At 44.5% G+C, this 66,912-nt stretch overlaps 1 protein-coding gene across 1 annotated transcript; it reads right to left on the reverse strand.

The window, feature by feature from the left end:
• Window positions 1-613: 613 nt before the first annotated feature.
• Window positions 614-56,326, reverse strand: COPG2 (coat protein complex I subunit gamma 2). Its single transcript, XM_083183322.1, has 24 exons — window positions 56,171-56,326; window positions 53,206-53,258; window positions 50,920-51,000; window positions 50,258-50,329; window positions 39,728-39,807; window positions 37,958-38,033; window positions 34,922-35,014; window positions 34,632-34,718; window positions 33,834-33,991; window positions 32,545-32,678; window positions 31,746-31,813; window positions 29,507-29,695; window positions 29,164-29,259; window positions 28,335-28,578; window positions 26,892-26,967; window positions 17,696-17,799; window positions 13,334-13,459; window positions 12,770-12,835; window positions 9,853-9,992; window positions 9,552-9,723; window positions 3,377-3,474; window positions 2,537-2,675; window positions 2,259-2,357; window positions 614-1,098 (listed from the first exon to the last, which is right to left on the reverse strand). The coding sequence occupies exons 1-24, from the start codon at window positions 56,205-56,207 to the stop codon at window positions 968-970; spliced, it is 2,619 nt and encodes an 872-aa protein (XP_083039448.1). The 5' UTR covers window positions 56,208-56,326; the 3' UTR covers window positions 614-967.
• Window positions 56,327-66,912: the final 10,586 nt, after the last annotated feature.

Below are 66,912 nucleotides of genomic sequence, written 5' to 3' on the forward strand. Positions count from 1 at the left end.
GTGTAAACGATACTACGGAAGTAGATATTTCAATAAGTCTTGGATTTTTCATCTATTGTGAGCATATTGCTCTGAGATTACATGAACATTTACTTTACTGATAATAAAGCTGCAACAATGTTGGATTAGATGTATTTCTGTATGGAACAAGAGTCTATATAGAAGTATATAATGTAGGTTTAGGACAACCATTTACACATAAACAATGATACAAATGGTGTTTACACAGATTGTGCGCATAAGACTTTAAGTAGTACACGTTACTTATTATATATAGCCAGTTTCTAGAGTGTAGTTACCAGCTTTAGTTCTCCTATTGCCTGGAATAATGGGAATAGCCATAATACCCGTTCGTGCTCACTGTGACTAGAGAGGAAACGGACAGTGATGTATTAGTACACGGGGTAAATCTTATACAAATACATCACTGTCAAAATAGAAAAACACATGCAAAATATTTATGTTGTTACATCATTTTTATGCTCCAACACTGCACACGTACAGACTACACTACAGCACCTTTTTTAAATTATATGTTTCCTAGATATGTTTATTTATCTATACTTATGTATGCATTCAAACTTTGGTTGTGAACAATAATGGAGACCTAAACTTGGAGAACAAGTACATCTTGATGTATTTAATGAATCACAGCTGTGCCAACGGATCAGCTTGTGTAATTTGAGTCCAATGCTTAGTCATCTACTTTAGGTATAAAGGTGATCTCTTAAGAATTGTGAATTAAAGTCTCATGCTTTATTTGGATAAAATGGAATGGACAAAGTGACAGCAGGATCCTGGAAAACAATGGCAGCTGTGCCTCTCTCGCTGTTGCTGACCTGTTCATTGGTCCACTGATTATGTAAGACTCAAAAGCAAGAAGTACAACTCCATAGTTTTTCAGGCAAGGGTTGAAGGAAATCTTGAAATGCTCCTGGCCATATACGTGTGTCCTCACCAGGGACTGTTACCCAACTGATGCTAGGATGACATCAGCTGGGGTCTCATGAGTGCTCCTAACTGTTACTTGCATGGTGACACCATCAGCCAAAGCAAGCCTGGATCTTACCAAAACTTCATGACCCCCTCGATATACACCTACAGGGAAAAAAAAGAAAGAAACTAAGCTACCTTTAATTTCAAAGAAAGCTTAACAGAAGGGCTGTGTCTAAGTAAAGGCTCCCACCAAGTAGCGCAAAGGATTGCATTCTCCAGGCAGCTGGACCACAAATTATGTATCGTATGTGGTCTTTTTAGAAATATTCATGGCAGCCATAACGATCTGCTATTCCAATCTGAGCAGCAACAGAACCCTCGCTACGGAAGCTCAGAATCGGATGAAATGTGGCCATATTGCACTAGTATATAGGGGCAATAACAGGTTACAGTAACATAATCTCATACATTTTGATGACAGTAACTTGCGAAATTTAGCATAGCGTTCCCGCTAGGCTGTTTTAGCCCGATTTTTAAAGGACAAAATGCGCCCTGCCCCTCCAGCAGCACTCCGCTAAAAGAGCCTGCTATCTGTCTTGAAGCTCCAGGCATCGCAATCTCGGCAGCTCAGGGACTTCAGCGGGGCCAGGTCCGCCCCCCCTTGCATGACGGTGGCGGCCCGGGCACTCCCCCTTTAATGACATGGCAGCCAGGGCACACCCCCTTTAGCGATGTCGATGGCCGGGACCACCCACAACAATGACATCGGCGGGCCCGGTCCACCCCCCTTATGGTGCCCCCAAGCATCAGTGCCCTGCCACAGTTAGTTCCTAGAAGGAACACTATCAGAGGCAGATGTATTAAGCTTGGTGAAGAGAAAGTGGAAGGTGATAATGCACCAGCCAATCAGCTATGTTTGAAAATGACAGTTAGGAGTTGATTGGATGGTGCTTTATCACCTTCCACGTTCTCTCTTCACCAGGCTTAATACATCTGCACCTCAGTGCTGTAAAGGGGCCTACATACGCAGCGACAATGCTGAGCATTCTGAGCGATGCTAGATCGCTCAGCACACAGTGATGTGTCAGCTGTGTGCTGAGCGACCTGTCAGGGCCTATGAGATCACTGTCCCTGTCTGGTGATTAGAGATTAATATCCACCATGCTGGATATTCATCACCAGGGCGATAGCAATGCGCAAGGCCACGCATCGTTTTGCCCCTACACATGGAGCGATGTACTGTAGTTAAATTAAGTAAAATGGCTCAGAAAATGGCCAGACATTGCTAAGTGTGTAGGCCCATTAGTATTATTTCTTCTCACCTGAGAGATAAAGCACATGGGAGTTCTTGTTCTCTGGCACCTTATCAGACCTCTCGCATGGTTGCATTCCTAGGAACTTAATGATGTTTTTCACAGCATCTGCAGACATAATATGGGAATAAAATACAATGTGAATGTGGGGAAAATAGAGAAGAAATTGTCAGACTGTTTAATTCACTCCCACAATATATGGTATGAGAGCATGGCCAGACTGCCTCCCACCATTGCACAAAAATAAGTCTTAATAATTAATGATTACAGAAAAGAGATAGTATTACCATCAAGGGTCTTTGTAGTACTAAGAGCAAAGGTTTCCTCTTTTTCATATACATCACCCAGTTCTTCCCAGGCTGCACTAAAGTTTGGCTTTAGAACCTTTTGTATGTGGTCTTCAAGCGTCACCTCCAGGTCTTCAAGCTGCGTATATACACAACACATTTTTTATTAAAAACTCAAGAACATGGGAATCCGGAAGACAGGTTGACACCATATGGTCAAGGTTGGCAGACAGAAAGTTGACACAAGTAAACGGTTGACATGGCAATGGCCGACAAAGCCAATGAGGTTTTCACTATTTGTTTCCCATTTTTGTGACTTTCATACAACCAAGTGGATGGTAAACTGTGCCAAGCGCAACAAGCCTTACAAGGGACGCAGTACACTAACTGGGGGTCCACTTGCTAAAATCTACAAATGGACACAAAACACCCCCCCCCATGAAAACTCTTTAATATGTCGACCATTACCTTTATTTTTTCCCATGTCGACTTTCTGTAGTGTTCATTTTAGCACCTTGCATCTTCTAAAACCCGTGCCATTCTTCTTCACTGCCTGGGGTGCCACTATCTGCTCTGGTGATCTAGTACAGTGTGGTCTGTACTTTAGAACTTATATGCAGACCACACCTCTGCTAGAAGCACCACAGCAGAGAGCGACACACCTAACAGAGAAATAGAAGTGCACAGGATTTATTAAAGATGCAGGTTGCTAGAATTAACACTACTTGTGTGTGTCGATCAACATACAGTATATGACTCTGTTGCTTAAACTAGAGGCTTCCAGATTTTGCTTTACAAAAACAAAAAAAATACCCTACTCATCTGATAACTAATACATACCACATACTCATCACTGTAACCTTCATCATCAGGGACACCAGTGTGAGGATCACAGTCTCTGACCACATATTTCATTGTGCAGTTAAATGTACAAGACACTGGAGAAAGGGGGAAAACACAGAGAACCAATGGGTCAATATCTAAATCACTGTACATAATTAACAGATAACTGCAGTTAAAAAACAGATGCAAACATGCATACGTTATCACATGTGCCAGCAGCAGAAATCATTCGATGGTCGGTGACCATCGAATGATTTCTCCGGGGCTCACAAGTGAAGACTGACTTATACCCTTTTACATTGCAACTAATTACTGGGTACAAGCCGGTTTCTTGCCGGCTCGACCCGGTAATTAGTGCGATGTGAAAGGGGTTACCGGGTCCTGCAAACAGGTAGCAACATGTCAATAAGAACCGGTAAAAAAAAAAGTGGATTTTGGACCTACCTGTAAAATCCTTTTTTCTGAATCCATGGTGGACACTGGGACAGTGGGGTGTGGGTGGAGCTTCAGCTACAGGCACCAAGAAGATTGACAATCTTTTCGTGCAGCCCAGGCTCCTCCTCCTCCACGCCCCCTACAGGCTTCAGTTTGTTCAACAGCTTATCCGCAAGGAACAGGAAGAGGAAGAGAAAAGGAAAAAGGAAACCTAGCTACCAGATGGAAGTGGAAGGTTCCAGAGAGTGAAGTATATACCCACTCATTGCAGATTAGTGCGTTAGGGTGGGCGCCCAGTGTCCACCATGGATTCAGTAAAAAGGATTTTACAGGTAGGACCAAAATCCACTTTTTTCTATCATACCAATGGTGGTCACTGGGACAGTGGGACGTCCCAAAGCTGTCCCTTTACGGGAGGGGACGCACCTGAGCTGCACTGAGGACACGGCGCCCAAAGGCAGAATCTGCCGTGGCGAACGTGTCAAATTGGTAAAATTGGATAAAAGTATGCGGTGAAGACCAAGTGGCCGCGCGACACAACTGCTCTGCAGGGGCTCCCTGGTGAGCTGCCCAACTGGCCCCAACCGAACGGGTGGAGTGGGCCCTGATGGAAGATGGGACTGGCTTATTTGAAGACAAATAAGCCTGCTTAATTGTTAACCGCAGCCAGCGAGCCAACGTCTGCTTTGTTGCAGGCCAACCTCGCTTGTTAGCATCATATAAGACAAACATCGTCTCAGTCTTACGAATGCTTTGTGTTCTGGAAACATAAACTTTCAGAGTTCTCACAACATCTAGAGAAATTAGTTCCGGAGCGTCCTCCAACGGGGAAAACGCAGGTACAACAATGTCCTGATTTATATGGAACTTGGACACAACTTTTGGTAGGAACTCCTTACGAGTTCGCAAAACTGCCCTGTCCGAATGGAACACTAAATATGGCGAGGCGTGGGACAAGGCTGACAGGTCTGAAACTCGCCTAGCCGAGGCTATTGCTAACAAAAAGACAACCTTCCATGTTAACCATCTGAGATCTATTGACTCAAGAGGTTCAAACGGAGGGTGTTGGAGAGCCGATAAAACCACGGTCAGGTCCCAAGGTTGAATTGGAGGTGTAAAGGGGGGCTGAATGTGGAGGACCCCCTGCAAGAATGTACGGACTGCCATCCGTGTGGCCAGTTTCCTCTGGAACAGAATCGAAAGGGCCGACACCTGAACCTTTAGAGAAGATAGCTTGAGGCCTAAATTGAGGCCTGTTTGTAAAAAGGCCAGTATTCTGGCTAAACTAAACTCCCGAGGAGGGAGCTTTCTTTCAGCACACCAGCCGAAAAAAGCACTCCAAACCCGATAATAGACTCTGGAGGAGGCTGGCTTTCTTGCAGCGATCATAGTTTTAATGACCGGCAAGGAAAAACCTTTTGCTCTTAGTATTTCCGTCTCAAGAGCCACGCCGTCAAGGATAGGCTGTGCAGGTTGGAGTGAAGGCATGGTCCTTGTGACAGCAAGTCTGGACGAGCTGGTAGAAGCCAAGGAGGCTGAAGGGACATCTCCTGAAGGTCTGTGTACCAAGCCCTTTGAGGCCAATTCGGGGCCAGAAGAATTGCTGTGGTTTGTTCCTGCTTGAGGCGCCTGATGACTCTCGGAAGAAGGGCTACTGGAGGGAATATGTAGACAAGGGAGAATGGCCATGGAGCTGAGAGCGTGTCCACTAGGTAAGCTTGTGGATCTCTGGTGTGAGTCCCGTAACACCGGAGCTTTTTGTTTGATCTTGAGGCCATTAGATCTATTTGTGGGAGCCCCCATCGGGTGACCAGTTCCTGGAAGACTTCTTCGTGGAGAGCCCATTCTCCTGACTGGATGTCCTGCCGACTTAAAAAATCGGCCTCCCAGTTCTGGACTCCGGGAATGTGGACCGCTGATAAGGCCATCAGGTGACGCTCTGCCCAACTGAGAATCGAGGATACCTCCCTCATTGCTGCAGAGCTCCTGGTCCCTCCCTGGTGGTTGACATATGCCACCGCTGTGGCATTGTCTGACTGAATCTTCACTGGCCTGGAGTAACCAAAGGTCCTGCACTCTGTAGAGCCCTGAGGATCGCCCTTAGCTCTAGGATGTTTATAGGGAGTTTTGCTTCTTCCCTTGACCATAGTCCTTGGAAGGAGTGCTCTGCCAAGACCGCCCCCCAACCTCTGAGGCTGGCGTCCGTTGTCAGGATCATCCATTGAGGGATGACAAACTGGCGCCCTTTTTGCAGATTGTGAGGAATAATCCACCAACTCAGCGATAGGCGGGTCTGCCTGGACAGAACAAAGGTCTGTGCTTTCAGATTTGTTCCGGAGCGGTTCCAGTGGCATAGCATTTCCCTCTGGAGTTGCCGGGAGTGGAACTGAGCAAATTCTGCCATGTCGAAACATGACACCAGCTTTCCTAGGACCTTCATGCATTGATGAACCGAAACCCTGTGCTGCTTCAGAAAGAGCTGTAGAAGATCTCTTAGAGCCACTCTTTGTCCTCCGGTAGGAAGACCTTTTGGGCCCTGGTGTCTATCAAGGCTCCCAGGTGCACCATCCTTTGAGATGGGGTAGTGGTGGACTTCCTCCAGTTTATTAGCCAACCGTGCCTCTGAAGGAGGGACACTGAGTTTGAGATGCTTCTGGAGTGTCTCTTGCGACTGGGCTAAGATCAGGAGGTCGTCCAGATATGGCAACAGACGTACTCCCTGAGTCCTGAGTGCTGCTGCCATTACAGTCCGTCCGGCTTCCCTACCAGGAACAGGCTTGAGTAGAAACCTGTCTCTCGCTGAGAAGGCGGGACCTGGATGATCACCCCTGCTGTCAGCAGGGAGCTTACAGAGTTGGATAATGCCCTTGCTTTTTCCGGTTCTAGAGGGGAGCCTGTTGTAAAGAACCGAGTTGGAGGGCGGCCCTGAAAGGAGAGGGAGTATCCCTGAGCTATTATGGTGTTCACCCACCTGTCGGTGGTTGTGGCCTGCCAAATCTCGGCAAATGACAACAGGCGACCGCCCACCGGTATGACCTGGTGAGCCCCCCCCCCCCCCCTCATGCTGCGGGCTTGTCTGCCTGCTTAGGGGCCTGACGGCGTCCTGCCCATGACTGTTTTGGTTTGGAGGCCGATGAGCGCTTTGCAGAGGGCTGAGCTCTTGATGAGGGCTGTCCCCTAGACCTTCCCTGGGATCTAGGCTTTGTTGGTGCAGAAGGCAAAAAAGCCATTTTGGAAGTGGCTATTGTGGTTACAATTTTGTCCAGCTCGGGGCCAAAAAGGACCTCGCCTGTTAATGGCAATGCCTCTAGGGCCCTTTTTGACTCGGAATCTGCATTCCAAGTACGCAGCCAGAGAGCTCGCTGGGCTGCTACTGATGAGGCTGAAATCTTAGATGATAACGCAGCTGCATCCACTGCTGCCTCCTCTAAATATGTGGTGCTCTCTCTGATTAGGTCCACTGTGGATAAAAGTTCAGAGCGACGGGTACCTGAGGTAATTTGATCCTGCAGGCTGTCTGCCCATGCGCCTATTGCTTTTGCAACCCATGCCGAGGCCATAGCCAGTCTGGCTGAGACTCCTGCATTGGTGAATACTGCCTTGAGACAGTGTTCAATCTTCCTATCAGTGGGATCTTTAAGAGAAGCCACTGTAGGTATGGGGAGAGTGGTTGCTTTTACAAGGCGAGCCACATGAGCATCTACCTGTGGGGGAGTCTCCCACTTCTGACGGTCTGCCTGCGCAAACGGGAAGAAAGAAATTAGACGTTTGGACACCAGAAACTTTTTGTTCGGGTGTTGCCATGCCTCTGACAAAACTTCCTCTAAATCTGTATTTGAGGGGAAGATGGCCAATTCTTCTTTTTGAAGTGAAGGGCGTCAGGGGCTGAGGTGTGTGAGTCCTGTATGTTAAGGGACAATCTAACAGCTTTGACTAAAGAATCCACCCTGGCCTGGGTCATTCTTTCCTCTTTGTCAGGTTCCTCTGCGTCGACATCATCATCTGTGTCGACCGTGCCCTGGTCACCTGTCTCATCACCAGAGTCTGAGTGATGGGCCACCACTGGAGCCTGAGCTCTGCGCTTAGGTGGGGCCCTCAAACCTGACTGTAAGGACGCCGACACCTGAACTAAATCCTGAATGGTGGAGGAGAAACCCTGCACCCAGGCAGGTTCAGGAATAACAGCGGGTTGTGCCTGTGGAGGTTGCTGAGCGGACTCCCTGGATGCAGCTAACTGTGAAGCTAACTCTTTCATAGCAGATGAAAGAGTGGAAGCCCAACTGGGCTCCACTGTCTGTGGACCTGAAGGGCCCCCAGGAGAGTCCTGTGCAGAGCAGCGCTCACACAAACCAGCCTGGTCTTGCACAGATGAATAATTTTCCTAACATTTAGTGCATGTGTACGCATGCAGCTTAGGAGCTTCCATGACAGGTTTAGCCTTGGAAGGTTTCTGTGACATACTCTCAAAGAACCCACAAACACACTAATGCAATGAAAACACAGTGTATACTATCACCCTCTGACACAGAAAGAAGTATTCAGATGGGAGAGAGAACAAGACACAATACTCTCTGACCAGCGCTAATGTAGTGTGGTACAGAGGGCTGCTGAAAAACCTGGTCCTGTAGCGTGTAGAGGAGCAGGAAAACTGGTGCGCTTCTCCCACAGTGAAGTCCCATAATGGCGCTTACTGTACGCTGCGTGGGCGTGGATCAGCCCGCCTCCCCTGGAACCAACAGTGCCCTGCGCCAAAATGGCGCTCCACAGCGCGGCACCCTAGTGGTCTAGTGGCCGCGCCGAGACGACTGGGTGCCACTGCCAGGGTCACCGGGCTGCACCACACCCTGGTGACATATGCTGCTAGCGGTATGCGCCGCGAATGGCTAGCTGTCCTTCAGGGGGACCCGCTTACCTGTGGTTGGGCGCAGCTTCCTCCGTGTCATGAGGAAAAAACGGCAGGTCTGGCTGTAGAAGTCAGCGTGCCGTTTCCAGCCACAGGGGAGCAGCGTTGCCAGCGCAAGCTGTCTCCCAGTTTGTAGTAAAAATAAACGTAGTAATAAGTAAAAAAGTCTGACAGGGCACGGAGCCCTGTCCCTTGATACCTGTGCCTTGAGGCACCAAGAAAAAACTGAAGCCTGTAGGGGGCGTGGAGGAGGAGGAGCCTTGGCTGCACGAAAAGATTGTCAATCTACTTGGTGCCTGTAGCTGAAGCTCCACCCACACCCCACTGTCCCAGTGACCACCATTGGTATGATAGAAAAAGCAGAGTTCTTACTGGTTCGTTGCTGTGCAGTGTGAATGGATTAAACGGGTCGAGCGACCCATTTCCCGTTCACACTATGGAGGAGGCAGCGCTCTAAGCGCAGCTTCCTCTCCCGCCCGCAATGACACGCCGGCTCCCCGCTGTGTCCCCGGATGACGTCAGCGAACCGGCATTAGGAGATGTGAACATCCCAAAATGCAGGGACGTGTCAGGACTGAACCATTTCAAAGTCCCGGTGTGACCCTGCATTTTGTGATGTGAAAGCACTATTATATTTGCGGACTCCAGGAAGAAGACAGGGCGGGGGGCTGACGTCAGCCGTCCACCCCTGGCACATTGCATTACAGCAACATTTGCATGAGAACGCCCATAAAAACACTGGGTGTTTCCATGTGTTTTTTTTTACAGACTGTGAGAATGGTAAAATGACTGAATTAACCTGCACACACCAGTAAAGGTTTGCAGTTCATGTACCTGCTGTTGACTCATCCTCAGGAAGCCTCACTAGAGTGTAACATATCCCAGGCTGGTTGTAGTGAAGACTCTGTGCCGGGACATAATAGAGCACTTCATAGCCTTCTGATGGTTCAATCTGAACAATTACTTTCTCTAACAGCTGATCATTGAGTGTATTGGTGCAGTCAAACTGTAGATAGAAGGAAACACAAGACCAAGTTATGGTTACCGCAGACGACAATGCAAGTGCTCAGCTTTACATTTATTGGGCATAGCAAAGGCTGTAAATGATTACTGTGGCAGAGGAAAGCAGGCTTACCTGAAATACAACATGATCTGTGAATGTATGCTTTACACAGCGCACAAAGTACTCGGTTTCTGCTTCTGTGAGCTGCACAGATTCAGAAGACTTGAACAGTGGTCCCAAATTTTTGAATTCTGGAATAGCAGCCAGTTGTTCTGCAAAGACAAAAGTGTTAAGCCATGACCTAAATGCACAGTTCAGCGGCGTCCTCAGAGAAGAATATGTGAGTATATTCTTCTGAGGAAGCCGCTGACGCCGCCCGCAGGTGGGGAAACGCATTAGAAGCTAATTTACAGTCACTTGGGAGCTGAACTGCACATCAATACCAGAAAAGCAATTCAGGCATATATCCATTGGGATCCGTGGACTCTAGAGATACTGTAGCTGCTATTTTGGTTACAGGCACCAGAAGCTGGGAGAACATGGACAGCTGACATCTGTGTGAGTTTAGCAGGTACTTGCAATTGTCTGGCCAGATTCATGAGTTTATTTCTTCAGAACACTCAAATTACTAACATCATCTGCTTACTGAGCAAGCTCTTTATATTTGGACTGTAGCATAACTAATCCAAAACAGTTAATAGCTACAACAGAGCAGATCAAAACCATCTTGCTTCTATGCTAACTTTATTGGACAGTATACTACATCTAATAAAATTCTAATTAATGACTCTTCCTCTTAACAGTTTCTGCTTATGTACCAATTATTTTATGTTATGCGGTAATAGTATTGTTTTATTATGTGAATTACTAAGATTTTTACATATGTGCACAATACCTGCTTATCGATCAATCAAACCGATTGGTTTATTAAAACTTTAACCCAGATCCCCAGCGCAGATTTATTTATTTTCTATACTTCTCTGTTTTCTCTGGGATTGAGCATCCCAAAAAAATGTAACCACAGGGGACCAGGACAGTATTTTATTGAGCACAGCGCTCTAAGCGCCAATCTATATTTTCTTTATTGAAGCATAACTTAGTCCTGAGACTGGTCCTCCGACCCTGCCTCATGCCTTGACAATCTCTGCCTTCTTACATTCTGCTATCAAGCCACCTCCCACTTACTTGCACCTCATGTATTCTGTCTATCTCCCCCTTCCTACTAGATTGTAAGCTCCTCAGAGCAGGGCCCTCTTCCCTCCTGTTGTCAAAGCCCTCTTCTCTTCACATTTCAATCACAGCTCTCACATACTCAAGCACTCAGCAATCATCTTTGTTCACATACTCATCCCCATCTTTGGCCACCAGCCCCTTGTGGTACATTGTACAAGTCCTCTCTTTAAGCTGTAATGTGTAGTGAACTGTGGCGCTCTTTTTACCTTTACTCTATTTTTGTTATTTATTTACTGTAATGTTAAGTTTTGTCTCCCTGTACTGTTCCTTTGTACAGCTCTGCAAAACACTTGTGGTGCCTTATAAATAAAATATAATAATAATACAAAATAATGCAATGACCTTCTACCAATAAAATCTGATAACAATAAATACATTTTACAATTGAATGGTTGGAAAGGGGCCACAAGTAACCATTCTATTTGTGCTAAAAAGAGTCTCTCAAAAAATGTTGTGTAAAAAAAAAAAGATTATATTTCCTATATAAAGTAAACATTACAGGTCATTATGATAAATAAAAACGTTTGCTTGTCAATTTTCACACCTTTTTGACAAATTAACTTGGCACTCAAAGGGTTAGTTCACTTGTCAGAATTGGGAGAAAAAAATGCATTAACAGCATATACAGATGTGTCCTCATACACCGATCCTTTCTGTACCAAAAAAGACGTAGACATTGATAGCACCTCCTGTGCCTTAGCACTTTTAGTGGAATTTTGCATCTAATAGTGTACTAAGGGCCTAATTCAGCATAGAAGACATGCATACTGTTTATGGTAGGGTATGAAATACCACGTCGGCAAATGTTGGCTCAGTTTTTATTTTTGAACTCATGTCGACCTAGAGTCAATCTATCATGAGTCCGGATACCTTGTAATAAGTACTGTTTTTACGTGTTCATTTTGTGTTGCAAAATCGTTGCTATAAAGTAGCAGATATACCATAAGAATGCCTAGGGCACAAAGCATTGCCATTCTTATTCTTTTGCAACAAATCCTTTTCTGTTAGTAATAGTAATCCTAACGACAGAACTTAATACACTATCAGCGAAATAAGACACAAAGATCTGTGGGACCTCTGTATTTTATCTTTTTACTCAGTGTACATACGTTTTTTCCTGAATTTTTTTTATGGAATTCTTAAATAGTGTACCAAGTGCTGTAAACAGCATAGTAGGGTTCATAGTGTAAGAAAATGTCACATGGCATGGCTAGTTTACAGTCTGATTGGTGCAATTTCAGGGTAGGTGTATGTAGACACAACTGTAGGCATGAATGAGCACTAAACATCGTGAGATAAAACAGACTGAAAGCACTGCAACCTATACAACACAAAGCTCCCTTTTTGTCAGCTTCTTATATACACTAGCAGTAAAAAATAAAAAGTTTTTTTTCCCATTGTTTCATCAAAATAATTTTTGCCAGTACTCCGGTACATGTCCTGGCAGTGCTAAATGATGCCTAACCAACAAGCATTTTTATTCTGTTGTCGGCCTTTTGGGAGTAAATTCAAATAGTGGGCCAGATGCATCAAGCTTCAACAGGTGATAAAGTGGGGAGTGATAAACTACTAGCTATTCGGCTCTTAACTGTTATTTATCAAACCCAGCCTGTAACATGGCAGTTGGGAGCTGATTGGCTGGTAGTTATCACTTTTTGAAGCTTGGTGCATCTGGTTCAATATCTTAAAACAGCTTTGTAAAGTTAATTTTCAGTTGTCCTAACAGCTTTTAATCATGTAAAACAGCAGCAATGTATAAACATACATTATTAACATAAAAGGATGGAAAGGTGTTGATTGGTTATTTTCTTTTTACCTTGAAATATGTCTTGACGAGCAGGTACTGCTTTACCATGTTGCTTGCTAGCCGCTGGAGCAAGATCTAATAAAAACCAAGGTAGAGCAGGCACATAAATACAATAGAGTATACGAGTAAGAGGATGTGATAAGAGGCTTATATTAAAATTTATAGCAATAGGTTAAATAAATTGGTCATAACAGGGTAAGTTGGATAAGTCGATAAGTACTGTAGTATATATTTTATTTGTGCTGGCTATTATTCTTGCTCAACCCATGTGGTATTGCCGGAAAGAACAGGTTTAGCAAAAACTTAATGTATGTATCTATGTGGTTTGCAGCCTATAATATCACAGAACAATTCAGTTAACAAAATAAAATAGAAAGAAACAAAATAAATCCCTAAATAACGCACAAAATATCACTAGGCTATTGATGTGAAGTGTATCCTGGAACTCACATCTTTTCAGGACAATGTCTTTTTCAAATGTACACCTAGCTGGGTCATTAAAAGCCTAGCCCCGCGTAAATGAATTTATGTAATAGTAGTCAAATGTTCCATAATACCAATAACTCCATTTACCGGCTTTTTGTTCCAAGAAAGGAACTGTGCTTAAAGGGACAGATTTCAAGTCAAATGGCTTCTCTGACGGCTCCAGTGTGTACTGGTGTAATGCCTTTTCCATTCCAAGCACAGATGCAGTCAGACCTGTAGAAACCCAAACAGTAGATTAGCACCATGATCCAGAACAATGCTAAGTGTGAAAAATTGTGGCATGTAACATTTTTATGTATTCCAATATATACACAAAAGACTATTTCAGCTCCACAATATTAACTGTAACAATCTGTAGGATATTATTATTATACTTTTATTTATAAGGCGCCACAAGTGCTTCGCAGCGCCGTACAAAGGAACAATACAGGGAGACAAAACTTGGCATAACATTAAATAAATAACAAAAATAGAGTACAAATAAAGAGCGCCACAGTTCAATACACATTACATCTTAAATATAAGTAGTGAGGACTCAATCAACATATAACTAGAGGCTTGAGGCCAATGATGGAGATGGGTATGCAGATGAAGATGGTCACTGAGTGAGTATGGGAGAGCTGTGAGTGAAATGTGAAGAGAAGTGGGCTTTGACAACAGGAGGGAAGAGGGCCCTGCTCAGAGGAGCTTACAATCTAGTAGGAAGGGGAGACAGACAGATTACAAGAGGTGCACGTGAGTGGGTGGTGGTTAGATAGCAGGATGTAAAAAGGCAAGGGGTCGGAGAACCAGCTGGTTTATGCAGTGGAAGGGTACGCTTTGATGAATAGGTGAGTTTTCAGTGCCCGTTTGAAGCTTTGCAAGGTCAGGGAGAGTCTAATGGAGCGAGGGAGTGTGTTCCATTGAAGGGGTGCAGCACGGGCAAAGTCCTGTACTCTAGCATGGGAAGCAGTGATCAGGGTGGAGGAGAGATGACATTAGTCAGCCGACCGTAGAGGGCGGGAGGGTGTATGAATGGAAATGAGGTTTGAGATATATGGAGCAATGGAATTAGAGATGGCCCTGTATGTGAGTGTGAGGTGTTTGAAGAGGATTCTGTAGGGGAATGGAAGCCAGTGCAGATTTTGTTGAAGGGGAGTGGCAGAATTAGAGCGGCGGGAGAGGAAGATAAGCCTGGCTGCAGCATTAAGGACAGATTGAAGAGGAGCCAGTTGGGATTGAGCGAGGCCGGTGAGGAGAACATTGCAGTAGTCGAGCCGTGAGATGACCAGTGAGTGGATGATCAGCTTAGTTGCACTCTGTGAGAGAAAGGGCCTGATGCGAGCAATGTTGCGTAACTGGAACCGGCAAGAATGGGCCAGGGCTTGGATGTGGGGTGCAAAGGAGAGGGAGGAGTCAAGAGTGACACCCAGGCAGCGGAGTTGGGGAACGGGGGAGATGATGGTGTTGTTAACAGTGATAGAGATATTAGTAGGGGGCATAGCTCTGGGATATGAACGCTGACAGCAGCTGCACTTTATCAGATCCAAACCAGCACAAGAGGGGCGCCCATGGCATATTATTGAAAATAAAATGGTAATTATGCCTACAATGCATAGAATAAATTAGGCTTTTAAGACATTTTCTCTAGTCCACCTTTGGACTCCATTGCAAAAATTACACTCCAGCAGGCACTTGGGTTTCAGACAAACGCTACTGTTTTTATATTCTGTAAGCCAGTGGTTCCCAAACTGTGTGCCATAGCGCTCTGGGGTGCCACAGGTTGGTGGTGAAGTACCAAATAAAATAACTTTTGGTCAATATGGTAGACAGAACTTGTACTATTGCCTGCCACATAATCATGCCATACCCACAACCACATCACTACATCTAAGGATTAAAGGTACTGTAATCACACCATACTTCATTTCTATGGAGGTTCTCAATTAGAAACATACAGTATGGTTTACCTAGGGGTGCTGTGGAAAAATACGGATACTCTAGGATGCCGGAATTCAAACAGGTTAGGAACCATTGTTGTAAGCATCTCTTACTGGTAATTAAATTGTGTTATAATGACAATGGACTAGGTGTGCAAGCTTTGCTGCCTAATTCATTTAAGAAGTAAGGAGAAATTGTATGAATGAGCTAGACATTTCCTTGAATACTGCCAAGATCTGATGTAATTGAAAGGTGAAATCACTGACTGCATCCCTCCGTTAGACAGAGGTGGAGATAGATTGGGCATCCATTAAGACTAGACTCAACACAATAGTACTTAATGGTCTTAAATGACAGAAAAGCGTGGGGAATTTTTTATCAAATAATGCGTTTTTTTCTGTCCAGAACAACAATGTTTCTGTAAGTACCTCAGTCAAACACTTTAAGCCATATTACATTACAATAGTTTGTCTTAGTAATAGGTGGAAAATACAGCCTGTAGTAACTAAAAGCAATGAAATAACGTTAACACTCTGCTGTAGTAACTACCATACATTTTTTATAATATGTATCAATTTTTGGCTTATACACCAGACTACATTGTTTATGTTGCTACCATTGCTCCAACATGCTATTGGTAGTTTTATATCAAAGTGAACCATGTCCAGGATGCGTCTCTTTTGTAACCGAGAAGTACCAGAATAGCACACGTCAGATGATGATGCTGGGCCCATCTCCATGTGCAGTGTTCTCAGCACATGCTGAGCACTATAGGTAGAGCGAACCTATTTAAGGTATGAGATTTACTTTTCATTCAGGTTTCCTTGAAAAAAGAACCTGCATGCCCTGAAACATTAGAGAATATGGACATAAAGAGGAAATTCAAGTATGTGTGTATTTACTGCAGGATATTCATTTAGCCCCAATGCCGACACCTATCTGGGATTTTCCTACAACCTTGTTAACACAGGAATCTGTGCATGAATACCTACTAACCTGTTAACACATTAAACAAGCTTTCAAGAAAAATTTAGAAGCTAACTGAATAGCCTCCCACAGTAATGCCTGAAGCTACTACCTGTTAATTACCTGTGGAATATTACCAAGGGTTAATTGAATCTTCTCCATAATAGATTTGTTTGCGTAAAGCCCCGTACACACAGAGCGATTTTTGCTTGCCTGCATGCTGAGCGATGCTGGCTAGGGAAATCGCTCATTTGCTTCCCATCAGATAGATTGCCCATACACATGTAGCGATGTGTGTATGAGCATCTGTGCTAACCAGAACAGGCCAGGTCATATGACTAGATCTTGACTACATGTAGCCAAGGTCTAGTCAGTTGATAGCAATGAACGGTCCCGTCGCTCAGAGTCATACATATGGAGCAATCCGTGCATTATATATGTTTTTGTATGTACATATACATATATATTATATATGCACACACATAGACAACTGTTTCAGAGACATTCATATAGTACCTTTAATTAAGATTGAGGGGGTATATAATATACTAAAGGTCGATTTGAATGAATTTCAGATCAATCTTAACTGATGTGGGGCTCCATGGGTTAAAACACATTTGCTAGCATCTAAAAATTAACATCGCTCACAGCGACTGTTCTTAGTATAAATAAATACAAATACAGCCAAGTCAATTCATTGAAGTTTAGTTAAATATTGCATCCAAAAAAAAAAAAAAAAAAAGTTGCTGTGAGCGGCGCTGGCATTTTTAACGGATATTTTGAGGATTTCTCACAGCAATGATGGCACTCAAAGGGTTAAATGATCTGAAATAGCTCAAAATCAATCTTTAGTAAATATAGCCTTTAGATTGAGTTTGAATAGAACATTTTATTTATTATATATTACAAAGTAACTACTGCCGACTTCTATAAAACAAGGGATAGGATAGTATTGTGAAGTTAAACACACATGCATGAATGTTTGTAGGTTCTTGTACAGAATAATCAGTCGACAACAGTGCTTCCCAAACTGTGTGCGGTGGCTCCCTGGGGTGCCTCGGGACACTTGCAGGGGTGCCGCGGATTGGTGGTCCAGGACCAATTCAAATCATTTATGGTTAATTATTTATGGGCAACACCAGTGCTGGTGGCTGCCAATCATAAAATGTGTACAAACAGAAGCAAACAGAATGCCCTTTACCACTTAACTGACCCTAAGAATCGCACATAAACCCAACTTAATGTTACATTTATGTTACATTTATTCAGTTTTTTTATTTTTCGACCAAGGGGTGCTGTGAAAAAATCCTGATACTCTAGGATGCCGTGATTCAAAAAAGATTGGGAACCCCTGGTCTACAGTATAGTAGTCCTGCTGTAAAATCTAAAATAAATAAAATACCACAGAACATAAAAGGCATATATGAAGCACACAATCAAACATGGTTGGAGGTCTCAAGTATTGTGTATTTTGTAGCACTGCTCCTTCAGAACTTATATTATACCGTATAATAAAAAATGTACCCCAGGCAAGACTTTTATATATCGGTGTACAATACAAACCATTTAAAATGTAGGCAGCATTGAGGTTTAACTGTTTCTGCTGTAAAACATTGAAGTAAAAGGTTGCTCTGTCCCGGACCTCGTCATCAGTGTCCATCATGCATCTGTAACATACAATGGAATGATAGAACGGTTTCAGAACATACATATACACACACACTCACTAACATCATAAGTTTTACAACATCACAATTGTTCCAGTTTTTAGTAAAACAGAAGCAGTTAAAAGACCAGTGAACAGCCTATAATAATAATAATAGTAAGCCATAAGTGTTAGGGGTATAAAAAAAAAAAAAGGAAAACTACATTTTATCATATATTAGGCTCCTACTAGAAGACAACATCTCAGATCGGATTGGTTTCTATAGGCAACATCTCCACTTCTAAAATCCCACACTTTTAGTACAAATACCCCAGTAGAACTGGAGAAAGGTATGACAGGAAGGGGTCTGGCACACCAAAAGCCGCAACAGCTTGCGTGATAGGTGACTCACAGGGCGGGTGCCAGATGACGCTCGGACAGGGGGGATCCCGACGTCGAAAATCCCAGCTGCCGGTGCTCCGGCAGGGGGGATCCCGATTTATAGGGGCTATTCTCACTTGTGGGGGCCCACAACCCCCATAGATTGAGAATAGAACCTGTGGCAAGCATAGCGAGCCACCAAGCCCACAGCGTGGCGAGTCTGCAAGGGCCTTTTTTGCACTCTCGCCTCCTTGTCGGAGCACCGGCAGTCGGGATTCTGACATCGAGGTACTGACAGTCGGGATACCCCCCTGTCGGAGTGCCATACCGCACCCCACAGGACAACAGCTATAAGCACAGCTTAAACACAATGGTCAAAGTTATCAAGTCTCAGTTTCAACTGTAAAGAGACTTTAAGATACAGGTTTTACAGGTCTAGTAGCTACAAGAAAGTCATTGCGAAGATGTCAAAAAGAGGATTTTTGGTCTTACTGTTGAATCCTTTTCTCTGAAGCACTCTGTGGGACATTACACCATGGGGGTTGCAGGATGATTTGGAGTTTGGCACTTAAATTGTATCATTAAAATCAAAGCTCCTCCTTCTTGCATCCCCATAATGCTTCTTTTAAGAGTCCCATAAGTAGCAGTAACCCCTTGAAACTGTTCGAAAATGAACAACGGTCAAGAATCCAAACCTCGCATGAATGACATGAGGAAAGGAATGCAATGTCCATAGCCTGCTTCAGAAAAAAAGTATTCAATGATTTTAGCAGGGCTGGTGGGACACTGGACCATGAGAAGTTTACCAGCCACCCCCTGGGGTGTGAAGGTTCATGCTCCCTGACCGTAGAATTGTATGGCCAAAGTGGACATCACCTGAAATAAGAATTATAACAATTTGTAAATGGGGACATAGGACAGATCCAGAGGTTGCTAGTGCTCCAGTGGAATGTAATGATACCTGGTATGGTATGGGTCACCCTTCATTGCAATAGGCTTGAGTTATTACCGAAAAGATTCAATGGGCAATGGTCTGTATTAAAGCTGACTAACCAAATTTATGTGCATCATAAAGTACAACCGAACAGCGCAACTCTGAACCTGAGGCAACATTGAGTTGGAGGAAGCATATGCTCTATGAAAATCTCATGGAAACATTACGGTTGGAAGACTTCCTGGGTGAAAATTGGTTATGCTGAGGAAGTCTGCATTCCAATTTTCCACTGGATCTCCCGTTGACTGCCAGACTAAATGGTCTTCAAGGTTCTCAAAAGGTTTATGCGTAACAAGGGTTGTCAGATAAGGTGTTGACCCTCTAGAGAGAGGTGTTGAAAACCACCCCCCAAAAAAATGAAGGTGCTGACAAGGAAATAGGAAGGAAGTTCAGGATTTACCAGTGATAATGAATTAACTGAAATGCGCGATTGAGTTGCTTTTTTTAACTGTGCAGCTGAATCGGCTTTCATAAGCAGGTCATCTAAATAAGGTATGATCGCGATACCTTTTTTGTGTAGTAAGCCCTCACAATTCCGAATGATTGCGCCTAGAATTGATAGTGACCAACTGCAAAGTGGAGAATTGAATAATGCCCTGCCCAAATAGGAATGTGGAGACTGACATCCAATGAAGCCAAAATATCATTGGTCCCATTTGTGGATCACACATCAAAAAGATTCTATCTGAAAATGATCCACCCACCACCTGCTTTATAAGGCTCAGAAATCTAAAATCAGCCGAAAGGAGCAGGATGCTGCACCCCACAATTAAGAATAAAAGGATCGGTCATGTGTACCCTACTTTTTAGGGGTAGTAAAAAGCTTTTTTCAATGGTAGCCTGTGCAATGATGGCATAAATTTTTTGTCTCAAACAAATGCTACATCAAACCGAAGAGCTTCCAATGAATGTTTTGATCCAGAATACACAAACCATTGGTGAGGGTAGCATACAGTCATATGACGCGTTTCTCCACCTCCTGTAAGGTGTCAGCGGCTTGATCTGATGAAGCCGCTGACACCTTACAGGAGGCGGAGAATCGCGTCATATGACTGTATGCTACCCTCACTATTTCCTTCTGGAGCTCCAGAATACGATCCCTGACCTGTCTGCAAAGTACTGTGATATTGCAACCCAGCACTACACAAAATAGTAGCTGGTCAGTCAGCAGCCAGCACAACACTGGGATCAGTTTTCTTTTGTTCTAAACTGTGTCTGGCCAGGCAGCGGACATTAAAAAAGCAAGGATTATACTCACGATAATACCTTTTCTTCGGAATACTTCATGGCAGCCATTACATTGGGTTCATCCCTCTCTCCTCTCCAATTAGACAGGTAGTTTTTTCCCCAGGATCCAGCCCCTCCTCTTCCTTCTCTATATAATCTGACACCTCCCCATTGACCATAGTCTTTGACTGTCTCCGTCCTGATCCTAGGGAAAAAACACAAATAGGGAGGGCCAAAAAATTTTTGGGCTGCCATGAAGTATTCCGAAGAAAAGGTATTATCGTGAGTATAATCCTTGCTTTCTCCTTCATACTTCATGGCAGCCATTACATTGGGATGTACCAAAGCAGTAGGGTGGGCTTATATTATACCTCAAGCCAAAACTTGTTTAAGAATCTCGCTATTGAAATTAGGACTTGAGACATCCAACGCATAATGCCTGGAGAAGGTATGTAAAGAAGACCAAGTGGCTGCTTGACAAATCTCCTTGGCTGAAACTTTGGCCTCTCTCGCCCATGAAACCGCCATTGCCCTTGTTGAGTGAGCCTTAATGCTTTCCGGTACCACACGACCCACTTTCTTGTAGGTAAATGCAATTACTTCTCTCAGCCACCTTGAAATTGATTGCTTCGATGGAGCTAATCCTTTCTTCGCCCCCTGGGGAATCACGAACAATGCTTCTGACTTCCTGAACCCAGCCGTTCTGTGCAGATATATCTTGATAGCCCTCAAGACATCTAACGTATGTAATTTTTCCTCTTTTTTTCGTCAGAGGATTTTGGAAAAAACAAGGCAAAATAATCTCTTGACTCAAATTAAATGAGGAAACCACCTTGGGTAGGAAGGATGGTCTGGTCCTCAGTACCACCCGATCCGGAAAAATTTTCAAATACTCTCTTTGCTGACGTTATCGCTACCAAAAATAACATTTTCCACGTCAGGAATTTCAAATTAACTCTGTCCAATGGCTCAAACGGAGCCTCCATAAGTCCATTTAGAACTAAATTAAGATCCCACTGGGGGACTATTGACCTAACCCTAGGCCGCATCCTCTTAATAGCTTGACAAAATCTTCTTATCAAACTATGCTCTGCAAGTTTCTTGTCTAGTAGCACACTGAACGCAGAGATCTGAACCTTGAGTGTAGCAACCGAAAGCCCTTTATTAAGACCATCACAGAGAAACTGTAAAACTTGGGGTATACTTGCTTTAGGGAAATCGAATTTGCCTTCCGACCAGCTTCCAAATACTCGCCATACTCTGTAGTAAACCTCTGATGATACCTTCTTCCTTGCTTGGAGAAGTACTTCGATTACTTCTGAAGATAAATTTTTGCTTCTCAACTGTTGCCTCTCAATTTCCAGGCCGCTAAATTCAACTTGTGAGGCTCTTGACAATTGACTGGGCCCTGCCTGAGCAAATCCTGTGTCACTGGAAGGAATACTGGATCTGCAATCGCCATTCTTCCCAACATGGGGAACCAAGCCCTCCTTGGCCAGTAGGGTAACACGGCTATGACTTGGACCCCCTCCGTTCTGATCTTCCACAATGTCCTGTGAATGAGAGAAATTGGAGGAAAACGTACCCCAGGCGGAATTCCCATCTCTGAGACAGGGCGTCCACTCCACTTGACTCCCAAGTCGGGTACCGAGAGTAAAACTGTGGAAGCTTCTTGTTGACTGCTGAAGCAATGAGATCCACCTCTGGCTGGCCGAACTGCTCCACTATCTTTTGGAAAACTGATTCCTTCAGTTCCCACTCGCCTGGGACTATACTTGTGCGGCTTAGATAATCCGCAAGCTGATTGCTTTCCCCTGGCATATGCAACGCTGACACTGACTGCAGATTTTCTTCGGCCCAACACATGATGCTTTGCACTTCTCCCAACAGCACATGACTCCGTGTACCTCCTTGTCTGTTGACGTAAGAGACGGTTGTAGCGTTGTCTTAAAAAAATACACAGGTGTGCACCCTTAATATCTTCGTTGAAGAACCTCATCGCCTTCCATACGGCTCTTAATTCTTTGTGATTGGAGCAAAACTCTGACTCGCGGGGAGACCACAGACCTTGACATGTTTTGCTCAGACCGTTAGCACCCCAACCCACGGCACTGGCGTCTGTGGTAATCACCTTGTATTGAGGACTTGCTAGTGAAGACTTTCTTGGCTTTAGTTGATCGGCTTCCCACCATACCAGTGAATTTTTTTACTGAATCTGAAATTCTTATTCTTCTTTCCAGAGGTACTTGCCTTCTTGTATAATCTAGAAGGAACCACTGCAGAGGCCTCATCCTCCATCTCGCCCATGAGACTATGTCCACCGTAGAGGCCATCATACCCAAAAGGCTCATTGCTGACCTTAGCGGTATGCGATTTTCTTCGTATATCATAGAAATCAATTGTTGGATTTTCTCGCACCTCTTTTCGGAAAGGGACATCTGAAACCAAACGGTGTATATTAGTACTCCTAAAAACTGAAGATTTTTGCGTTGGTTTTAAACAGCTTTTCTCCCAGTTTACTAGCCACCCGTGTTCTTGAAGAAACTGAATGGTGTAATCTCTTGCTGCCATCACCTCTTCCTCTGATTGTGCCACAATCAAAAAGATCGTCGAGATATGCCCATATCATGATCTTCTTTTTTCTCAGCACTTCTATCAATACCACTAACACCTTGGTAAAGACTCGAGGCGATGAGGTGAGGCCGAAGGGCAGACAAGTGAATTGGTAATGACCGTGACCCACGCAGAATCTTAGATATTTTCTGTCGTCTGGGAAAATGGGAATATGGAAATAGGCGTCTCTTAAGTCGATGGAGACCATATAGTCGTTCTTTCTTATACCCATCAGAATAGACCTTGTGGTCTCCATATGAAATTTTCTCTTTTTCGTGCGCAAATTTAACCTTCTTAAATCTAATATAGTTCTGTAACCTCCAGAACTTTTGCTGACAATGAACAGACGGGAATAAAAACCGGACCCTTTCTCTCCGTCTGGCACCTTCACCACTGCTCCCGAGGTGATGAGCCCTTTTAAACTTAATGTTAGAGCTTCCCTTTCTAACTTCGAAACTGGGAGCTCTGAAACACAAAACTTTGCTACTCTTGGTTTTGACATGAATTCTAGATGATAGCCAGTCTTGACCACCTCCAGAACCCATCTGTCTCGAACGGTCTGTTCCCAGATGTGAGCAAATGCCAACAGCCTCCCTGCTACCGGAACTTGCTCCACCACGGGACCACCGTCACCGTTTCTGCACGGCTCCAGAATTTTCACCTTTTTTTTTTTGGGCGAAAAAACGCCCTGGATGTCCCTTGAGCGTATCTGTCTCGGACCGATCTACCCAGTCTGTATGACCTGGCTTGTCTATAGGCTTGTCCTGTAGAAAATGAGGAAAAACGCCCTCTTCTGTCTTGTGGTAATCTTACTGATTTACCGCCTGACATCCTTTGAATCATCTGATCCAAGCGACTGCCGAAAAGAAAGGCACCTTCATAAGGCAGCGTTGCCAGTTTGTATTTTTGAATGGGAATCTGCCGCCCATGATTTAAGCCATAAGGCCCTACGAGCCACAACCCCTGAGGATAGAGACTTTGCCGCAAAATCTAAACTATCTAAAGAGGCTTCACACATATAGTCCACCGCAAGCTGTATCTGGGTTAGACTCTTGCTGATTTGATCACGGGAGACTTTCTTGCAGATCTTTTTGCAAGGCCGAACACCAGATCCTGAGTGCCCGGGAGAGTGAGGCCATGGCTACTCCCGACTTTAGCGAGACCGAGGAGGAAATATGCAACCTCTTAAATGCACTTTCCATCCTCTTATCCATCGCGTCCTTAAGTGATGCCCCATCCTGAAGCGGAATAGTAGTACGGGTAGTCACTTCTGACACCGCCGTATCAATTTTAGGAATGTTACACCATTTAATAAATTCTTTGTCTTCAATAGGAAACATTTTCTGTATTCTCTTTATTGAGCCTACTCTTTATCCACACTAAGCCATTCCTTAGTTAAAATGTCTTTCACAACTTTATACACCGGGAAGGACCTTCCCTTTTTTGATCTGTGTTCAAATAAAGCATCAATTCAGATTTCACAGGTTGCTTATAATTGACGTTCTATAAAGGTTCTTCAGAACTGTCTCCACTAACTCTACGTTAAACAGGCGTTCATCCTCCAGCACTTCGCCTGACTCTGCTGACGATCCGCCAGACATATCCTTATCCATATAATCATGCATAGATTCATAACCATCATCTCTATCCAGACTAGTCTGTGTCCTGGATCTCTTATTCCCAGTATATTCATCCTAGAAACAAAATTCCTATAACTGTGCTGATATATTCATTCCAACATCCTTCTTTGTTAAACAGTCTAAACAAAGTACTGTCTCTCCAACAAAGGTTTTATCACAGCCTGGACAGACTTTAGTACTCTTCGTTTTAGCAACCTTTCTTTTTTTTTTTTTTTTTTTTTCTGGGTACTGGAGGCACACTATAAAGAAAGAAAGTATACTAACTATCTGACTAACAAAATAAATACAACTGTCCTCAAAAAGAGGACTTACCTGGGCAGCGGTGTAACCGTTTTTGGAGAGGCATCCTCCATGCTCAAATTCACCTGCAAGCCCGACCAACAGGTAAGCAATCCAGCGCCTGTAACACCGATCAGGCGCTTTAAATGGCTGCTGCACGAGCAGTCACGGCGTCTCCTCCCCCCTGCCGGAAGCCTCGCGTCTCCTATTGACAGACGCGTACTTCCGGTATTTGGAACGCACGCGACCGTGACCCGCACGCCGCGTGCATCCGCCAGAAGTGATGCCAGCGTACTCACCGCGAGCAGAGCACCGGAGCCGCCGGGGAGCATGTTTGCCGGAATGGCGCCGAGGACCACAGGTAACAATACCTAGTCCAACAACACTACTCACCCTGCCGAGGGGGGGGGGGGAGAATCGCCGTATGGCTGAGAACCAGCCGCAGGTTTCAAAGTCCTTGCCACCGGCCCCGGACACACATATAGGCTTAAGGCACCGCCAGCCTGACCACCCAGGCCCCCGGCAGCATCACCAGCCTACCGGCATTTTTTGGAAAATAAAGAAATAAAACTAACTACCTATCACAGACAGAAGGAGACAGGAAAAAGACTATGGTCAATGGGGAGGTGTCAGATTATATAGAGAAGGAAGAGGAGGGGCTGGATCCTGGGGAAAAAACTACCTGTCTAATTGGAGAGGAGAGAGGGATGAACCCAATGTAATGGCTGCCATGAAGTATGAAGGAGAAATCTCCCTTTTTTTAAAAATGTCGACACATGGTCGACAGTATTTATGAAACTACACTTGGACCTAAACCATCCTAGGAGATTGCATATTAACAAGCTAAAGGCTGTTTTTATCAAAGAACAAATCAGCTATTAATACTATATGTATATATGTTTTTAATACGTTTTAGTATCACTGGCCAGTGAAATATATTTGGTTAATAAATGCTTAAACTTTTTTATTTATACATTGTTTCTAGTGCGTGTATCCATCTATATTTGTTACCTTGTTTCTACACTGGGAATTAGCATCTCCCTTTCACGCTGCCTGAACCTTATATGCAAGGGAGATATTTTCCAGACTAGTTATGTTTTAATATCTCCTCTGCATATATTGGTATATATCAATTCAACCCCAATAGTGGATTCAAGAGGAATTTTGGGTTGACAGGGAAAAGCGCCTTCTAGCAGTATTCAGAAGTATTTGCAACAGCTGAGCTTCTATTTCTATTTCCCTCATGGTCCTGTAAACCCCCAAATAGAATTTTACAGGTGGTAAAAAAATTCAAGGGTACTTGTTTCCTAGAACAGCACCCAAATTTTCTATGTACGCAAATGTAGGGAAATCGCATCGCATCGGCCATTTTTGTGCCGTGCGATGCAATTTTTTTTAATGTAATGTAATTTATTCACTGCTCTGTGTGCCCCAGGGGATCGCATCGAAACGCACCTCCCGCAAAATCGCATGCGATGCGCGTGGGGCGTCGGAACGCGTCCTCCGACGGTTTCATGCCCCCACTATCCACGTCGGTGTGGAGTTGATTCTATATATATTGTGGCTATTGTGGCGAGCGCAGCAAGCCCCGCGGATAACTTTACATGTATTCCGTGTCTGCTTGCCAAGCTTCGGGCTCGGTGGCTCGCTGAGCTTGCCACAGTATATTAAATAAACCCCACGCTGACGTGGATAGTGGGGGTATGAAAAAGTCGGAAGACGCGTTCCGCTGCGCGCGCCACGCTTCATGGTGGTGTGGATAGTGGGGGGGAGGTGTAAAACCTCATTTTATGACATACAATCATATTATTGTATACCTAATATTACATGAAAAAAAAATCGCATCGCACGGAACTAAAATGGCCCATGCGATGCAATGCGATTTCCCTACGCAGAATAGCCCACTAAGCAAATAGCTTAGTTGGCGCCGTTCTAGGAAACAAGTACCAAATGAAGTATGTATTTTCACTAGTTTTTTACCTTTGAAGGAGAACAAGCACACTGGGAAGGAGACATTCATTTTGAGCACCAAATTTGGCCAAAGCACTAACAGCAGCTGAAAAACAAAGACTATTTCAGATGTTGTGAAACAAAGACCAACAGTTACAAGAAGCCATAAGAACAATGTATAAATACACCGCAAATCTAACTACCAAAAATACTAATACTATCATTTTTATTTATATAGGCACCATATTACACAGCGAGGTACAGAGAGAATGTTTGTCTCTCAGACCAATCTCGACCAATAGGGATGTAGTCATAAAGGCATAGGTATGGACAATCAATAGGAATATTGTAATTGGAATAGAGCTCAGATGCCATTTTACCCACACCATTGTCACAACCAAGTGATGCTTTTGTCCTACGCATTGTGAAATCTAGACAACTGTTCAAACTGAATCTCAATCGGTTGAATGTGCTCAACCATGTTATCAGGCATTCTGGCATTAGAAAACACATGTATATATGATTAAACGGTTAAAGACAGAGCACAGGTTATACCAATACATTGGTACTGTAATGGTGGGGATTCCGCTAGTAATATTGCGGTAAATGTGACCATGTTCTTTAACAAAGTTCATAAAATGAGATAAAAAAAGTCAACAGAAATGGAATAAGCAATACATATTGCTAAATAGAACAACAATTATAAAAAATTATAACATAAAAAAATAAACCTTAAGATTGCTTTTATAACACAATATAACACTACCCATTGTCAAGTTGAAGACATCTTTTGGAAACATTGGCATGTGCTAACGCTAGATGTGTAAATACACAAATACACAGATGTGTTAACTCAGATCTTACTAGCTATCGTGGCAAATGTGACTCGTTTGCTGTAATTAGCATGCCCGGGGTGTACAGGTACGAACGGCCCGCAGCTTCTCGTGACTTGTCACATTTGCGATGCAGTCAATCCTGGGTAGGATGTGAGGGGCCACATCTGTGTACATTATGTGTGTCTGAATTTGTTAAGAACTCTCACTTTCCCAGGAACCTGCAGGTTTATCATCCCCACTCCTCCAGCGGTTGCTAGGAAGCACCGTACCATTAGTGAGGATTTGCTTCAAAAGGACTGTTCATCCACCTGCCAAATGGTGAAATACTTCCACTGGTAAAGTTACCCGTCCATGTAACTATTTCCACATTACCCCTCACATGCTGCTACATCCATAAATCCTGGGAAAGCGAGAGTTTTTAACAAATTCCCCTACCCCTTCCTCATATTTTATATTGTGTTTTGTTTAACGTGTATATTAATTTTTATTCTGTGTTTCAGTAATATTTAACACTTGCTTTATTTATTATTCAGTGCCGCTACACATACTTTTTAGTGTGTTTTTTGCTCCCGTGTGTGTGTGTGTGTGTGTGTGTGTAAATCTATGTTTATTGTATTTGTTAAGCCTTTGTCCTTACCTGCTCTGACAGCCTCATTCTCCAACACTACTCTATTAAAGATGAAACGGATGTATTTGGATGGGGCAGGTGTCCGTGGACCTTCTTTGCCCAATAAGTGTAGTATCTTGGTGGCAAGCACCGTGTGCTCACAGTCCTCAATAAACTCGCATAAATGGGCAAGTCCAGAATCTTTACTGTCTGGGTTCTCCTCTATAATACTGATGATGCAGTCCACAATAGCTCGTTTGTATTCAAAGCCCCCCTGCAAAGGGAAATAAAAACTTAGTGAGTCATAAGCATTCACATTGAATGCATGAACACAGAGCAAACACAAATTAAATAAAAAACACACTGTAACCCCCACCTAAACAGAAGCACACTGTATTAGTGTCTATTCCTTGTTTTACTTAATGTGGGGTACACTCAGGACGATTTGGCCCAAAATGACCCAATTTAGATACAATCTCAACTGATTGTATGTAAATTGGGCATGATTTGCGCCATTTCTGATCCGATCTCATGCGCGGGCCCCTGTAGCTGAAGCGCCACCCACAACCCACTGTTCCAGTTTCCACCATTGGCATTAAAGAAAAAAATCGGGTTTGCGTGTAGCACCTCTGAATCAGCCTCACACTGCTATGAGTATTAAGCATGCGGAATGACAATCTGTTTATCCGAACAGTTTGGGCCCGATTCCGAGCCTCACACAATCCCCATGATTACGTAGTTGAGTGATTGTATGCAAATGTGCATGTGTGGAAAATTCTGACGTCTCCTACAGCTCATACTCCGAATTAGGCTCTATACCGGACCAGTGGGTAATGTAATGCATTGTGTAATAACGTACATCATCCCTGAGCATGTTGGACAGAAAGGTCATCATCACAGTGTGTTTGCGCGGGTACTTCTGACACAAGGCGCTGATCGCTTGTACTACCACTACCTGAAAGATAGAAAATACAAAAGCATTTAGAGCATTCTCCATCTTTTCATCAACACCTTAACTTTGTTATATACAGGGAAACCACTGATACTCCGGCACCCTCAGCTCCAACACTGCCGGATTATTCATTTGCAGAATTATCAGGGGCATCCCCCCTGCAGCGTGATCCCCCACAGCCAGACTACCCCCTACCCCATTCCATATACCTCAATAAACCCTCACACAAAAAACTGGTTTGTTTGCTCACTTTAAATTCGTCGGAGATCTCAGACACAAATGTGGAGATTTGTTTCATAAGTCTATCAACGCTGCTCTCGCTCCCGGTTTTCAGCAGTGTGGTGATAGCCAGTGTAGCGATACTACGGTTGGAGTCTGTGATGAGGTTTTCCAGGTCTAGGTTACATGCAGTGACTGCAGAAGGGTGTTTCATTGCCACCTAATGGAGAAACAAAGAAACATTTAACTGTTGATGAATGATCTAAAAAGGAAGAAGCCTACTGTATGCTAAATTTAAAAAAAAAAAATATCATGTTAAAAGCTGTATATTAGCCTACATTTTTCCTTTAAAATAATCTTAATCAGCAAGTTAGAGTTGCAGAAAAAAATATACAAAAAAAAAAAATGCTTGTACTTTTCTTACAGTAAACGTGAACACATAACTACTAACTGTATAGAGTGCTTGTGCAGTTTACATTTACTGGAATAAGCGCAAGCTCCTCCCCCTCTATACCTCATTGACTGCCTGGCTCTTCAGCATTTGTCTAAAAGCCACTAATACAAGAAAGGAATAGCAGTAAGGCAAACACCTCTAACAAGAACAGCAATCCCAATGAGGAAAACAGAGAATGAAACAATGCACAATTACTCCAACACACACACACAAAGGGAAGGTGTCCAGTGACCGTCTGTTGGAATTAACTCAAGAACAAAAATCCCTTGCCATTTTGCCTAACATCCATTGGAAGACACTGGGACATCACAAAGCTGTATTTAAGGAAGTAAACACTCAAAATGTGGAGTGCACAATACATTATTTCGAAATCTGACATATATTAAATGTGTAACATTTTGTTAATGTGTACTCCAACCAGTCATTGTCTGCCATAAATGCTGAACTATGCTTCCCAGGAGGCTCACACTGATCTGTTGCATGTGACCTCACATATTTAGGAATGGACAGACCTGCTCCAGGTATGTCTGGTAGCAGTTACAGAATTATGCTACTAGGCAATGGCTTATTTGGAGACCTAATACGAAGCACCCAATCTCAGAAACAAGTCTACAGGTAGCTTCCAGATTAGGAGATAAAGTTCCAAAACTACTGAAACTGTAGCCACAATGGGCGTTTCCCCAAAATACAGACGAGCCTCACAGACGTGTTAGCAAATCCAGTTATGGGCAATCAGGATCCAGACCTTCAGTAACATTGGGCACATGGTGAGCTATATGAGCCCCCTAACAGTTGACCCAGAGAAATGACCACAGGTGTGGATCGTGGCCCAACCCATGCATCCCCAGTTACAGCCGAGGGGTGACAACGAAAATGTAAAAATGACTAAGCATCCTTCTCCACCTGGTATTTCCCAAGTCCCAAGCTGCCAACTGGGTGCAGAAGCTCATGATTTTGATGTTAAATTAATTTTAAATTACATTCAGCCACTATGAAATCTTATTTCTACCAGGGAGCATTTTGTTCACTTAAATTATTGTTGAATCAGTTTTAGTGTCTATGCAGTTACGGATAAAGGTCACTTAATGTGGTTAGCTGATTAATGGTGGTTTCTAGGATCATAAAAGTAATGTTTTAGACACTAGATTCTCATATTTATAACATAGTACACATTTTATTAAAACATATATTCATCCAAAGTCTCCAAATACCCCTCTTAATAATCCGAAAGTTGCCCATACATGGTGCGATGATCGCACCCGTTATTGGCTGGATTGCATCGCAATGTATGTGTTTTGCAAGCAATATGATGCGAAGCGATCAGAAGGCAGTACAAACAGTACGTGCAGCACATACTTTTTGTACTGTGCGATGAGTGGCCCGCGGGAGTGAGCATCGCATGGTGCAAACGCACCCTGTATGGGCAACTGGTTGACTGTAATTAGCTACAATAGTAACTTATCTCTATAAAATAAAATGATTTGTAGCTTTAAAGAGACACCACCATTTAATCAAATTATGATTGATCCGATGTGTTTTCAAATGATCTCGGGTACAATTTTGTCCATTAAAAATGGCCTCTAATTGAATATCGTGATAATGACAATTGGTCATAGATTGCAATATCGCACCATTTTTAACGTCCTAAACTGCTTTGGGGATAATTAGCTTTTCATCTATGTATGCGTCAGTGCTAGCACCCTCTTCTATAATGAGTCATTTTTACACAATTACGGTCAATTGTTATTGCTTACTCACACATTAGAATTTTTATTACCAGTTATTTATATACACATATTCGGAATGAGAAGCCTACCTTGTTGAGTGTTCGTACGGCAGCAAATCTTAAAGCAGGCTTTGGAGAGCTGCAGAAGAGCTGTAGAACTGTAAAATATAGAATCACATAAGACATCATAACATCAAGAGGATTACACTACCTATATTGTCCTGTTTGATAAAGTCATACTGTAGTTAAACATTGTAATTTAAGGAAGTGAAAACAAGCTGTTTAATCTTGCAAGTTATTGATATCATAAAGTCCTGAAATGAGGTTTATGCCCCTCCTGTATAAATCTACTAGTCTGTAGTTTCAACAGATCACTTCTGCTGCTTGAAGACTTGGGAATGATAAGCAATCAAATTTCCCTGTATTTGCATAACCTCCTCTAGAGTAAAAACATTTGCCTTTCTTAATGTAGGAACTAGGCAAATGGCTGGACCTTCATTAAGATTTGCACTGCTGTACAAAGTATCACATTCTAATTTTGGATACTGATTGAATGCTATCCTTATTATAGCTAATGCTTAATAATCTATAAATAAAAAAATGGGTCCATGAATCTGAGTACAACCCATTGTAGCCCCTTACAAGTGTTGGAGAGCTAAGCTTTTGATTGGTTTTGGCTTCCAACTCTCAGTGTTCGTCTCATCAAACATATAATACAAGTATGAGAAAATATGTGTCATCAAATGTGGCAAAAATGGAAATAGTTTTGAAAACAATGCTACAAGCATCAAATGAAACCAAAAGTATACATTTTAAAAATTATACATATGTATCAATACAACTTATGAGCCAAGACAGACCTCTATAGAGCAGGGCATGGATCTCATACCTGATACAGCTGGGGCCAGCTCCCTCGCTGTACAGTTAGGAAGGTGGATGATTGCTGAAGCGGCTTCATATATCACCATCTCATGTTTGTTTCGGAGGCAACTCTCAATAAAGTCAAACAAGGGACTGTTGTGTCTACAGAAAGAAACGTTTCCACTTCATTGCAAAGCAGCTTCTCACAAAATAATCATTATGCTATTTTCCATTTTTTTTCTAAACCTTTCATGTTGTATAGCATAATTCCTAAGACAACAATTTTCTTTAATATTAAAAACATCCCTGCATAGATTTACATACATTTTACATGTATTTTTAATAATTACATCCATTATAGTGTGAGCAGTCTGGAGTTTCCCTTTGCTGTGTCTTGTCCATTTTCACAGCTCCACTTCAGTGTCAAGGAACAACAATAGGTACTTGTTTCCTAGCACGGTGCCCACAATATTCAGTCGTATGGCATTGTATTTAATTTAAAATTGTATACCATTGTATATGGCATACAATGGTATACAATGCAATGCGATTTTAAATTGTATAAGCACCCTAATGGGTTTTTTCAATGTTAAATGGAACCCTATACGATTTTTCATTGTAAAAGCACCTTAATAGGAGCTTGCAATGTTAAATGCACCCCCACCCCGAAGCGTGGTGAGCGCAGCGGTACGCGTCCTCCGACCTTTTCATACCCCCACTATCCACGTCGGTGTGGAGTTGATTTTATATAGTGTGGTGAGAGCAGCGAGCCACCAAGCCCGAAGTGTGGCGAGCGCAGCGAGCCTTGCGAGGGGACGCGCATTACTTCACATGTATTCTGCGTCCGCACGCCACGCTTCGGGCTCGCCACACTATATAAAATCAACTCCACGCCGACGTGGATAGTGGGGGTATGAAAAGGTCGGAGGACGCGTACCGCTGCCACTCTCCACACTTCGGGTTGGCGTTGATAGTACGGGTGGCGTGGGGGTGCATTTATCATTGTAAGCACCTATTACGGTGCTTATACAATTATTTATCTTATAGGGGGCACATTTAACATTGAAAACACCCATTAGGGTGCTTATACAATTTAAAATCGTATACCATTGTATATGCCATACAATGGCATACAATTCGATGGTATACAATTTAAAATTGTATAACATTGGCTAACATTGCATCGCATCGCATACCATCGTATGCCTTATGGTATGCGATGCGATGGGCGCCGTGCTAGGAAACAAGTACCCAACAATATTATCCACATAACAAGAGTAGTGTAATCGAGTTAAAGGGAATAAATAAACGTCTTACCCATTATCCGACTCCTCCAGCAATCGGCTGGCAATTCGTATTAACATGCAGTATGCGAAAGGGGATTTGAGTCCAGACTTAGTAAATTTATTTATCATCTTTGCAACAGCAAGTCGGTCATTCTTCCGTAAGTAGTAGAGGAGTCCCAGTGCATGGTACTGCCAAATGGATATATACGTATTATCTATCAATGCTCAAAAGCCAGAAACAAACTATGTCATTCATATAAAAGGGGGTAATTCAGACCTGCTGTGTATATTTGGTGCCTAGCAAGCAGGTAAATGTTGCCCCACCGAACACATGCCCAGCCAGCCTCTCGAATCCCTGCTCATGTATGCTTACACATCTGCTCGCATGCTCCCGCACAGAGGAGAATTCATACGATGGTTACTCACCATCAACTATTTTTTTGTAATGAAAAGCAAGCCTGTACTTACTTTTGTGATGGACGCTTCCCAACGAATTCAAGGGGCCAGCGCTGATGTAATCCGCCCGCCCCAAGAAGGTAGGGCAAATCCCTGCAGTCACAGGTGTCTGCCCAGCATTTTCATGGGTACGCCCACCATTTTTGTGGGCATGCCCATGAAACGCTGGACGGACCCTACCGACCGCCCCCAGCCTGTCACTCAATTTGAGAACACACTTGCGAGTGAAAAACTTGCTGAAAGCCTTTGCTGTGGGGGTTTGCACATGCGCAATTATCCCCATTACCAGAGATGGGGCCTAATTTGGACCAGGTCTGAATCGACCCCAAAGTCTGTTTAAGTTTTCACTTTGAAATAATTTCCATAATAATACCTGGACCATGATGTTGTCACTAGAAGCCGCTTCCTGAGCTTCATTGATCCATCGTTTCACTACATCATAGCTTATTTTCATCATATGCTGTGAAAAGGAAGAGACAGTAATAACGGATGAGGAAAATATTCTGCGTATACACACACATTAAGTACCAATTCATTGGCATATCTTCCACATTGCTCTCTGTCCTCAGGGAGAAGTCCACACACTTGCTCCATGGAACATTTAGAGAATGTAAAGAGTAACTATTGTACATTAGAGTATGCATCTGTAATGCAGATACATACCAAGGAAGACACCAATGCAGAGCTGGAGACGCTGGGAACTTTATCCACGATAGCTTGCTTCATGTACCTCTCAATAGCCTGCAACATGGTGGCCTGTAAACCAAACATGGGAGATTGTTTTTGTATTCTTTTGATAATTGTTAACATGCAGTAACAAAGCAATTTGGAAACATCCAAAAACCAAAGCTGTCGATTTTATCTGTAACAATATAATACAAAGTCTACTATTTAATTGCACTTTCATTACAGTGCAGCCATCATCATGAATTAACATTTTGGGTTAACAGTATATAATCAGGATAGATTCTACAACACTATGATGTACTTTTAAACTCAAAACAATTGAACATTTGGGAAAACATGCGACAATATAAATCAGTGGTCGATATAAAATCAATGATGGATATCAGGATACTCTTCAAGCAGGCATCTTACAAGCTATAAATGAAAGATATATAGCAGCGCTGATATTACAATGTAGAAAAATTTATTACACAATTAAAAACAGAAATAAATAAAATACATTAATGAACCAATTGGTGCAAAACAATGACAAGAATAAGTGGTGGGACTGGACCCAATTATAGTCACCAAAAGTTGAATGGTAATGAACCTGCTCTGATCCAGAGAGATTGAAGGAGGGGAGTCCTTTATGGCCACTTGAATGGTGTCCTGAAGCGAGAGTGTTGGTGGACTACAACCGATGGCAGATGTGGAATTAGCCCAATCGGGAGTCCCGCTGAGGTGGAAAGGTCAGGTGTCCAGACAAGGAATGTAGGCTTGAGACTCTCAAAGAAGTTGGTTATCGATCAGATATTCTTAGCAGGTGAGGCAGTCCTCGGTGCAAATTGAGGTTTTTGGAGGTGAAGTGGGTCCAGGCAGGGGGTGTCACCAACGCGTTTCGCAGTTCTCAGACTGCTTTGTCATTGTTTTGCACCAATTGGTTCATTAATGTATTTTATCTATTTCTGTTTTTAATTGTGTAATAAATTTTTCTACATTGTAATATCAGCGCTGCTATATATCTTTCATTTATTTATTCCTTTCTATTTGGGAGCTGACTACTCCCTTTAGCAGCAGCTACTTGACCAAAGCAACCCCTGGTAAGCGCTCCACACCAACCTTGGTTGGTTTCGTTTATCTTACAAGCTATAACTTACAGAGCTGACAAAACTATTCCAAACCTGATAATATTTTGCAGTACACTGATGCCTCGCAGCTCTTTCCTGCACAGGAAGGGAGCTTATGTTGTGCAGACTGCATGTCCTGCCTCTGATGTGCGGCAAGTAATACATGTTATCCTGTGTTGTGTGTAGGATGATAGGTGATGGTTTCACTAAACCAGGCAAAGAATAAGATCATGGACCTAATTAAGACCAGATCGCATGCATGCGAACTAGCAGGACGGGCAATTATCGATAGACTATGAATGCCTATGACCGCTAATACGCATACGCGAGGCCATCCTTCGATAAAATCAAGCTACTTGTTTGAATGGCTGGCCGTTCGTAAAGTGATTGACAGAAAGAATGTTTGTGGGTGAAAACTGTCCGTTTTCTGGCAGTGTCAGGGAAAATGCAGGCGTGCTCAAGCATTTGAGGGAAAGTGGTGTGATGTCAGCTCTAGCCCTGGACAGCCTGTCTCTATCGCAGACACCAAGTCCAGCACACAGTGAAAAAAAATAGTTTGAGGGGGAGTGACTTGCAAATTGATTCCATTTTATTTTCGCAAGCCCTGCTAAGCAATTTGCAGGCTTGTACGGGGCGGGATTTAACATCTGTGTGATTAGGTCTGAATTAGGCCCCATGTCCAGTCTTATTTATTAGTGTAGAACACTTCACTAGCTTCTCCATCTTTTAAAGGACCCACAGAGGAAGCTCCACAAGCCATAAAGCAAAGAATGAGAGCTGCGGTTGAGTGGACATAAATCAAGAATGAGCTGGGGGTGAAACACAGGCATGAGTGTCCAAAGGGTTGCCTAATGCCCACCATTAAGTAAAGATGTGTACACACTATATGACCCGCATTGGTGCTGTCATTGGCAAGTGTATACACACTTTCTGATGCCAGCGGGGGGGACCAACTAGAAGATTTTCTCCTGGGGTGTCAGAAGAAATCAGACTCAATTAGTGCCGTGATTCTGTTTTCTGCCTTTAACACAGAGCAAACAGCATGGCGGCAGGCACTAGAGTTGGAGAATGCAGATTCTTGTGACTAAACAACCATTTCAAGGCTCAACCAGCATTCTCCAACATAACAGCTCACCCAATTGAATAGCTCAGGGACCTCCTTCCCGACGCTATTCATACTGCGCCAAAATGAATTGACCCCCATTGTGGCAAGTACAAAAAAAAAAAAGTTTGATTTTGATTGAAAAATTTCTAAAAAGAAAAAAAAAAAAGTTCACATTTTCTTTCCCGTGAGAGCTACATTGAAGATCCAAACTTTGTTTTTTTTTTCCACTACCCAACACCTCCTTTCTAGAGCAACTCTTTTATATAAAATACACTGTACTTACTCTGTAAATTAGGTTAAGCACTTCCGAATCCAGACTATACTCACACCCCTTTCACATCGTAAACCAGGGTCGGACCCGGAATTGCTATTCAGGGTCCGACAAATTCATATTCGACAACCTGGGTCCTACTTGGGTTATTTTGGCAATGTGAAAGGGTATCAATGAGCTTTCCTAACTCATAACAGACTATAATATGTTATCCTAGGATAGACCATTATATTGAACACAGTAGAAGCACAGAGCCTAACTATTATAAAGGGCAATAATAGACAATAACAACAAAACAATAGTGAAAACGAAGAAACCATTCAACTGGCTTTTTAAGACTTTTAAGGTATGGCGTGTAGCTTCTTGTAAAATAGATTTAAAACATCATGGATCTTATATTGAACAAATCTTTCACAATATGACTATTCTGAAATCTTTAAATCTGCAAACTTTGAATTCCCCTCTTATAAGAAGTGGACAACATTTTTCAGGAGCCCAGGTCAGCACCTCTAGCACAGATGTCTACTTACGTCAGTGATCCGGCACAGTGCGCGGATGGCGGGCCCTCGGTAAACATCTTCTTTCCCAGTCATATCCTTGGTCAGGCTGACAAAATGAAATTATTTAAAAGGTTAATCCAATAATTTTCACTACAGATTTTACAGCAAAGCAGAACAAAGGCCATCTAATTGCTCCGACATCTCAAACAGACCTTAACGTTTCCTGATCCATTAATGCAGGTGGACATGAGGGATATATATAAAGATTAATTAAAATGTCAAAGATAAAAGTACTACATTTGGAACAATCACAGTATATCCACTGTGGGGGCAGAAACAGTGCAATATCATTTTTCAGTACTAAGATAAAAACCCATATTATATATATCTTAACAGTAATAACATTACGTAGGATCCTATTCAGTTAGTATCACCAACCACAATTGCAAGTACATAAACAGATAATAATAATAATGCCACCCCAAAATAATAATAATAATGATTTTGGGATTGTATGATGCAATAAAATACTGACATAGTCATAGTCGCCCACAGTGGCCACATTAATAGTCTCTTGCCACACTCAACTCTGCTAATCTAGGAATGAATGGAAATGCATCAACGTCCACTCTGCTTGTTTCAACATGCTGCGGTGAAATAGCCAAAACAGCAACTAATATGTATGATTTCATGAGAAGATCATCTTATAAAGCTCAAAACACACCAAGAGGTGGGTTTGCTTTAAAAGCGGTATATAGAAATTGTGACTTTAATATAAAGGTGCCCATACACGCTGAATTTTGGGCTATATTGCATTGCATCACATGCGATTTGCGTGAAATGCGATCCAATGTTAGCACATACTTTTTGAACTGTGCGATGGGATGCCCACGGGAGCAGCGTGTATGGGCACCTTAAGATTACTGAGAAATGTACAGGTACACTCTTATGCTCTAGTGGATTTGTGAAAGTATAATTATACACCTACACAGAGAATCATATGCACCCTGTCAACATTATCAGTATGATTAACATACACAAATAAAGCAATTATAAAGTATCTTTTAGGGAAAACTGGCAAATTGACTGTCAGTTTGCCAAACTATAATTACTACTGTTGCAACTGGGATAAGTAACAGGGTCATGCAAAGGGATTGATTCGCAAGGGTGATCACAGCAAGATTTTAGTCACAAATTGAGTGACAGGAAGCTTTAGCAGGGAGTGCTCAGAAGAACGCGGGCAGGTTATGACTGGTGGCATTTTCTGGGTATGCAACCATTAGTAGCAGCAATTACACTGGTTATTGAAGAGTCCTGAGGGACTAGGGAGATCAGCTCAGCCTGGGGGATACGGTCAATATGCCGGTGGACGGAACCCCGATGGAGGAAATACCGGCGCCGGTATCCCGACCGCTGCAATGCCGGCAATAGTGTGCAGAGCGTAGCGAGGCACCGGGCCTGCTGTGTGGCGAGCGCAGCGAGCCCGCAAGAGGGAGGGGGGGATCCACGGACAGCATTTCGGCAGTCGGGATTCCGACCACCGGCATTTTATACCGAATCCCAGCCTGAGCATCTGAAGAGGAACTCAGGATCTGCGTGGCCTCCCAATTTGATGATGTTAGTGATGTTTCTGCAATCTTGTGGGTCTGTGCGCAAATTGTGCAATCGCAATGGGAGTTCTTTTGCACGGGTTAGCTTCTGCCCAAATTAGTGTATAATAGCAATTGCATATGGCAAATCATTGCGACAGCAGTAGGAAGAACAACCGCACCTGACAAACCGAATACAAATACTAGTTACCTGCTTGTGACAATAATAACATCTTCTGAGATATTAGCCATCTCTTTAATAGTCAGATAGCACATCCGTCGTAAAGTTTGCTGGAAAAACATAGTGTCTTATTAATAAAGTTCCGCAAAAGTCATGTAAAAAGTGTCTTTTTCACAAATACATCTCTTATACATTAGCCCAGAACTGTCAATCTGTGAGTGTGTGTATAACGCTGGGCGGAGCCATGGGCAGGGTGATTGGCAGTTTTGGGGTACACATATATAAAACAGATTCCCTCCCACCCTCCATCATCAACTTCCCCCCTGCTCCTCTCCAGAGAAGCTGCGCAGCCTCAGCCAGCACAGCGCCACCAAAATCCTCCAGAGCCGTCGCCACAGCAGCTGCTGCAGTAGTAAATAATTAACCCCCTCCTCCCCAGAGAAGCTGGGCGGCCTCATCCAGTGCTGCGCCACCGCTGAGATCCTCCAGGCGGCTGATGCAGTAGTAATGGAGCCTGCTGGAGGGAGGCCGAGCACAGGCCTCCTGCAGGTACCGGGGTAGCTGTCTGCAACATGAGCGCCGCAACCAACATCCGCCACTCCCCCCGCCGCTGGACTAACGGAGCCTGCAGGAGGAAGGGGGAGATGCAGCGCCCAGGAGCATGCCTCCTACAGGTACCAGCCTGGTTATAGGATGTGGGGGAGAGTGCGGCCAGTGCTGTGTACAGCGTGGAAGTGGAAAGTCCAAAGTGGGACGTTTCACTTCTCTAACATGTCTCCGCTGCTGGCCACAGGGCTGCCTACACTGAACCCAGGGCCCCCACTGCCCCACTCCTGGACTGGGGGTGACCTGGGTGTGCATATCAGCATAGAGGCCTGCCTTTGTCAGGGACAGGGGGTGACAGTGCCACTGCCTGTCACCCTCCTGCACGCATACCAGCAAGCAGTTGGTGAAAGTTGTAGGATGGGTCCCGCTGGGCCGCAGAGCAGGGTATGGGGCACAGGCACTAAGACCTGTTGCATATAGTGCCTGGCGCCAATCCCCTACCACAGTATCCACGCACATGGACCTCTACAACCTGCCGCACCAGCCCCTCCAGCACCCACACTAGCCTCCCACATGCCCATACCCCACCCACCAAACCATCGCACTCACAGATCCACCACCCACACCCACCCTCCTGCACCCCCAGCATCACCACACCCAACCCTCCCCCACCCGCAACACTTTCACACGCCTCTTCCCCAGCCACAAACATTCATACCAATGGAAGAGGCTACACCCCCTTCACAATCACACGCCCTTTTGATCTGAAATACATTATGTCACCTCTAAGTAAAGTACAATACAACCATATTTCATGCAATAAATCAGTTCACAGGTTAAGGGGGCGAAGCTCCTTACAACGGTTTGAAGAGCGCCATGAATCACCTAGTATGTATATAATTAAACAGGCATGCAACTTTACTATGCAAATGAAGTATTTACTTAGTCTTGTGTATTTTTCAGGAATCGTGGGAAACTTCATTTCAAGTATATTTTTTGGTTACTTTACACATCTTATAAACACAATGTTTTCATGTAAAGCAGTTAAGTGTGGGGACACAGGTATCATGAATGCAAAACAAAGGAAATGAACAAACAGTAAAGGTATCCACACATAAGGTTTGCTAGGTGCAAATTGAGCCTATACAATTTGCGCTATGTGATTTGGACTGTACACACTGAGCAATTTGAACTACACCTCATTTTGACTACATTAAAATAGGCAATTACAGGGTGCAAGTGATCTAGTTCAAAAATACCTACATGCACAAACTATTTTGCCATGCAATATTGACTACAAGGGAGCACGCATCACAAATGAAAATAAACACTGTGCAATTTGAAGTAGACGCAATGCGATTTGAACTAAAAAGATCAAATCACACCATGGGCCTTATTCAGATCTGAGCTCAGTACAAATTTGTTTGGAAAATGGGCAAAACCATGTGCACTGCAGGTGGAGCAGATGTAACCTGTGCAGAGAGAGTTACATTTGGGTGGGGTGTGCTGAAACTGAAATCTAAATTGAGGTGTAAAAATAATGCAGCCAGTATTTACCCTGCACAGAAACAAAATAACTCACACAAATCTAACTCTTTCTATACATGTTACATCTGCTTCACCTTCAGTGCACATGGTTTTGCCCATTTTTCAAACAAATTTGTACTGAGCTCAGATATGAATAAGGCCACATGTGTGGGCACCATTATTACTAGGTAACTACATTCCTGGACCATATCCTCAAAAAAAGAGTATTTAAGTTTAGTTATGATAAAGTATCGAAAATTGAAGAGGAAAATGGGATTTTGGTTCTTACCTAAAAAATACTTTCTGTGAGTCTATGGGGGATTTTGGAGGAAGAAGGGAAAGACTCTCTCTTTGTTGGGGCACTCTTACTTGGAAAAATTACAGAAAATTAGTGAATAATCCAATGGATTTGAACAAAAAGGAACTACAAGGAAAGCCTAATCACAATGTGGTTAGTTGGATAGTTAGTGACACACTATATTAATCTTGTATGTGTAGATTTAAGTTGATTTAAAAAGATTTCTTTATGTATAGGCATGTTGCCATGATCATGTATCGTTGCTTATAACTAGTGTGGTCTCACTAAAACAATCAGCAAAAGTATTACAGTATCTGCTAAACATACCGACAAACTGTCCCTCAGTACCTATGCTGTTGGCTAGAGAAGATTGGACAGATTAACCAAAAGACAAGCAGATACAGTGTTTGGGTTTTTCTCTTAGGCCATCAACAAGGTATCTGATATATATCTTTTTGTATCCAAGACTGGTTAGATATGTATAGGCCTTCTGCAATGATCGTGTACGGTGGCGTATAACTGACTAGTGTGGTTTCACTAGTACAATCCACAAACGTGTTACAGTGTCTGCTTAAGATACCGTAAAACTGTCCCTCAGTGCCTATGCTGTTACATGCTCATTTTGAATTGTGATTTTTGAATAACTTACCTATCACCGCCTGTGGTAGGGCATGTGAATTTTGAAGAGCATACCTATCACTGTTTGAATTTTGAATTTCTGCATAAACACACCCATCACCGTTTGTGGTAGGGCGAGTGATTTGTGAAAAGCATACCTATCACCCATCACCGTTTGTTTGTCTATGGTTAGTGCTTAATTTTAAAAAGTTACTAATAAAGAAATCTTTTTAAATCAACTTAAATCTACACATACAAGATTAATATAGTGTGTCACTAACTATCCAAATAACCACATTGTGATTAGGCTTTCCTTGTAGTTCCTTTTTGTTCAAATCCATTGGATTATTCATGAATTTTGTAATTTTTCCAAGTAAGAGTGCCCCAACAAAGAGAGAGTCTTTCCCTTCTTCCTCCAAAATACTCTATTTTACTCTCCAGGGAGCACCTCCACAACAGTCATTAAGCAATAGGACGAGACCAATTTGTCCTGATAATCAATCCTTATTGTGGATATTCAATATACCCTTTGTTTCATAAAAACTAATATCAACCTGTGCACTGGTCCATTTCCACAACCCCCTTCCTCAAAAAAAGTCTATGGGGGATACCAGAAGTCTGGGTTTTGGAAATCTAAAGTAGTCTGGACACCAAACAGTTCACTTTATGAACACAAAGCAGGCATCTCCTCCTCTATACCCCAAGATAACTTAACAAGTCCACAACCTGAACACGAGTAGAGTCCTGCTGGAGAACAAATTGCTTAGCCAATCAGGGGTTTAATTTCTTCAGGCTGCACCTATTCTGGGGAATGCCCTACCACGCACAATAAGACTCTCCCCTAGTCTCCAAACCTTCAAGCGTTCCCTGAAAACTCATCTCTTTAGGCTAGCTTATCACATAACAGAACTGCTTGCTCAACCACCATGTGTGTCCAATTGTAAAGCGAAAAGAGGATTTTGGTACTTACCGGTAAATCCATTTCTCTGAGATCAGCAGGGACCACTGGAATCACATCGGGTATTAGAGCTGGGAATGCTGGGAGCTAGGCACTTCTTAATAATAATTAGGGGATACTGGCTCCTCCCCTCTAAGACCCACAATCCCCCAGTGAGGAAATTGGCCCACCAGAGGAAAGGGTTACAGAACAAAACCATAACACAACCATACATACAACACGCAGATATCGGACCGGGCTGCAACGGCAACCACAACAGGCAGAATCCAACAGCCGGGCGGGTGTCCAGTGGTCCCTGCTGATCTCAGAGAAATGGATTTACCGGTAAGTACCAAAATCCTCTTTTCTCTGACATGCAGCAGGGACCACTGGAATCACATCGGGGAGGTTCCAAAGACCAAGCCCCGGGAGGGAGAGTGCTGGGGATTCTGTAAGACCAGACGACCAAAAGCTGAAGCTGAAGTTGCAAAAGTATCGAACTGGTAAAACTTAACAAACGTGTTCTGAGACGACCAAGTGGCCGCTCTGCACAACTGAGAGATGGTAGCCCCTCTCTCAGCAGCCCACGACGTACTCACCGATCTGGTAGAGTGAGCTGTTACGGAGACAGGAGGCACCTGTCCCGCATGAAGATAAGCACTACGGATCGTCCACTTGATCCATCGTGCAATTGTCTGTTTTGACGCAGGCCACCCCCTGCGTAATGCGTCATAGAGAACAAATAAAGAATCCGATTTGCGTATAGACCTGGTTCTCTTGACGTAAATCCGAAGAGCCCTGACCACGTCCAAGGAGGATTGCTCCGGTGATTCTCCTTGAAAAGCTGGAACCACGATAGGCTGGTTTATGTGGTATGAGGATACCACCTTCGGAAGGAACCCTGCCTGGGTACGCAGCTCTGCTCTGTCCTCGTGGAAAATTAGATAAGGGGGCCTGCATGACAGAGCACCCAACTCTGAAACTCTGCGAGCTGAGGCCAGGGCCAGTAAAAGAACTGTTTTCCAGCACAAGAACTTCAGTTCCACCCTGTTCAGTGGCTCAAATGTCTCAGACCTCAAGAAGGCTAGTACCAAGTCCAGATCCCAAGGAGCTGTGGGAGGCACGAAGGGAGGCTGAACTCGGAGAACCCCTTGAAAAAATGTTTGTACCTCAGGAATGAGGGCCAATCTCCTCTGAAAGAGAATAGACAAGGCCAAGACCTGGACCTTGAGAGAACCCAGTCTCAGACCCCCATCCAACCCCTTCTGTAAGAACAACAGAAGGCGGGACAATTTGAATATCCGGAATGGCCAGCCCTTACCCTCGCACCAACCCGCATATGAGCGCCATATTCTGTGATAATGCGCTGCTGAGGCGGGCTTCCGGGCCCTTAACATCGTAGGGATTACAGCTCTTGGAATTCCCTTCTCCCGCAAGACCTCGGTCTCAACAGCCACGCCGTCAAATGTAGCTGTGGCAGATTCTGATGAAAGAAGGGTCCTTGAAGGAGCAGATCCGGTCTGAGGGGCAACCGAACTGGCTTGTCTGCCAGTAACATCTGGATGTCTGAGAACCATGTCCTGCGAGGCCACCAGGGTGCTATGAGAATAGCCTGCACTGGCTCCCTCTTGAGTCTCTTCAGTACTTGGCCCAGAAGTGGAAGTGGCGGGAACAGGTAGACGAAGCTGAACTCCCACGGGGTCGACAGAGCGTCCGCCGCTATGGCCTGAGGGTCTCTTGTACGAGCCACGTACGTTGGTAGTTGGTGGTTCTTTCGAGACGCCATCAGGTCCACCTCGGGAACTCCCCACCTGTCGGTGAGTTCCCGAAACACCTCGGGGTCGAGAGACCACTCGCCTGGGTGAAGGTCCTCCCTGCTGAGGAAGTCGGCCTCTAGATTTTCCCGACCTGGAAGGAACACTGCTAGCAGAACTACTCCTGATCGTTCTGCCCACTGAAGAACCTTCTTTACCTCCTTCATGGCCATGCTGCTCCTCGTGCCGCCCTGCCTGTTCACATAGGCGACTGCCGTGGCATTGTCCGACCTTATCTTTATGTGTTGACCCTGAAGGAACTCCTGAGCCTCCAACAGAGCATTGTAGATGGCTCTGATCTCCAACACATTGATGGACAAGCGCCTCTCCTGCAGGTCCCACCTGCCCTGGAGGCAGAGATGAAGTACCACGGCACCCCAGCCGCGTAGACTTGCGTCCGTTGTCAATACAATCCAGTCCTGGACTGCAAACCGACGACCCTCTATTAGATTCCTTCTGTGTCTCCACCACAGTAGTGAATGTCTTGCCTCGGCCGACAAGAGGATTCTTTTGTGCAGATTCAGGTGCGAGCCCGCACCCTTTCTGAGAAGATCCAACTGAAACGGTCTTGAGTGGAAACGTCCCCACGTCAGAGCTGGGAAGGCTGACACCATCTTCCCTAGCAGCTGGGTGCACAGATGGAGGCTGATCCTCTGTGGAAGTAGGATCCTCTGCACTAGGTGCAAGATAGCCTGGATCTTGTCTTCCGGCAGGAAGATTCTCAGAGACTCCGTGTCTAGCCAAAGGCCTAGGAACAAGATCCTCCTGGATGGAACTAAAGAGGATTTCTTGAAATTCATTATCCACCCCAGGCTGGTGAGCGTCTGAGTGGTTAACCTCGCATGACTCTCCAGTAACTCCCTCGATGGGGCCTTGATTAGGAGATCGTCGAGATAGGGAATTATTGTCACCCCTTGACATCTGAGGTATGCGACTGCTACTGATAGAGTCTTGGTGAATACTCTGGGCGCTGAAGATAATCCGAAGGGCAGAGCCCTGAACTGAAAATGATCCCGACCGATGGCAAAACGAAGAAAGGCCTGGTGAGGGATGCAAATCGGGATGTGTAGGTAAGCATCCTTGATATCCAATGATATCATGTACTCTCCTGGCTCCAAAGAAGCAATCACTGAGTGGATTGATTCCATCTTGAATGGTTGATACGAGACTAACAGATTCAAAGGCTTCAGGTTGAGAATGGGCCTGACTGACCCATCCGGCTTGGGGACTACAAAGAGGGTTGAGTAGAACCCTGTGTTCCTTTGAGTTGCTGGGACCGGCATGATGACCTGAGCCTCCAGCAAGATCCGAATGGCTTCTAGCAGGCTCGTTCTCTTTTCCTGAGATGTTGGCAGAGCCGTTGTGAAGAATCGAACCGGAGGAGTGGAGTCGAACTGAATCCGGTACCCTTCTGATACCACTCTGCGAACCCAAGGATCCTCCGAAAGGGAGAACCATTGGGTTCCGAAGGCCAACAGACGGGCACCTACTGGTAAACTGTTGACTGAAGCTGGTAAACCGTCATGCCACCGGCTTCTGCTGGGGCTTAGGTTCCTGGGCTCTTGGAGCAGCCTGAGGGCGGGCTCTGGCTCTGGACCCTCTAGAGGACTGGAAACCTCTTCCTCTACCCCGAAAGGTGCGCTGAGTCCGAAAGGACTGAAAAGACGGACCTGCGAACTGTCTTCTGGGAGGAGGAGGAGCAGCCGACGGTAAAAATGCCGACTTCCCTCCCGTCGCCTGTGAGATCCATTTGTCTAATTCAGGCCCGAAAAGGATGTCCCCGGAAAAGGGAAGACCCTCCACAGCCCTTTTAGACTCCGCGTCCGCCTGCCAAGAGCGAAGCCAGAGGGCCCGCCGTGCAGAAATGGCGCTAGCGGATATTCTGGAAGAGATTAAGGATACATCCTTAGCCGCCTCTCCTAAGAACATAGCAGACTCCTTAACATGTTCAGCCAAGCAACGAATCTCATCTATAGGCATACCTGATTCCAATCCTTCAATGATTAGCTCTGCCCATTTAACATTTGCCCTATTTACCCAGGCCGAGACTATTGCCGGTCTGAGTTGAGTCCCTGCCGCTACATAAATGGCCTTGAGAGTAGCCTCCAATTTTCTATCTGAGGGATCTTTCAAGGCTGAAGCCCCTGGGACTGGCAGAGTTGTTTTCTTAGACAGACGGGAAACTGAGGTGTCCACCGGAGGTGGAGTCTCCCACTTGCTTAGGGCCGCAGGCTCAAAAGGATACAGAGAAGGGAAGCGTCTGGGAATCTGAAAACGTTTGTCCGGATTCTTCCATGCAGCCAGAAGCTGATCCTGATTTGGACAAGGAAAGACCACTGATGTCTTCTGAACCCCTCCAAACAGATCAAACTCCTGTGGCTCTGGTCTGGGATCCTCCGGTAAACGAAGAACCTCCTTTACCGCCATAATGAGAGCCTCTATCCCTAAAGGAGTCGGCTCTCCCTCAGGAATGACATCCTGAACCTCTTCCCATTCACCATCCTCCATTTCGTGAAATGGATCTTGTTCCTCCTCCAAATCATCTTCCACAATAATAGCCTGATAAGGTCGCTTATTGCTAGATGTAGAAGGCCTCTCTGGTCTGGACATGGAGTTAGCTAACCCCTCCACCGACCTTGCTAGGGCTGTAGCCCAAGATGGCTCCGCTCTGCGAGCCAGCGCCAATTCAGAAGTGAGCTTTGACATAGTACCCACTAAGGTAGAGGCCCACTGGGGCGCCTGAGACCCCGCCAGTGATGCAGATTCAGCACCTGAACATGACTGACAAACAGTGGCATTACCCTCAGCTGTGTATTGAGAAAACTTAGCTGAACAGACAGTACAAGCAAAAACCTTCTGAGAGGCTTTGGATTTGCCCGTCATGATCCCCGCTCGCCCGGTCCAACACCAGCGCGCGATACAGGTGCAAACACACACACACACACAGAGTACAGATACACCTCTCACAAGCCAAAAACCTCAGGGTTCTGTGAGACCTGGAGGAGAATGAGCCCTATTAGTGACAATACAGCGCAAAACACTGTGTCAGCAATAAAACTTTTAGAGCCTTCCAAGCTGCAGTAACCTGTGAACAGGAAAGAGTCAGCTTACTGTGTATCTGTGTAATGGCCGCGCCATGCCGGCCTCCGTTTTACAGCGTGTCCCCTCTCCCTCTGCTTAGCCAACCTGTGGCGTTCTGACAACGTCCAGAGACACCCGCTTGCTAGCGCTCACCCCTGCAATACCTCCGGCACTTATTACAGCCGCGTGGTATAGTACAGCGATACGCGCCTTGCAAGATGGCGGCGCCTCACTCGCTGCAGAGACCCGCGCACAGCGCGGCTGACGGAGAAGCGGGGGACGGCGTGTGGCAAGTGCGCTCAGCGCTCTACTCACCACCGGAGGCTTCCTTCGTGACTGGCGTCCCCTTTACTGGAGGGGCGGCAGGAGCACGGAACCCGTGCAGGCAGGCACCTTTAGTGAGGTCCTGACTGACGACCTGGAACTCCAGGGGCGCAGAATGCCCGGACCCACACCTTTCAGTAGGTGGGGAAGGGATTCTATCAAGTAAAGATGAAAAAATTCTATTGAAAAGCCAAAGCTAGAAAAATGTGCAGGAGCAGAAAAAACTGTGACCTAACTCCCTGGCACAATTTTCTCACTGGGGGATTGTGGGTCTTAGAGGGGAGGAGCCAGTATCCCCTAATTATTATTAAGAAGTGCCTAGCTCCCAGCATTCCCAGCTCTAATACCCGATGTGATTCCAGTGGTCCCTGCTGCATGTCAGAGAAATGGAATTTTCTGCTCTATATAAGAAAATAAATACATAAAATCCCATTTTTTTCCCCATCAGTAAAGATAAGAAATTGCCATTTCCCAGGCATTTCAGCAAGTGTGCTGTAATTTCCTTGGTTGCTTAGCGTGGTGCCTTTGTTGAGCAGCTCTTTAAGACAGGCCCGTTGCACGTAGTTTTGTAAAATGTCCCAATTTATTTTGATTCATAGATTTAAGGACTATTTGGGCTGTCATCCTCCTTTATTGAAATTGTAAAGGACAAAGTGAATTGGTTCTGAGAATATCTTTGGCCCTATCCACGTAGTTCCTGTCTACCCTAGTTCCGGTCATGGTTGGGCTCCCACTGAATGCTCAGGAACTGTCCCATGTCACTGACCCTGTCACAAGTGCACCATCCGTCGGTATTTTCAGCCATTGGAGCCACCAGCATGAGTGTTGATTGCTCAGTGTAAAAAATAGAAAAAATTAAAATAAATGATAAGAACAGGATACTGAACAAACATGCACAGCTCCTTGGGCAGCAACATAAAGGAGAACCATGTGCTATCTTGCAGAAGTTAACTGTTTGGTGCCTAGACTCTTCCACTAAGCCCATGGTTTCTGGTGTTCCCCATAGAAGAAAGATAAGTCAAAATTGCAAACATCAGGCATATGCACCATGCATAGGTAATTGCATCATCAAACAACATGGGAACTATGGGCCTGATTTAGAGTTAATTGCAAAAGCAAAACCTTTCTCAAATGGGCAAAACAATGTGCACTGCAGGTGTAACATGTACTAAGAGAGTAAGATTTGAGAAGGTACTTTGTTTCTGTGCAGGGTAAATAATGGCTGCTTTATTTTTACACTGCAATGGTAGTTATTGGGCTATCGAGTTATAGCCTGTTTTTATCTGTAAAATGAGGGCCCCTTTTTAAGGCGATGACACGTGAAAGCCAGGATAAATTCCCGGACCCTTGTATTACCACAAAAAGAATACAGATATTTAAACCCACTGTCATCACTGATGTTTCAAACAACTTACATCATTTGACTGGAATAGTCTGGTCATAGCAAAGAATGCTTCAGTGGCTTCCATTGTTCCAAAGTGCTCACCCTGTGGAAAATAAAAACTATACTAAATTACCACTGGACGAGAGGAGGTTACAAGGATATTGATGATAAGTTAACCCAACCAATCATTCTCTATCACAAAGTACTGCAAATGATATTGGGTATCTGTGCATGGACTGATACATTCTAATTGCCTACAACCATGGCTACATAAAAACAGCTGATTAAATAAATAAAATGACTAACAAAAAAAAAGTACTATGACACTAATCGTACCCGCCTTATAAAAAAAAAAACCCTCTCAACTATCTTTGTATTTAATAAATGAAATATATATTAATCTGTAAACCAAACACCTACCGGATTGATTCTGATATATATAAGTTTCAGAACGGAGGAAAAGTCAATATAGCAGTAGAGAGAATGGTACTGCATCAGTGTATGCTAACTACACAATCATTCACTTATTTTACATTTATGAGGTCAGTCCGTGTGGGACAAATTCTAGACAAAATAAAAAACACATTCCAACATAAAACTAAGGCTAGACCACATCAGCTTATCAGAAATCCACAATATCACATTAAACAGTGGCTTTGTATTCTACAAATACAGCATTATGTGTGCACTAACCTGGTTCAACAAGTACAAAATCTTGGTTAAAATATGGAGGCATCTTCTTGGATTTATAGGTGTTTCATTGAATAGCCGAGCCTGAAAAAGTAAATATTATAATAACATAGAATAATAGAGAATTACTGGATTTAATATTGTACAGAAGTAATTATTGCAGCCACCGCTTACGCTACGAAACTTACATAGTGCTGCTAAGCATCATCGTTCGCTCACACTTCGGGCTCGCCACGAAATTACTAAAGGTAACACAGGAGGGTTGCGTGATTTGTAACGGTTTCCTCCCCGAAAATCATTATGTAGCGATTAAGTAGCTGCTAATGTAACTGGCATAGCAGTGGCCGCAAACATTATTATTATTATTTATAAGGTGTGACAAGTGTTTTGCAGCGCCGTACAAAGGAACAGTACAGGGAGACAAACCAGGGTTGAACACAGTTACCTGTGCAGTGTGAATGGGTAACCTGGGTCGAGTGACTAACAAATACTAAAGGTATAAAGCCTTTCAGAGAAGTTTTTCCATTTACATTCCTGACTAAACTTGTTTCAGACTGTGGACAAAGCACCCTCAATCAGTGTTCAGGTATCATGCACATCTGCATATATAAAATGCTAACTACTCTATGGGGTGAAGTACCGCCAGTGACAGTAGAGGACATTCAGTATACCAAAGTGAAAGCAGGAAGTAGGAGCAGATAGGGACTGGGGGTGGGGTGGAGAGTTTGTGGGCTAAAAAACTGTCACAGCTCAAAGTGAAAGTACATTGCAGAAGCCATAATTTTGACCGGCGAATTTGAGCTCCTGTGGCAGACGCCGCAGGGAGCCTGAGGACGGTGGCAGGCAGGGAGATGGAAGTCTCCCTGCCTGCCCCAGAACGTTTGTGGGGGGGAGGTGGGCTCCCCGGGTGCCAGGCAGCACAGGCTGCCCCCCGGGGGTGCCAGCAGGGGACCGGGTATATTCACTACACCCGATCATGCATATGTAATGATCGGGTGAAGTGAATATATGAATATGTAATAAGCGGCTCGGCTCCGGCCCCCTGCTGGCTGGTCTGTGTAAAAAAAATATATATATATATATATATATATATATATTTTTTTTTAAATTAAATGTATAGTCATGTGCAATAAAAATAGCATGCCCCTCCTCAGAATAAAATTCCAGATTTTTTGACACCAATTGTAAAAAACAAAACACTTTATTTTAAAAGTTCACCTTCCACTTCACCATAAAAAGATAGCGATTGGCTCATTGCGAAAAAAACCTTGAAATGTATTCGCCATCTGGTCATTGAATAGGGTGATTCACCGTTTTAGTCAGAAATTCACCTTACAGCACAAAATCGCCATAAAAACCTGGCGAATCAGCCTCATTGAATACCGCCCATAGACTGTATTGTATGATGTGTGGCAGAATGAAGACTTCCAGACTAATGCTGGGTACAGTGGTTCTCAAACTCAGTCCTTGGGCACCAAAAGTGCTCTGTTGATTGGATTGATACCTGTTAACTGGAAAATCTACACCATTTTTTCATGGAACCAGCTTGAGATAACATGTGCTTTGTGATATGGCATCTTATTCTGCTAAGACGCTGAAGCTCAAACTGTGGCCACAGGGATGAACATGGTGAACTACAGTACTCAGGAACTGTGTGGCATTGAAATGATGCTCAGTTGGTAAAAAGTGATGGAATAAGCGACAACAAAAAAACATTTCCGCCATCTTCACCATCCTGACATGTAGCATCGATAAGCCATGTTATTTGAATCAATACTACCATCTGAATCATTAGCATACAAAATTTAAATTAGTCAATGGTTTTCCAGTCTACAACTCTCCAGGGCTGGTGAGCCTTACCCTAGCATAGCCTCAGTTTCTCGTTCTTAGATGTAAGTAAAGGAACCCAACTTGGCTTTCTGCCAATGTAGCCTATTCACTTCAACATCCAGTACTGTGCATCCAGAGATGGTCCTCTGGATACAAGTTAGCTTGACACAGTGTGACCATATTCCTCTGACCACTCTCAATAACAACGTGTATTTGCCCATAGAACTGCGTCTCAATGTATGTTTTCCGATAGACCGTAGACACTAATGTGTATGGCAGTCCAGGGAAAACAACATATTCAGTGAACTTCAAAGTATTGGGTCTAAAATCAGCAATCAATCCAAGGTAGAAGACCCTGTAATGTTGGGAATGATAACTAGCCATCCAAACTACTGTATAATAGGGGGAAAGTACCATTATGGTCACCTTTTACAAGTACTAGAGTTTAAGCTATATTACCTCTTGAAGAACTGCGCTCTTCTCCAAATGCTGGAAAGGATTAGAGCCACTACCTGAAAAACATAAGTAGTACATCCATATATAGAAAGATTTCCTTGTAATATACATATATTGGGAAGGTACCTGACATATTATAAAAACACTAAAGGTCCATACATACCAGGTAATTTTGGCTAGTATGTATGCACAGCGATGATGGGGAAAAATGCTGGGCTAAAAATTGCTCAGTGCATACACAGAGTTATTTATGCCCGTTTCAGCAATTTGCCCGGGGCTGGAAGACTTTCCATAGCAGAATGCTTTGTAAAGCCCCCCGCCCCAGAAGATGAGTGGTGGCAGCTGGCGATGATGCTCGAGCGCACATCAACGCTCCCCCATACACACTGGCCGGCTTTTCAGCTAAAAGCAGATTCACAAAACTGAGCTGCTTTCAGCTCAGAATCGTCCAGCATGTACGGGCCTTTAGGTTTTATCTCATATGATTTACAAAAAACATGTACTCCTTTTCCACAGTCTAGTCATTTAGGGGATGTTTGGCAGGAGATTAAATTTTGAGAAATAAAAGTACTAACTAATCAGCCGTTTATCAAACACAGTCTGTAACATGTAAGGCAGAAGCGGATTAGCTGGTACTTGTATCACACTTGTATCTTGCGGTGACAAATACCCTAGGAGGAAGACATGCTCATGTTAAGCCCCATACACACCAGAGGATATAGTGAAAGATATCGCTCAGAATGGGCTTTCGGAGCAATATCGTTCACTATATCCTTGTGTGTACACTCAGGGCCTTATTCTAGTTCACTCTTTCTGACAAAATCCTTCTTAGATGGACAAAACCATGTGCACTGCAGGTGGGGCAGATGTAACTTGTGCAGAGAGAATTAGATTTGGGTGGGGTTTTACTTCAAAGTGAGATCTATATTGCAGTGTAAAAATAAAGCAGTCAGTATTTTCCCTGCACAGAAACAAAATAACTCACCCAAATCTAATTCTCTCTGCACAAGTTACATCTGCCCCCCCTGCAGTGCACTTGGTTTTGTCCATCTAAGAAGGAATTTTTCAGAAAGAGTGAACTAGAATAAGGCCCTCAATATCATTAACGATAAGCACTCCCACGAGTCCTTAACAATGACAGATGTCTACCGAACCTGCAGGTCAATATCGGCGGCCGATATAATTCAGTGTGTACACACAGTATCGGTCGCAGCTAGTGTGTATGGGTATTAGTTACTGCCAAGTGGGTACTAGCCTGGTATGTGATTAAATCTTAGTGATTAGGCTCCCTGCACTGCCTCAGCAGATAGGTGAAGCAGGAAGAGTTATAGCGGCACTATATTTGCTGCTATAGTACATTTATCCTATATTTGTCTACCCTCCCAGAATGGCCAGGAGGCTCCCAAAAATCTGGTCCCCCTCACAGCACCCTGGAAGGTCAAACCTCCCGCAGCCCCCTCCCCTGCCCCTTCCTGAAGAACCATGAATCGCAGCATTTACTGTACTGGGGGCAGGGCTTGATGACGCCACTCTTGGAAAGGTTACAGAGAGGAGACATTTAAAGTAGGCAAGTATGTGTGTTTGAAAAATGGCAGGAGCAGATTGGTTGGAACTTTTTCTCTCATAATTTATCTCTTGACAAACTTTGATAAATACTCCCTAATGTTTAAACCAGATGTTTTTTCATAAAATCATGTGTAACTACATCAAAGTGTTAAATTGTTTGGTGGAACTGTAAAACTCGTCTAATATCCCAGTGGTGTAACTTGCAGCGACAGTGTTTGTTGCTACCTCTGTCCCAGTGAGTTACAATTTGTGCATAGTGGATATAATCAGGTAAAATATAATTATGTCCATTGTGATGTACTATGAAAATGGCCCAGCAGGTGGATTGAATATGATATGCGGTCATACCTCCCAACTGTCCCGCCTACCGCGGGAACGTCCCGACATTCGGGGACGTTCCCGCGTCCCGCCCCGGGCCGCCATTGTCCCGTGATGGGGGGGACAGTTGGGAGTCCCCCCAGCCTGCCAAGAATAGACACTGTGCGCATGCGCACAGTGTCTATTCAGTGACGACGAGCGGCGGAAAACAGATGCGCTGCCGGAGGACTTCGCCGCGTGAAAGTCCCGACCTCCCAACTGCAGTAGTTGTAGAGATGGGCAACTCGGCTCTTTTCCGCGAGCGGCTCTCAACGACTTCACTCACGGGAAAGAGACGGTTCCTCGTCGGTCCATTCTGTCGAGTCGGATCTTTGGGCCGACTCAGCTCTGAGCTACCCATCTCTAAGAAGTTGGGAGGTATGCATTCACTGGCTGGAGATCCTACAAATCCTTATTACAGCACTGACAATCTCCGGATCTGTTTTGATGCGCATTGGATCAGAAGTAAAACACGTGCCATTTGACGGTTTTTAATTGATTGCCCAGATGCATTAAAACGTGTGAAAGGGGCCCAAATCACACTAGTGTATCTGCACCTTAGCAGCGGACGGTAGGAACCATTCCAAACTACTACTAAATCTCTGAAGTTTTTATTTTCCTATGAAATATACCTCTGTGTAACAGCTGCACTGTGTATGTATCACCTGTAATGTAACTGCATGTGCTATATTCAGCACAGAACACTCATAATTACTGTTACTTTTATTCTTATTGAATAAGGGAATGGCATCATCACACGCACAGACGGTAGACCCGGGCATACAGTATGTATAAAAATGATTTATCGCTTTGTACTCTAATGTATCAGTAACGCTGCACATGTCAGTCTACAGTGATTTCCTGTCATAAAAATAGCAGCCTGGCACTACACAGGGTTCCCATAGAGCCTGCTGCACCTATAGCTAAACCACGAGTCTCTTGAGGCTTTCTGCCTCAGGAAAGTCCGTGGCTTTGCGGCCTACGCGGAAGAAGCTAGGCACCCCGCTGCCATGTACACCCAACTTCCACCGCAGCCCCGGCTTACCGGACTCTTCGTCCTTCTTGTCAAACTTCTTGATCATTTCCGGGTGCGGTGGCTGCAGGTACCGGTATCGGTAACGATAAGCCTCATCCAACCAGCACACGCACACTACTACACCGGGCCTGCGCCAACACAACGTCCGCCCCGGTCAGAGAGAGTGTGGCGCCCCCTTCCGTCTACACAATACAACAGCAGACTCAGAGCCAGTCCTTGGAAAAAATACATGTAATTCCCAGGTACAGCAACAGTTTTGTTCCTGCAAAATTCAGAACGGAGAAAGTGCATACTCCTATTTTATTGCCCTATGGTCTGCACCTGTTCTTAAGCTGGCCATACATCAGAAAGATCGATCTTAAGATCGATTGCGCTCATGATTGTGTACAATTTCCCTTGAAATCCCCGGCAGTCCTTGGTGGTTTTTGGACACACAATCTACACACAATCCATCTTACAATCAGTCATACAATCCATCTGCTGTATGATTGTGTAAAGGTGCGTACACACGTACAGATTTTCTGTCTGATCTATCTGGTGGGAACAAAAACCTGGAAATGTCTGGGAGCGTATGACAATCAAAAATTTCCACCCAAATGCAGGAAAACAGAAAAAAAAATTATGCTTTGATAAATCTGTTATATCAGAATGATTAAACAACTTGTCTGACTGATCACTGTCTGTTTTCAAGTGTTTGGGAACAATTTTTTGATTGTCAGTTGCTCCCATACATTTCCAGGTTTTTGTTCCCACCAGATAGATCAGACAGAAAATCTGTACATGTGTATGCACCTTATGCAAGATGTGCACACAATCTGCATACAATCAGTCATACAATCCATCTGATGATGGATTGTATGATTTGTGTACACAAGATGTGCACACAATCTGCATACAATCCATCTTACAATCAATTGAGATTGTATGATTGGGTACAATATCTTTCTGATGTATGGCCACCTTAAGTCACTATAAACTAGAATAACATGATTGATTGAAATAACTTTGTTCTGAGACTTTTCTCTTTTTCCAAACAAATGTTAAAACAGTGCAAGGTGTAATTTCCTGGGCGTCTCAGATCCAAAATTTCGATCAAAATTATGTTTTTTGCCCACCGGCGGATTCAGAAGAATTTTGACAAGAGGGGTAGGGGCACCTTAATAGGTGAAGGGTGAGGTTACTGGTGTCTGGTAGATCTGCTCAGGCCAAAGGCATGCACATTTCAGGAAAAGAAATAGCCACTCTACATGGATATTTCATCCCCTTGAGCAACACCCCTTATCGTTGTCCTGCTGGGGGCATGGGTACATAGAACAGAACAATCCATCCAGATCCCTGGGGTGAGCTGCACATGGGCTAGACGTCTTTGTGGTTGAAGACAGCCTTACACTCTAGTAAAGCAGTAGCCAAACTTTTATTAACAGTGTGCCAGTTCTACCATGTCTCAGACCCCTCCACAAGCCGCTTACATGCCATCAGACCCCTCCAGATCACATGCCCCTGAATCGGATGTGTATGATGTCATCTCCAAGCAGCAACAATGCAGCCATGTGCAGGGCCAACACTTTACACAGGTCAGTGCTGCGGTATGAAAAGGGTTCTGAGCCAGTTTGGAACTTTGTTTGAAACTAGTAAAAAAACACTAACACCTTACCCCTCAACCGTGCTATTCCAGACACAACACCATTTATACTGCACCAATATGCACTCTTCTTCATACCTCCCAACATGACCCATGCCAGGAGAGACACAATGCTCTGCTCCTGGACTTTCTTCTTAATGTATGATTGCCAGCACCTGTTTTTGAACAGGTTAACTAATAAGAAAGGTGCTTCACCACAGGTGATGGCAATCCTACATTAGAGGAAAGTCCAGGAGCAGAGCAGAGTGTCCCTCCTGGAGAGGGTCATGTTAGGAGATATGTTACCATATGCGTACGCCCCGCGTTTCATGGGCATTTCCATGAAAATGCTGGGTGTACTTATGGTAATCCGGCCGTGTGGGGGGCGGACAGCTGACATAGCCGGATGTGAGCTGGCCACCCATATCCCTGCTTTCACACGGAAAAATATCCTAGTGGTCTGGAGCACTCGGGGCTGCCTGACTGCTCAGTCCATCATTCGATGGTCGGCGAACATCGGAGGATGGGGGAGGTTCCCGCAGATGGGGGAGGTGTTCACATGAAACATCCCCTCGCGGTCCATTCGCTTGTCATCTTACCTTCATCGGTCGGCGTAAGCGATCCGTACGGTAGACGGGGGCTAAGAACACTTGGTGCCCGTCCGATATACGCATCCATCCGATTCAACCAGAATAAGGCCCTGTATTTGGATCTGGCTCTCCTTGTGATGGTAACGCAGGATTGCCGACTTTTGTAATCTCCTCTCCGGGAGGAGACTCTCAGCAGGAGTTCGGGGTTGGGCTTAAGCATGCTGTCATTAAGCCCCTTCCCCATGATGGAAACTGACTTGATTTGTCGATTTCTTCGGAGGGGGCAGGGCTAAAATGACGCGATTAGCCCAGCCCCCCCTCCGCGGAGATCGGCAGATCTCTGGTTATTTAAACGGCGAAGTGAGGGGGAGGAAGCAGCAATCGGGGGCGGGGGGGGGGGGGGAGCGGAAAACTGGGAGGGTTGCCCACCTTTCCGGGGGGGCCGGGAGGGTGATCCAATTTTCAGGACCCTCCCAGCCATTCCGGGAAGGTAGGCAACACGGTACTTGTTTCCTAGCAGGGCGCCCAGATTTCTTACGTACGCGAATGTAGCGAAATCACATCTCATCGCATCGCATGGTACGTTTTTACCATGTGATGTGTGCGATGCGATATTTGATTCTACAAGCACCCATGCCATGAGATCTGATGAGTGCTTACAATGAGATGTGAAGCTATGTGATGTGATGTGTGCATAGTATGTGATGTGATGGGTGCTTACAATTGTAAGCACCTGCACCTTCGCCATTGTTTAGCATCAACCCCAGTATCCACACCATCCCGAAGCATGGCGAGTGGCGGCGGAACGCATCGTCTGACCTTTTCATACCCCCACTATCCACGTTGGCGTGGAGTTGATTTTAAGATAGTCTGTGAGCGCAAAGTGTGGCAAGCGCACGTGGAATACATGTAAAGTTATCCACTGCGCTCGCCACACTATCTAAAATCAACTCCACGCTGATGTGGATAGTGGGGGTATGAAAAGGTCCGCCGCCGCTCACCTCGCTGGCGTGGATACTGGGGTTGATGCTAAACAACGGCGTAGGTGCAGATGCTTACAATTGCACTATGCACACATCACATAGCATCACATCTCATTGTAAGCACCCATCACTTCTCATTGTAAGCACTCATCACATCTCATGGCATATACAATCAAATATCGCATCGCATTTGGTGCCATGCGATCCTAGCCAATATTTCATTGTATAAGCCCTCCTGGCTTATACAATGAAATTAGGAGTTAACATGAAATTAGGAGTTAACATGGACATCGCATCGCACACATCGCACAGCACTATAGATGGTACGCAATGCGATTTTCCTACGCAGAATAGCACACTAAGCTATTTGCTTAGTGGGCGCCCTGCTAGGAAACAAGTACCGGCAAGTCCCTGTTGTAACGGTATCTGGGCCAAACATTAACAGAACCACCATCAGGGGATGACTGCTGGGACTCTAGTCAAAATAATAAAAATATATTAAATTGGAGCCTCATTCTTAGTACGGTGTTCCATATTTATTAATATTTACTATTAACTGCCATGTTAGAGGCTGGGTTTGAAAAATGAGAGGTAGGAGATGACTGGCTGGTTGTTTATGACTGTCCACTTTATCACTGTTTGAAGCTTGCTTGATACATCTGGCCCATTAGGAGGATTCCGGTAAAATCGAAGTATCGAGGAGAGACTGCAGCAAATACCTCCGATATCTGAAGCAGTCCTTCCATTTAGAACTGCAAAAGCAACCCCCAAATGTTTCTGGATATGGATCATAGTGTCGACAATCAATAGGTCAACACCAAAAGGTCAACATAAAAAAGGTCAACATGAGTTTTTTTTGGTATAAATGTCAACTCCTGAACACATTGAACCCCAATTAATGTATTACAGGTGCCTTTCTCCACTGAAATAAACCTGTCATCCCTGCTTTCCACCCCCTCCTTCTGTCTCTCCGCCTCCCCAACATTGCGGGATCGCGCAGCAGCGCTCATCGCCAGGCATACACACTGGGCGGCTTTGAGCTGAAAGACGCTCAAACCTTCTGTTTTGAGCGACTTTCAGCTCAAAGTCGTCCAGTGTGTATGGACCTTAAACTACAGAGTGGTTTGTTGCATGTCCCCACTGACATCTCTAAATTGGAGTGTACAAATAAAGCTTTCCTTAACACATTTTCTATCCAAGTCCACCAGATGGAGCTGTAATTCTGTGTTATTAATAGGTTTATATAAAACATTGGTGAAGTTTATGCCCATGTCTCAGTTTAAAGCCCCATACACACTAAGCAATATTTTAAACAATTTCACCCCTTCTAAGCGATATTGTTTAAAATATTGCTTAGTGTGTATGCTGAATATAGCCCTGCATGTGCGGTCCTGCGGGTCATTAACGATGCCTTCCGTTGTGCTGAATGTGCAGACAAGGGAGCGCATCATTAATGAGTGGCATCAATGGCGTAACTACTGTAAGGCAGCCCCAGCAGCTGCTTGGGGGAGCAAGCAGCAGCAGGGTCTGTGTGGGCGCTGGCACCGACATGCTGCTGCCTGCCGCTGTCCACTGACTGAGCACTGGAGGCGAGGCCACAGCACGTGTGGGGCCATGGCAGAGATGTCAAATTCCCCCACTAATTCAATTGACTGTACACAGAGCCGGCTATTGGCTACTGTGTACAGGATGGGCGGGCGGCCGGGGATGCGTCGGAGCCAAGGGAAGCAGCAGTGTATGCTGGTCTCTGTTCCTCTCTCCTGCTTCAGCTTCTCCGTTATGCGCGTGATGTCATCACGTCACACGCTGGGGAAACATGCTGGAGAGGAGGGGGGAGGGGGGGTACCACAAACTTTTTGGCAGGGGGGAGCAAAATTTATAGTTACGCCACAGAGTGGCATGCAGAAGAATGTAGCATGTCCCCACCCTCGCCGCTGTTCCCCATCCATCACTCTCTACCGCTGGCATCGGGAAGTGTGTACGCACTTTTCGATGTGGGCACGGCACCGTCCCCACTGCTTCCAATATCGCCAGAGACACAGTCTTGTGTATCCAGCTTAAGGCTGAATGTTTGAATATTGAAATAGTAAAAATCATCACATGTAAATATCATGGGAGAATTTTGCTGAAACAGAAAATTGGTGCAATTAGGTATTAGCAGAAATTAATACTAAACTTATTGCTGCTAAAAGTGCCAATGAGCTGGCATGTTGTTTTTAAGGTTGACATGCAGAAGGTCGACACAAGCAAAGGTCAACATGGAAAAGGTAAACACAAAAAGTTGATAAGTATTTCTTGTCAATGTTGACACCTGTGTACGTGGACCCCAATTATTGTACAAAGCCCCATCGCATGGGTTGCTTAGCTTGCCATGTTTTGTGCCAACTGTACTGCTCCCAATCGAAGTCCACATAGATGGTAAATATAAATATATGGTGTTAATATAAATATATATATATATATATATCACATGAAAAGCCTGTGCCCTCACAGACACAGCGCTGCCTCTGATTAAAAACCATCCCATGATGAGGCCGCTGCTGCTGTCCTCCATGGGCCTGAGAGGCATGTGATAAGCTCCACCCATCAGAGCTCAGCTCAAGCCTCCCAGCCTCTGATCTTTTGTGCAAAGTCTCATAGAATTGAATAGAATCAACTTTATTGGCCATGTGTGCTTGTGCACACTAGGAATTTTTTGTGGATATACAGTGCAGCATCAGCAGGGATGAAAAAGGGGGGGGGGGGGTGGGGGCATTACATACATTACATTGAGACATTACATGTGGGGAACGCAGCCCGCCGATCAGCACAGCGCCTAGGCAGCCATCCGCGGCGCCACTGGTCGCTGAAGTAGCTGTGGAAGGTAGCAGTAACAGTATGGGCACAAACATTGCAATTAAAGCAGAGACAGTACAGTTATCACATAGGGGACACGGGGTTACATATGGCTGAGTGCACAGATCCTAGATGACTCATGGGACATAGTCAACTCCCAGTAATGCACTGCATTGTGCAGTCAGTGTGCCTTGGCTCCCAATGCTCAGCACCATTAATCATTGTCAGATAGGCGAAGCTGCCACTCCCATGCCCAAAACCTTTAGCTAAAAAAAAATACATGCTGACCACAGGGTGCCCTAGATAGAGGTACTGACCCACTGATTCCCCCCCCCTTCCCCTTTAGCTGGCCCTGCAGATGGGGCCAAAATTAATAGGGTGCGAGTATCAGAAAGGGAGAGATTTAGGGAGAATTTTTTGCATTTGTTTAAATGGCAATCAATTACATGGCAAAATCAACCTGTTTTTTTTCAGTGTAAATGATTGCTGCTTTAAACAAAATGGGAAAAGTTTTCCCAAATCTCTCACTTTCTGATTCTTACATTTGACTCATGGGGCAAGATTTAATAGAGTGCGATTTTCAGAGGTTTTGCGATTTTTCTTTCCGCAAAAAAAGTCAGAATTCTCAAATTTTTCAAAAATCGCACATTTAATAGGATGCGAATTGCGCTAAAAATCGCACTTTTTGCAGTAAAAATCGCACATTCTGACCTGTCGATTTTTTTCTCACACTTTAATTTGCATCCAGATGTTTTCCCATTATAAAGTATACAAAAATAGACCAGGTTCTGACAGAACCATGCACAGATCATGGAGATCTGTGCATGGTTTGGTCTTAAAAATGTGTAAAAGTTAAAACAATAATAAAAAAATGGCGTGGGGTCCCCACTCCTGAGCATAGCCAGCTCCGGGCTCAAAGAGTTGGTCCTGGGTTAAAAAATCATGGGGCAAAAGACAGAGAGTTAGGCCCGCCCACCAGCCAATCAATTTCGGGCATTGGGATTTCTCAAAACATGACTGGCTGGTGGGCCAGTCTAATTCTCGGTCTCTGGGAGTGACCAGGAGAAGCAGAGAAGCCGGCATGTGAGTATGATTTCTTTCCATTGGAACCCCAAATGGATTCTACAGGACAAGGGGACCGATCCTTCGTGTGAAGATAGTGTAGGTGAGTATAGTATGAGAAGGCTATGTGTGTAATAATCTTTTACTGTTCATATGTGTCTGTGTATTTTTTCACTATTTGTACTGTTGTGGAACTACAAGTCCCAGCGGCCCCTTTAATGCCCCGCATGCTGGGACTTGAGGTTCTCCAAGTCCCTGCATGCGGTGTATGTTTGCTGGGTCTTGTAGTTCCACAACAATACACAATAGTTTCATCTATTTTTAACCACTTATCAGCCCTATACCATACCTCCCAACTTTTGATCTGAAGAAATAGGGACACTCGCGCCCGAAAAGGGGGCGGGGCGTATGCAAATGAGCATAAGCCGCGACCTCATTTTCATACGAGAATAGACGCTGTGCGCATGCGCACAGCGTCTATTCTACTAGATTGGGGGGTCTCCCAACTGTCACCCCCCGCAGCGGGACAATGCCTGCCGCGGGTGGGACAGCGGGACAGGACCCGAAAATCGGGACTATCCCTCTAAAATCGTGACAGTTGGGAGGTATGCTATACCCACTGCCCAAAGGGGCATCGGGGACAGCCCTGGACTTCAGCCTGGGCAGGACAATACTGGAGGGGGAGACCCCTTTTATTGGGAGAGTCCCCACTTCCCCAGGATCCCTGCCCAGGCTGACCGGTTAGGGGGTGGATGCTTTGGCCGGGGGGACTTGTATAAAAAGTCTACCCCCAGCTGTGGCATTACCCTGCTGGCTGGTTGGGCCCGGGGCTGATTCTTGAAATACAGTGGATCTCTACTCGTTGTATCCCCCCTATTTGGTTTGAGCCTGGGGCTGGTAATGATCAGAAGGGGAGCACCCCACAAAATTTTTTTTTAAATAAAATGCACATTACCATGTCTCAAAAAATGCACGTCCTCAAATTCGTACATTTTCCTGACTAAAAATCGGACCATATCACATTTTTTTGCTGCAAATTCGCATCTCATTAAATACTAGTTTTTTTTTCCAAAGAATTCCTGATTTAGGAAAATGTGATAATGGGCAATTTTAGAACCTTACAAAAAATTGCTTCCGATTAACTGTCACCTATGGTGTTAAATTTATCTCAGAATGGTTCCCTAACTGCAGTGGAAGAGGTCCTTATCATTAAAATAGACAGTGACGCTTTGGTGCAGTAGGACAGAATTAGTGTTTTTCACGGTTTTACAAGTAACAGATTTGGTGGTTTTTGTTTTTTTTGGAGGAACTCGGTCCTGCGCTCCTATTCCTGCTCCCTACAAATTGTCACTAAGGTCACCCTCAGACCTTACGGTTTGGCAGAAAAGTGGAGAGTGGTTGTGGCAATTGAGATGGGCACCAGGAGTCAAACGTTTAACAAGGTTTATTGGTACATAAACATAAAAAGATAATGGGTACTTGTTTCCTAGCACGGCGTCCGTCGTAGGTGATCGCATACCTTAAGTTAAGGTATGAGATGGAGGCGACCGATGCGATTTTAGGGCTATTTTTAGCCTTTTCCCGACAATTAAAAAATCACGTCCATCGCATGCCTTAAGTTAAGGCATGCGATGGACGCGATTTTACATAGGGAACAATGTTAAATGGGCCAATGGACCCGATTTTTCATTGTATATACACCCTTATGGGTATTTTACATGACAAATGCCCCCCCCCCCATTGTTAACGGCACCCCACGATGAACGGCAACCCGAAGTGTGGCGAGCGGCGTCGGTACGCGTCCTCCGACCTTTTCATACCCCCACTATCCACGTCGCCGTGGAATTGATTTTACATAGTGTGGCGAGCGCAGTGAGCCACCAAGCCCGAAGCGTGGCGAGCGCACGCGTAATACCTGTGAGGTGATGCGCGTCGCTGCACTCGCCACGCTTCAGGCTCGGTGGCTCGCTGCGCTCGCCACACTATATCGTATCGACTCCACGCTGACGTGGATAGTGGGGGTATGAAGAGGTCGGAGGACGCGTACCGCCGCTCCTCGCTGGCTCGCTGCGCTCGCCACGCTTCGGGTTGGCGTTGATCGTGGGGTGGCGTTAACAATGGGGGGGGGGGGCATTTGACCCATCAGGGTTGGGAAACAATAAACATTGGGGTCTGGGGGACATTTAACATTGGGGCCAATGTAAAATTGGGTCTCAGGGACCATTTTACATTGATTCCAATGTAAAAATCGCGTCGATCACATCACATGCGATTTGGTTGCATGTGATGCGATCGACACGATTTTGGGGGGTCCCGATGTATACAATTTTTATCGCTGGCGCCGTGCTAGGAATCAAGTACCAGATAATGTTTATAAAAACATATAAAACATGTACTACACATGTATATGTTAGGTCTTCTTACCCCTAAGGGTATTTGGAGCCAGCAAGGATGGAATAGGGCAGGATGCAGTCCGGAGTGTGCACCCTGCTTTTGGCTCCAAACACCTTAGCACTGGGCTGGATCCTTGGTCAGGTTGTGGGGGATACCAGTCCCCTCCGACGCGTTTTGAGCATCTAGGTGCTCTTCTTCCTGGCGCAGTGACTGGCATCCATCTTGGGCTGGTATTTATAGCTGAAATGAGCGCCGTGGGTCACCCGTGACCGGAAGTGCGTCATCGTCACTTCCGGTCCGGCGGTGCCAGCTTTGGGATCCTTTTTCCATTAAAATACATAATATGTGGCTGAGAGATGGCTGATAAATAGAAGGGGCATGTCCAATCTATCTCCCCTACTGCTCCTCTGCAGTTTAGGGGATTTGCTGCGGTGCAGATGCAGTAACTTCCGGGTACCGGGTCTGGATGATCACTTATGGTCCCTGTTTCCTGGTTGTCAATGTGTGATTTTCTGGTTGAGGTCCCCCCAGATTTGCCCCGCTACACCTACAGAATCAACTTTCTCAGTGACAGATCACGAAATACACATGAAGTTTAATCCCTTTAATCTCCATTAAGTCACACTATGATGAAGTGCTCAAACCTACTCAGTGATTCATCAATGGATGATTCATCCAGCATAATGCAATGGTCAGTAGTACTCATATACAAATGCTTCAAACTTGGAAATTCAGCAATGATCAACACACTTAGGGGGGTGATTCAGGCCCTCTTGGTGTGGGCCGAATTCGATACCCCCACCAACTGTTGGGGTGTGCACACGCGTATGTGCGAATATGCGCATGTGCAAGCCCTGGGAGCGAATGCCTTCAGCGAGTTTCTCACCGCCAGGGTGTTCGCACCAGGATTTCACTCTGGCAGGGAGGGGGTTAAAGGATCGCTGGGCTGCTTGCACTGTGTTACTAATTAGCGACTTGAATCTTGCACAGTTGAGAATTGACCATTGTTGCAAATATCGACATAGCATGCACAAGGCCCTGTAGGCACTGATAGCCTGGTACAAATGAACCGTGGATGAAAAAAAATGTACTACTGTATACATCATAGCGGATGTGACAGGGATATTATTCCTATCAAAATGACTATACAAATGATTCAGTTAATGCTATTTGTAAAGATAAGGACTTCTCATAAAAGACAACAGGTGTTTACACAATTAACTGCTGACGTCTTCTCTCCAGCTCAGTTTTTCATTGAATCTCAGG

The sequence above is a fragment of the Crinia signifera genome, chromosome 4 (assembly GCF_055691185.1).
Source record: "Crinia signifera chromosome 4, ASM5569118v1, whole genome shotgun sequence".
In the NCBI taxonomy this organism is placed as follows: Eukaryota; Metazoa; Chordata; class Amphibia; order Anura; family Myobatrachidae; genus Crinia; species Crinia signifera.

Excerpts from the sequence above, each read along its gene's own strand:
- COPG2 (XM_083183322.1), bottom strand. The coding sequence starts at position 56,207 with ATGATCAAGAAGTTTGACAAGAAGGACGAAGAGTCCG. Across the intron at positions 28,579-29,163 it reads CCAACATGCTCAGGGATGAT|GGGGGCTTTGAATACAAACG; the intron begins GTACGTTATTAC and ends TTCCCTTTGCAG. Across the intron at positions 3,475-9,551 it reads TGAGGATGAGTCAACAGCAG|TGTCTTGTACATTTAACTGC; the intron begins GTACATGAACTG and ends CCCTTTCTCCAG.